The following is a 72,089-nucleotide window of genomic DNA, read 5'->3' as shown; positions in this document are numbered from 1 at the left end:
CGGAACTGCCCAAAGCGGACGTCGGAGCAAAAGTGGTGCCCAAGATACCTGGCCGCTAACAGAGGGAGCCGGTACCACCATGCGCTCACCCACCCCCAGCGACAACACCATAAAAGTTTAACTCACCGAGAGGAGAGGCTCTGCAACTCGGTGTCCAGCAGCGCCGAGGCCCCGCACCGGCAACAAACAGGAAAGCCGACTCAGGAAAACAAACAACACGTGAAGAAGGCAGCTGCAAGGCAAGCTGCCGCTGAATCAAAGCTGAACCCTGCAGCGGAACACTGCCACCTAGTGGCCAAGTACGAAATTGCACCCGCAGATCCCAACAAACCCTCTAAAGAGACTGGAGGAAGCACGAGGCTGCCAAAGCACCGAACGTGCCCCGGGACAAGTGAGCAGCAGGTCAAGGGGTCTGCATGGCATAAGGAAGAGACACAATGACAGGAGAGCACAGGTGCGTCGAGCCAAGTGCACATGTGCCAGGAGAAGAGCGAAACCACTAGCATGCACCAAGACTGATCCACAGACGCCACACAGCCTGAGAAGATAAAAAGCGACGGCGCAGGAGCGCGCCAGAAGAACAAGAACACTGCCTCACCAGCAGCGCAGGAACGCGCCAAAATCTACAGGAACGCGCCAGGAGACAGCGCAGGAACGCGCCGGAAACTCCAGGAACACGCAACGAGACAGCGCAGGAACGCAGAAACACGCCACGACTGCGCAGGAACGCGCATGGAGTGAAGGAACTCCACACGTCAGGACAGCGCAGCACTGCGCCAGGAGCGCCAGAAGTCAGGAGCGCCCAGTGACGCTGCCCAGCGACACACCAACGCCACAGACCAGCATTGTGCGAGACCGCGCAAGGAGTGAAGGAACTCCACACCTCAGAACCGAACAGCATTGCGCAGGACCGCGCAAGGAGTGAAGGAACTTCACGCCACCACGACTGAGTGACGCAGGGATCGCGTCCTCTGAGACCTGTCAGTAGGTCACAGCGAAAATGACTTGCCAAAAAGTCACCGCCAGATGCGGACCAGTCAGTTGGTCACCCGGAAAGAAAAGAAGATGACCAGTCAGTTGGTCACCCGGAAAGAATAGGAGAAGATGACCAGGCCGTTGGTCACCCGGAAAGAAAAGGAGAAGATGACCAGACTGTTGGTCACCCGGAAAGAAAAGGAGAAGATGACCAGGCCGTTGGTCACCCGGAAAGAAAAGGAGAAGATGACCAGGCTGTTGGTCACCCGGAAAGAAAAGGAGAAGATGACCAGGCTGTTGGTCACCCGGAAAGAAAAGGAGAAGATGACCAGGCCGTTGGTCACCCGGAAGGAAAAGAATTGAGAAGCGGACAGTCAGAAGATCACGACTGCAAAGACATGCCAGAAGATCAAAGGCATAGCAACTGAATAGATCAAGAAGAGGTCCATGGACGGGACCCAGAAGAGGTCTGATGACACCGACCCGCAGTAAAGAAGGAGCGACAGGAAGAAAGGTGCGATGCCTGGTTTGGCCATCGGAAGAAGAGGAGGCGTGTCCTAAGGGTAGGACGCAACCAGGGAGATTCGTGTGGAGTGCACGCCACACGGAGATGGCCTGGGTGATTGAAGAAAAGAAAGGGACCGACCACGTCGTGAAAGGAATGGAGGAGAAGAAGGGAAGTGAATGTCACGGTGCCACTAGAAGATCACAAGAAGTGAAGAGGTGTGACCAGTTAACTCACACACCCATCATACGAAGATGGTGACATGCACCGGAACACCGGAGTGCAGCGGAGAACAAGGCCTGGCATGAACACCGGCGGCACAAGTCAAAGATATCCATCTACAAGCCATCCATCCATGTGGCGATCGTAGAAGAGAGCAAGTTTGGACTGTTGACAACATTCTACCTTTGGGGTTGAGCGGAAGATTGAATGGCGAGAGTGCTCACACATCCGGCTGAGGAACTGACCACTCCACATCAACCCGTGGCAGCCCAAGAAGCAAAGGCCTCAAGGGACTCTGGTGGCAGCAAGTCCCGCAAGAGAGACGGATCCATGACGGTGCGTCTGCAAGACCCACGGAGAGGAAAGCTTTGCGTGCAAGAAAAGAGTCAACAGCGTAACCTTCAGGTGGAACTCGGACACAACGGTGAAGATCGTGGAGCGCCCGGCCCGAAGGCTATGGTGGAGCAACATGACCGACAACACCAGTCCAGTGGAAGCCTGGCAAAGAGGTCCTCCCGGACATCTTGTGAGAGAGGAATACCGGCGAAGAGGGGCATCCTAGTGAGAGGGATGTATGCACCTACTCCTTTCATCTGCCCAGAAATACTTTGAAGCCTGCCCAGAGACATCACCAAGGACCAGGACTGAAGAGGAGAACCGAGAAGACAACCCATACTCGGATCACGTCACCCTTCTATCTAAACTACCAACTGTCACCAGTGGCGCCAAGCAAAGGCAAGATCGAGAACAATGTCCAAGCGGCGCAGATAGAAGGTAGGACCCGCTGAAGAACGGCAAACCATGCCACAATGACTCATGAGTCCTGAATGCAGTAACTACACCATCTGCGATCTGCAATCCACCAAAGAGACTCATTTCAATTTACAGAGTCCAGTGTTATATTGCACGTACATTTTTCATTCCCACAGGTTGAACTTTATCGTGGGGTTTGCAAACTGCATTTTTCTTCCACAGGTTGGACTTTCATTTGTTTTCATTTTTCCCGAAGTTTGGGAGGGATGTACTGATCCAGAGTTACAGCCAGCAGTCTAGTGTTTCTTGTATGCCCTACACTAGACACCCACCCACCACTGATGTCACTGGTCAGGTGACACAGCTCTAATAAAAGGGGCCGAGCGCACGTGCTCGAGGCCAGTTGTACCAGTACCTGACTGTGTCCGTGTCAGTCATTCTTAGCAATGAGGGCCCAGGGCCCCCAACATTACACCCTGCACCAGCAGCGAAGGTAGCCCCGGCGTCCCCAGTGACTGTCAAGGGGACACAGTCAGAGCCATATACTGATCTAGGACCCCGAAAGTGACTGCAAAGGAGGGCCCCAGATGCTTCTGAAGAGATAAGCTAACCATGACACAGCAGAATTATACACCCCCCACAACTCTAATTGAGCAAAATCACCGCCTACATAAGGTGAAAGCTCTGCTGCATATAGGAAACCTGTCGCTGCCAGAGTGAAAGGCACCCCGGGAGGTTAACTGGTGCTAAGTTGCTGGACTCGCATATTTGTAAAAAAAAAAAACAGGTTGCCAGTGCCCCCGCAATTCTGACCCTGTACAGGGGCTCACAATGAATGTAGGACACAAGCCCTGTGTGCTTCGAAGTACTGCCTGCAGAATCAGAGAATGAATGGCTGGCCCGCAGTGCATGGAGACACTGCTCCTAGCCAACCGCGCTCAGCAGAAGAGAACAGAGGCATCGTGAACAAGAGCTGTTCACCGGGCTTGATATGATGAAAACTGGCACTGCGGCCGGGGGAGGGAACTGCCAAAGAACATCAGATGGCTGGAGTTGCCATTTAAGAGCCCGTAATGCCTCCAGGTACCTGAGCACAGCGCAATGCATGAAGAAGCTGTGCAAGCCTGGCAAGAGGCACCATGATCACCCCGCTTTCAGGAGAGAAGGCCGTGACTGAACCCTATAGTCTGCACCCATTGTAACAGAACGGCCGCCAGCACTAGAAAGAGCTGCATGGCTTTGGAAAGAGTGACTGCAGTGCCACCTAGTGGCCATAGCAGTTACCACGCCTGAACACAGCAAACGGCCTGCAAATAAATAATCTCCCCCACAGAGACAGTTTTGGACAGCCATATGAAATAATTGCATGAAGAACAAGCATTTGCAATGCAATAGGTCTCGCATTTACAACTGTTTGAGCTATTGCGTTGTAAATAACAATGTTTATGTGTAAATAAAAGGCATTGTCATTTATAATGCCAATAGCTTAAACTCTCAGAAATGTGCGACCTATTGCATTGCAAATGCATTTGTGCGATAAAAGTTTTTTAAAAAAGCGTTAGGAGAGTGCGAGTCCTGCTTGAAAGAGCAGGCAGGACAAAGCTATTTGAGAAAATAGTACTCGGAGGCTGTAATTAAATTCTACAGAGTAACAACACACATAACAGGGGGTGGCGCCATGGTAGGTTACAAAATGAGACAAGTCGGTACTAAGGTGGGACCACTAAGCCTACTTACCAATGAACAGCCATAATTTACAGTGGACAATGTCAAAAGCCAATGAAAAATATTGGTGGAAAGTGGGTGGAGCTTCAAGTCCCTAACTGAATACAGCATGCCTCACAGACCAGCGCATGCGCAGCGAGTGACGGTGGATGAGTAGGTAGAAGAGCCAGGGTAACGGCGAAGGAGCCTACAGGTGACGCCAGACAAGTCAGCGGGTGACGGTGGATGAGTCAGTGAGTGACGGTGGATGAGTCAGTAAAGTGACGGTGGCTGAGTCAGCAAGTGATGGTGGATGAGTAGATAGATGGCTGAGAAAACAATTTGGCGGATGGATGTGTGATCTGGTAGCAGAATGAGCTTGTGAATGGGTTAGTTGGTGAATGGTGAAGAGCAGGTAGTGGGGAGGTTAGTAATGGTCAGAACGACAGCGGCTGAGGAGATGGATGAGGTGGATCCTGTGAGAAAAGACTGAGGAGGAGCATGAAAGGTGAGTGACTGAGCAAGCTAATTAATGGTTAGCGTGCAAATAGGTTAATGAATTGGGCACGTGCATAGAGAGGGGCCTTGCATACAGGGGCCATGCATACAGAGAGGCCGTGCATACAGAAAGGCCATGCATACAGAGGGGCTGTGCATACAGAGGGGCTGTGCATACAGAGGGGCTGTGCATACAGAGGGGCCATGCATACAGAGGGGCCGTGCATACAGAAAGGCCATGCATACAGAGGGGCTGTGCATACAGAGGGGCTGTGCATACAGAGGGGCCATGCATACAGAGGGGCCGTGTAGATGTTCTGCGTCTGTGAGGTCATAGACAGCGCATGTTCTGCATCCGTGAGGTCATAGACAGTGCTTGTTCTGCATCCGTGAGGTCATAGGCAGTGCATGCTCTGCATAAGTCCCGGGTAGAAGTCGTGTCCTGCGTCACAGAGGTGACTTCAGTAGTAATGTGTTGTGCACACATAACGCTGACGTGCACGCCGCGCCGTCCGTCCGTGCTGATCAGGTGCACGGTGTGTGTGGGGCAGTGGAGCTGTGCATCGCAGAGGCTGAGTGACACGTCTCTGCTACTTGTCCACACGTGCTCAGGTGCAAAGCACGTCCCGTTTAGAACAAGGAGCACAGACAGGGCCTAGCAACAAGGCGAGGGTCAGGGGCAAGGACCACCCGGAACGCGCAAACGGCCTAAGGGGGGGGGCAGATTATCCCTTCTTTTGTGTTAAACACCACCACCACTCGCCTCCCTGCTTTAGAAATGCATGGCTCTGTGGTCATGCTAGAAACCTGTTATAACATGGGACCACGAAGAGCGTGTGCGGGTGTGTTTGTGTGTGTATATATATATACACACACACAGACACACACGTGATTGATACTCCGAAGACCTTGGCCATACTAAGATTTAATGTATAATCTGCTAAAGTATACGTGTGTGTGTGTGTGTACACACGCACGCGCACACACACCTTTATATTTTAGCAGACTGTGAATTAGACCTTAGAATGGCCAAGGTCTTCGGAGCCTCGATCACTTTTGTTGTCTTCACAGCACTCTGTCCTACAGTCTCTTAGTCAGACATTTAGCTTAATTTCTCCTCCTATCTTTTCTGAAATAATGTATATTTCGCACCTCACCTCGTTCCTCTTCAGAGCCAGCTTTTCACTCACCCCTGCACCTACTTCCTCGCATCCCCTTCCCTTCCCCACACACACAAGGCGCCCACTCGCTTGTAAGCACAGTATTTGCTTTAACTTTCGCTCTGTCCCTATTTGGACAGCTGTGTGTGTCCTTCTCACACTTTTCAATATAACCACAATTACATTTGGCATACATGACATTTACTCTGTGCACTCTGCAGAGAGGCCAAGGATTGTATGAGTGTGTGTTACGAACCCCTGGGTGACCGAGTGCCAGGCACTGTGAGAAATTCGCACTGTCTTCTGCCTGCACTTTACACCATCTCTTTCTCCCAACAACATTAGTAAACAAGCATTTGCAATGCAATAGGTCTCGCATTTACACAAGTTTGAGCTATTGACATTGCAAATAGCAATGTCTTTTATTTTTGTTTTTAAAACATAAATAAAAGGCAGTGTCATATACAATGCCAATAGCTTAAACTCGCAAAAATTCGAGACCTATTGCATTGCAAATGCTTGTTTTTAAAGGGGGGGCTGAAAGTCTCCGGCTACAAATCTCTTCTCACTTTTTTCTCCTCTAAACTTTCCCTTTGCATTTAATGAAAAGCAGATGTGAGCTAGGAGGTGAGAAGGGGCAGGGGTGGAGGGAGCCCCCTTCGTAGAGGGCCACTGACTGCCAGGGGTGCACACATGCACACTCCAGTGATCCAGTGACATTGGGTACAGACAGAGAATATTTAACATCTGCGTTAATGCTGGCGAACTAAAGCAAAAATATAATAATAACAACAGATTGGGAAAGAAAAAGTGGGGCGGACCCTGCTCTGCAGCTGGGGCATGAGACTGTGCAGAAAGTCTTCGGGAGTGACAGGGCGTGGCCTATGCACACTTCCTAAGATGTAATAGGGGGCTTTTGGGGGTCTCAGAGAGGAACTGGCGGAGAACGCTTTGGTGACACAGGCTCGTTACAAAGCCTCTCTTCCCGAACAGATTCCTTCATCACATAACTTGTACACACTATTTAACCCCTTCTCGAGGACAACGCATAGTTCAGTCCAGCTGTGGAAGTACTCACTAGATCGCGCCTTCAATGTGTCTGTCAGTGAAAATGAAATCAACAGCCTTTTAACCCAATCTAGGCGCCACCCTCAGAAATAATGAACAAATCATGTCCATTTCTCGGTGGTCTGGCTATGTTTTAAGCCTAGCTGTGACGTCATTCACTACATGCCTTCATTAAACTGTGTCTCTAGTGGCAAGAATGAAAAACAGTTTCTTAACCCAATCCAGAGCCACCAAAGACCAATCAATATGTTTTTCACTAAGTGTTTATTCTTTGTTGATGTATACCTAATGTTAACACATGCCTGCCCTGACGTCATTCGCTAAATGCATCATTTGGTGGGACAGTCTAGTGAAAAAACATGGTTCTTTTAACCCAGTCATTGTTTAGAAAACATCCGGCCTGTCCCATTAATTGATGATGTCTGTTAGAGAAATAGATCATAGCGTGACGTCATTCAATAGAGGACCCCGTCCTCAGTTCTAAACTACTGGCGAGTACCACTGAGGTCAGGGTGTGCCTCTATGACGTATGCCAGACCTTGACATCATTGTGTCGTAATTGACTGAAGAGCTATTTACTCAATCCTGCATCCCCAGCAATAAATAACGGGCATGTTACAGCTGCAGAACGGGCTCCGTGCTGCCAGCCGGCACACGTCAGGATGGGCGCTTAGCGCCATACTGGGGAGCAAACCGCTTCTAAGCGCTTCTTGCTCGAGGAAGTGGGGCGGTGGGCAAAGTCCCTTGGTGAGTGTGTTAGTGAGGAACTTGAGTAATGTCTTTTAATAAATGAGCCACTTCTAAGCACTTGGTTCTCAAAGAAGTGTGGCCGCTTCTAAGCGCTACGTTCTCGAAGAAGTGCGGGAACAGGTAAAGGCCCTGGGCAAGTGTGTGAGTGAGGAACTTCAAGGCAGCCGCTTGTTTATATTTGCATCGCGCATTCACTTTACAATAGCTGCCGCCCCACCCCGCGAGTGCTGTGTAGGGCGGCAGCTATTGTAAAGCGAAAGCGCAATGCAAATATAAACACTGTTACCATGTGTAAATAAAGCAAGGCACTGAACTGCCAGAGTGCAGTGGTGCGTTATAGCAACAGCTGCAACAGCTGCAACCACTGCCTAAACAAGACTTCCAGATAATTTTTTTTTAAAAGATCAGCCACAGTCGGTGCGGTCGGGTCCGGTCCCGGGGTACCCTGTCCCCAATAGCACTAACAAAAATAAATAAAAAAACAAGCGCAGGGAAGGCAGCCAGGAGTCTAGCAATGACCGAGGGTGACCTCTGAGTACAGAGCAAAGGCGCTTTGACTACTGCTGCGAGTGTCTATCTCGCAAGTTTTACCTGTGCCCCCCAGCTATTCCTTATTTACGTGGGGGAACCCCGCCTTAGGGACGTAGACTGTGCAGGGGGTGGTGACTCCTGGTTTGGACCTGATCTTGACGGTTGCTGCTGCAATAGGGGACGGTGCAGAGGAGTCCTGGGAGGGCGGGGGCTGTCCGCGCATGCGCACCATTCCACTTTCATTGTGAGGAGCGAGCCCCGGCGCCAAAGCAGAAGTCCGGGGTCCCAGGAGGGGGCCCGGGTGAAGACCAGTGGATACCACTGCGGGGCTCCCATGCCTAAGGGGAGAGCCCCGCTGTGGCTGCAGAAGAAGCCCTGGGTCAGAAATGGCATCGGATGAGGCCGTCGATGTAAGTGCGGGGCTCCCATGAGTGAGGGAAGCCCCGCGTATACCAGGTAATGCGTGTGTGTGTCTACGCAGTCAGAACTTGCTTGTCGGGGGGGGTCCGGCGGCGTGTGTGTGCTTGTGTGCCTGTGTATGTGTGTGTGTGTGTGTGTGCGCGGGGGGCGGAGGCATGTGTGTGCTTGTGTGTCTGTGTGTGTGTGTGTGCGTCAAGATCCATTGTGTGTGTGAAGAGCACACCGGAATCGGAGTGCGTGTTCACGCGCGTGACCTGATCTGATTCCAGCGTGCAGCGCGTTCACATCTGTTGCCTCCTCTTGGCTCCTTGAAAGCCGAGTGGGCAGCTATAGGTCCTCGCGGTGAGAATGCGCTTCGCGCACTTTCGCCAGGGCGAGACCTAAAAAATGAACAGATACATGGTCCTTTCTGAGGAAAATATGCATTTTCATATTTGACCCTTTCATTGTGGCTAAAGGGGCAAATTTGGCAGTTCGTGCAGAGCATGGCATCTTCTATGGCACATATGCTTTGCATGCAGGCCAATTATTTCCTCGCACGTGAATGTTTTGCAGCATCTTAGAGAATTTGCACAAGTGCACACAGGGAGTGCAACCATGCTCCGCCAATGTATGCATCGGTATTTCTCCTCTCACTGAGCTCGTGCCAGAGGTTGTTGTGTCTGTGATATTTACCTTGGCAAACACCAACAATTATGAAAATACAATCACACAAACCACCGCAGCAGTGCACTACAAGGGGCGATATTCTGTTCAACCGACTCGTCCATCTCGTCATCAATTAATATTACTTGCCACTTCTCTCAAGCAATGCCTCGTGACATTGTTCGGTTTCCATTTTTTTTTATATATAAAGCCAAGACAGCTCAAACCTTATTTTCCGGCTTTGAAATAATCCCGGGAAAGCATTTGTGAAGTAAAACGGGGAGAGGGGGAGGGTGATATTTCAGACTAGCCCCAGGATCCATGTCCACTGCTAGTTGCATTTTTAAAAGAAAATGAAGAAAGAAGACAGTAGGGGGAAATGAACCCTAAATTAGAATTGCTAAACAAAAGTCACTTCCTCGCGAGCGAGTTCGTGTAGAGAGCGTATGTGACGACCATGGAGCCACTCCAATTTCACCTTCGTCTTTATTGATCAGGGCAGACAAGCCTCGGGATTTCTCCCTCTTCAAATTAAGGAATTTAAAAAAATCATTCCGGGAGCAGAGTTCGGAGCAGTTCGAACCCGACATCTTCTCAGCTTTGGAAGCGGTGAAATATAAGACGTGCCCCCGGGCACACAGGCACTTGAGAACAGCGGTGGAAAATAAACAAGGCAGTAGTCCCTACACGAATACATTATGCCGAGCAGCGGAACAAAACTGTAGTTGGTCGGTGCTGCTTCCTGCCAAATGGATGCAAATAGGAAGTCCCCCATCGGATCCTAAGCCAACCATAGGCCTGCTAACAATATAAATGCAACAGTTAACGAATGGCAAGCGGCAGGAGAAACTACCGGCAATAGGCGGAGTTTCACCCACTATACAGATTACATGATGCCTCGTAGAGGCAGCGCATGCGCTGCCCTTTGTGAGAACAAAAAAATAAAGAGTGTGTGGGAACAATGAGATGTGGCCAATCGTGTGACACACTTCAAACTTTACCACAGAAAGGAGGATGGACAAGTGCGATAGCACATGATGTTAAAAACACTGCTTGCCATGAAGTGCAGAGAAAAAAAGACTGGTAATTCCCCGCTATACCCAGCCTCCTGGGATGAGAAGTGGCACTGCTCGAAGGCCATACCCACAGCAGTGAGGCACATGTAGACCATAAGAGACAGCACCACACACTGCCTGTATCTCTAGAGAGGCACCTTAGCAAGAGACTACACTACAGCAAAGAAGCCCCAAGCAGCAAGAGACTGCTGACCCCCACAAGAAGTCCAAAACTGCCCCAACCAAGATAACTGCGGAGACTTAAAGGAAAAAACAACACATGGTAATGGGACTGAAGGCAACCAGGCAAGACCATGAAAAGTGAAGGAGAACGTGAGCTGCATGCCCCCAGTGGGGAACGGACACCACCTCAAGCCAGGAGAAAGGACACTCAAAGCGCCTGAAGAGGGTGCCCATTAAGCGGACGAGGTCAGAGGTGCCGAGAAGGCTGCATCAGAGAGCCTGACAGAATGGGCAGGCGCCCAGGAAAGTGAGATCTCTCCACAAAGAATAAGCAATCCTGAATGCACTATGTAGAGCCTCTACATCTCTACGACACCAGCGAAGGACCTCAGAGGGCTGCAGACAGTACAGAGGGTCATCCCTCACACTACCTCAAGACGAAGTCCCCAGTAGCCCCAGATGGGCAAGAGGAGAGTCGCACACTCCAGGTGGCAAGATGCCACTGCAACATGTGCTCCAAAGACATGCGACACGTGGCCAGATGCCACATCGCACAGCAAGCCAGCAGCACGGCACTGTATTTCTTTGCACTCCCAGATAATAGAAAATACCACACTTCCACACAGAGGGTCAATAATGACAAAGCAATAAAAATAACAAAACACCACCTGGAAAGTGATTTCACTTTTATAAAATTAAACACATCAAAGAATAAGGCATTGGGTTTTATTTATGCAACACTCTCTAACAAAACGAGCAACATTCAAATGTATATAGAGATATATATGTATATCGATGTGCAAGCAATAATAACACATTTATAAGTAGGCAAATACAACTGTTAAACATGCGGATAATAATATGAAATGAAACACAACAGATAATACTGGACGTCCTGAAAGAAATCGGAAAGATGTATATACACTAAATACATCTTGGATGTGTACACAGACACTCACACATCACAATGAAACACCTCAGGTGATTATAACCACTGGAGACTTGGATTTGCACACAAACTTACTCACACATCACGAAGTCAATACTCAAAAACAAAACACCTCATTGATCCTTCACTCAACATCCTTGCCAACTCAAGCTGGAGGAGCCCTTTTACAGCCTAAGCAGGATTCTCAATCAGGACCCAAGTTGCTTTGACGACAAGTCAGCCCCAGAAGCGAGCTCCTGTCTGGGTGCCAAGATCACCCACCTTTACTCAACCTGAGGCAAAGGTTCTAGAAATCTCGCCCCCTTTCTTCTGTTACGAAAAACCGAGCTGACCGCACTGGTCTGTGTCAAGGTCAAGACAAAAGCTGGCCAGGCCCCTGTATTTTGATTCCGAGACAGAGCTGTACATTCAACACATTTCTCTGGCATCAACAATCTCTGCTCTGAAAGGTACCAAGCACACTTCCCATGCATTATCCCAGCGAAGCTTATGACATCCTAAAACAACTTTGAACGTGAATAGCCTAAACAACTTGAGTAATCTAGGGGTTTGCCTGTGCGTGCAAAAAGCTTAAGCAAGACAGAGTCAGAATTCAAGATGACATTGTCATATAGATATGCTTTGCCTTCACACTGTGTTAAGTTAGCGCGAGCTTATTAGGAGTTGAAACGCCATTTTACCTTTCTGCTGCTTCTGCACACGACACATAATTGTTGCTTTAGCTTTGAGCCTAGTAGAATGTTTTGCTTCACACGAGAATAATATGTTGTTGCTCTGATATCAGCTTTGCTTAGTGAGCTGTGTCTGTACAGTGAGTGATGAGGCCTTCAAGGATATCTCAACACAGTGGTTGTTGTGAGGTCTGATCTTCGTACGTTCTAGATATAACATACATGCAGCTGCGGCCAAATTCTGGCTTTAGGCGCGTTTTATATTGCACTGCACAGAGCATACACACACAACTGATGGTGTTTCGCATGCAGAGAGCAGGTGGAAGATGATGTGATCCCTTACCACTAGGATCTGAGGTATGGGGCCGGCCTGCTAAAACCCAAAGAGACCTTCTTTGATATAATATAATTTACTAGCAAGGGAGGGTGAGAATTAGGTGTCTTTTAGCCTTCTTCCCGCTAGCATTTTCACATGCTTTCACCCTTTGTATTCTATGGACTAGTAACTATGCTGATTACTTTGTTTCTTATAATATGTTTACTTGTATTAGCTAAGATACTGTGCTTGAGAACACTGCATTAGAAAATAAACATTTCAAATGTGCACGCGTCCTCATTTACTCCTTGTTCTGGATTGAAATGATTGTATAACGAAAGAGTGTTCATGTGTTCCACGTTACCTGAGGTGTTCTAAGTCCATGTTCTGGTTTGTCTAAACATTGGGAGTTTGGTAGAACCAATGAGACACTGTTGCTAGTCTGGTAGGGGATTTTGGGTACTAATGTGAGTTTTGGCACACCCTAATTCACTGATGTTCCAAGTCTCTATGCACAGTTCTGTATGAGAACGGAATCCCCGCGACATGGCGCCCAACCGTTGGTGGTCTTATTACATGACACTTGGGTAGTGCAATATTCAGTCCTTAACCCCTTCCATATTGTTTCCGGTTAACGGTGGTGTCGGACAAACCTACCTATATTTACATAGGTCTTTTCAAGCTTGATTCTTTGAAAACGGTTTCCTTGAATTATTACCCAGTTGTGCTACAGAGTTTTCTTTGTACCTCTTTCTTTCTGTGTCACTATGGCCGCGGTGGACATTCCGCAACATAGTCGCATTGCGGTGCGCAATCATTTGCAGACTTATAATGTCCCCGTGGATGGCATGGCCGTAATAATGGTGGTGAGTGCAGAGGTGGCTTACCCATATGAATTTTTTTACTCGTGGGTGACCTTCCCGGCTGTGAACGCAAATACTACTGTGTTCGACACATACACTGCCACAGCTGTGCCGCAGGAATATTCTCCATATAGGGCACAGGATGTTCCTATTGATGCTTGGCAGCACCGCATTTGGTTTGATGGCGCCCTACCCCACTCTTTGACAGCTCCGAGGTTAGGTCCTTTGTCCATTCCGGGCGCAACTTGGCCTGTTTTGGCTGGATTTACACCCAATCCTCAGCACGGAGTGTGTAACGTTGCTGACTTAAGATGGCTACATGTTGTCTCAATTAGCGTTATTAGGTCTTTAGTGCAATACATTCCACACTTGTTGTTTTTTCCAACCCACAGACTTTAGGTGAAGGGTTCTATCCACTTTTTTTCACGTGTCCCTTTACTATCAATATTTTTATTATCATTACGTTTTTGGATATGTGGAGTACATTGGTTCCTTCTATATGTTCTACAGATGGCTGTTTTATAGCATTGGTAATTTCTGATCACAATACCATCATTTAACCACCGACTTTTATGTACTTACGTGCAACTTTCTGCTGTTTTTTCCTCTCGCTGCATATTCACGCAATTATGTCAAGTGATATATGTTCATTGTTTTCTTTGTAGATTGGCCCCTGAAGAAGGGACTCTCAGGTTCCGAAATGCATCGGGCCCACATTTAAAAAATGTTTTCGTAAACAATTGATTATCTGTCTCTTTGTAAATGTTCTCAATATACATGTATAAGGAATTCATGTTTTTGATTTCTATGTGAATGCAACTAAAAAATGATATAAATGTAAAAAAATGTTTTGGGTATTTCAACAATTACCTGTAAAGATTTACATTTACAAGTATATTTGCTATTCGTGTGATTCATTTTTGATATAGGGTTGTTAAATTGTATTCAATGACCTAGAGGGTCACTTTGTGACCATTTGTGGATAGTGCGCAGTGTTGCGACCGTCTTGGTAGCATTTTTCCACTTTTGTCTATTGACCCCTGTTAGACAGCGAGGGTTACACTGCTGCACCAATTGTGTTAAGATTGTTTATTTGTTATCAATATCTGATTACCTTTTGAGTACCTTTAATTGGTGTGCGCTTCCAACCCCACTTCTTTTGCCAGAACACTCAGCCATTCTGCAATCTTTGCAGGATGATCTTCTCGAATCTAAATTTTTACTGACTTGTGATAACCACACCAACCTGGTGATAAGAATCATCCCTGGGGCGGTGGGTTTCACTTACCTTACTTTTAATGAAGGAGACAGAGTACCTATTGCCTACAAGTCACACTTGTACACTTCGGCTAAAATGCGATTTTCCACTGTGGAGAAAGTTTTAACAGCAGTGCAGATGGCGATTCTTAAGGAACCTGCTCTGTCATAGGGAAAACGCATGTTGGTTGCTACACCGTTTCCTGCATTAGAGGCAGTGACGAAAGCCAGTGTACCAAATTCTAAAGCTTTGCACCCTCGGTGGATACAATGGGCAGCATCATTTACATCTCCGGATGTCACGTTTATTTTTGATGCCTCCTTAAAGTAGCAGGAGTTTTTGCAATATGAATTCGTTCATCCTGAACCTTTGGCTATGCGGCCTTTGGAGGATTTCCATTGTATCATATACACTGATGGTTCGGCGCAGGTTGCGCATGGGTCTAAACACGCATACATTTCCACTTGCGCCATTGTGGTAGGTGCCATGGTGAACAATGCGTTCAAGTCCAGGGTCGTGCACACGCAGACTCTAGGGGACTGCACCGCACAATTAGCAGAGCTTCGTGCTCTGATGCTTGCATTGGAGTACGCTGATCCTAGTGTGACGACTCTTATTGTAAGTGATTCTTACTACTGTGTCCAGTCTTACAATGAAAACTCGTTCTTTTGGGTTCAGAATAATTTTCGTGATTTCAGGGGTAGCACAATAAAACATAAAATGATCTGGGTCCGAGTGGCTGAGCTTAAAGAGCAGTTGCCACTCGTGTTTGTAATTCATACTCTTGGTCCTCAGCGCGTGGGGGTCCACGCTGTTGGCAATTCGCTTGCCGATGAGGCAGCAAAATCAGCAGTATCGACATATTTAGTTGCAGCAGTTACACGGTCCAAAAGTAAGATAGATGATGATATCTTGGCAGCTGTTGCTGCGACTGAGAAGGGAAGTAAATATCCTAAGGGGTTCCCTTCGAAGTATTCATACCACTTAAGTCCCGATAAGGTTCCTTATGTGAAAATACCTGACGTTGGGGAGAGATTGATTCCCAACTCGGATCGCAGAAATACATTGATCACAGCGGCCCATGAAGGGGTTGCGTCTGCGCATGCAGGCGTTTCAGCCACTGTGGCTCAGTTACAACAGCGTTTTTGGTGGCGGGGACTGTACAAACAGACGCGTAATTATGTCCTTCAATGTGACATTTGCCAGCAGATTACGCCTTCAACTGCTGCACGTCCACCCCAAACACAGTTGTTCATTTCTAATAAACCACTTGGGTGTGTTTATTTAGATCACTGCAGTCCTTTTTCTTCTGATACTGCATATGAGTATATCTTAGTAGCAGTTGATTCATGCACACGCTTTGTGTGGGTATGGCCTCACCGCAGCGCTGATTCACGGACTGTCATAAGAGATTTGCGTGTCTTTGTAGGGATTTTTGCCTGTGGTACCTTCCATTCGGATCAGGGTCCTGCTTTCGCCTCTAAGGTGTATAAGGATGCCATGGCTTTGTTGGGGGTCCAAGTCAAGTTTTTGTCTCCATACAGACCTGAGGGTAATAGTGTTGTGGAACGAATGAACAGTGACTTAAAGCAATCATTGACAGCTCCAGTTATAGGCACTGGCAGGAACTGGCTGGCCCACCTCAATGGCGTGCGTGTGCTCTTAATAATCTCCCTAGAAGGTCTCTTGGTGGGCAGACCCCATACAAAATGCTCTTTGGTATCAAGATGTATGTACCGGACCTTGACGGTCTAGACTCGGTGGCTGTTGCTGCCTCCTTTGATGTAGATGAACATTGCAATGTTTTACAGAATCTACAGGAGACGAGAGACAGTATTGCAAAGGAACATTTGCCCTCCACCTCGGATGATGCGTTGCAGATCCCGGTAGTTGGCTGGCTACCCCAAGTTGGAGAATTGGTTCGAGAGAAGATCGAAAACAAGAAAGAATTTGGTCCTTCTTATCGAGCTCCAGTTCCAGTGCTTGGTGTGAAGGGCACAAGAACAGTCATTTTACCACCACTTCCTGGTCGTAAGGAAAACAGGTATATCTCCATTGACAATGTCAAGATACACAGAGGGGCGGATTCTTCTTAGTATGACACCGGCAGTCTCATGTCCTTCGATAGTGAGAAATTCTGTATTGGCCTCGACTTCGAATCCTGAACCTGAGGTTGCCCTCGAGATGCCTGCAATTTCTAGTCCTTTATTGAGTACATTGCCTGGTACTCAACTTGATGAAACTGACTACACTTACCCAACTGACTTATCAATGCCTTATTTACAAACTCGCTTGGCCTCAGAATCCAGATTTTCATTTGACACTGTTTCACACACATCAACAAAGCCTTCACAGATTACTGTTTATGCAAGATTATTAAAAAACCATTTTTTGATTCCCCCCTTGGACATATATTTGGCTGGTGCTTTTTTCGATTTACCTTTTTATGTCAATTGGTTTTGTATTTTATTTTTTCCGAATTGTCAATGGACACTATGTCGAAGGGAGAATATGCATTTGACATCTCAATGGAAGATTGGCACCCCATTCCTCCTCGCATACTGCACACAGACTGAAGAGAGACTTGGCTTTTGTTAACATGACTGCTTGGCCTCTCCTCGATGGGATTGTATGGGATGCTGTTAAATTTGAAATCCATGGCCCCACTGAGGTTATCAATGTCCCTAATGTGCTTCGAGTAAACCTGGGGATGTAGTTAAACAAAACATACGTTCTGATGATCGGGATGTTCAGGCCGTGGAAGCATTGTTTTCTGATTTGAAATATTATGCTGCCTTTGATGCTGAAGATTTGTATTTAGAATCTGCTAATTATGGTGATTTATTTTCTTACCAATATTTTTGTAACCACTACCTGCATAAAACTAATTCCAGGAGGAGCACTGTGAATTATACCCAATGTGAACATTGTCCGGCTCCTATACAAGGCAGTTCGAGTACCTTTTTGAAAAAGTACACTTATTTTACTGATTTTAATCAGTCCAATCCCACGTCTTTTTATTTTAAGATGACAGAAAAGTCCATGTCCAAGGTTAGACTTACCGATGCTAAATTATTGTACTCGAAGTCCTTTCTAGACCAGTTAGCAGTTGGAGGCTACGAGTTGTGGTAGGAAACAGTTGACCTTAAATCTGTTTGGGGTTCTAAAAATTGGCAGGTACAAGGCACTGAGGTTTTGCACCGTGCATGTCTCATCCCGAATCATATGTTGTTTTTGAATTCCACCATTTCACAGACACCATGCTTTGGATTGGCTACTTCAAAAAAATGAAATGCTCCTTCCTTCCCTGATTTGGAAGAATATTCAGCTTGGGGTAATACTACAAACTTTTCGATCTGAGAGTTGCAAACTCTGTTGCTAAATTCGGCCTTTAACATATCCAATTTGGATCCCAATGGCTGGTTGCTCTGGCACAGAAGTGCTGACTCGTGCCAACATCGTTTTCTGGGTTTGGCTCAAGGCTTTACACAGGTCAGGGTAGATCCCTGTTTTGAAAGTGACCATTCTGTAACTACCTATTCTGTAGGCAAATTATGTCAGAATTGGCTCAAACATTCTAACTTGGCGTCAGTTAAACTGCATTTATCTAAACTGACTGACGATGTTGATCTGAATGATTTCATAAAAGGCCCGGCTAAAGGTAGATCTAAAAGATGGATATATGCTGTTTATAACGAACTCTGGAAAACATCCCAGATTGAGGCGGCTACCCGCCTTCGGGCTATAGATCAGGCTAATTTAGAAAAAGTGTTAGCAGTGGTGGATAATAGCATTAGCACGCTTTCTTCACGCATTTACACATTGGATAATATTGTGTCATCTGTTGTTGATATTGTGCAAGATGAAATGTCGGTGTTATACCATGGTCAAAATCAATTGCGTTCTGTTATGCAGTTTGCTTGGACCCTGCAGACACTCAAGGCCGGTAAAGTTCCATGGCATTACATGAATACCTCTTCTCTATTTGCCCCGTTTAATTTGACTGATAAGCAACATTTACTTTCAATGAAGGATGCTTCTTTTTCCATGTTACGTATTGAAGGTTTGGAATCTTTACCATTTTCTGTGGCAGAGGCCACTACTGCAACGTGGCTTATCCACGGATTAATAACTCTACCGTTTGCTCTTTTCGAATTTAAAAATTGTATGAAGTATTTTGCCATTGGTAGGTACGAGCCTCTTGGTAGCTCCTATCTCCATGAAGCCTGGTCGCTTCCTTTTACAGATAGATGCCTTAGGGAGGGCAAGGAAGTTTATCTGAAAGGTGACGAATGCACTGAAACACCGGATCACTCATTAATGTGTAGACATATCCAATTAAATGTCTCTTGTAATCAAAACAAGCCTAATTTAGCCTGTGTTTTGAAAGGTACCCCGTGCCCGCTATCGTTCCCACATTCACATTACTGGCAAATGGGAGTTATTTACTATTAAACAATGATGATTGCTGTGGGTTAATAAGAGGCATCGCTTATGTCGTACCCGTCAGTGAGCGTGTCGTTTGCTGTAAAAATGTGATGTATTCACCCACGCATAGGAAACTGGATGTTTCCATCTGGCCGAGGATTCCGACCTTGAAAGCAGAGTTCACTAAGATGAGTCGCATAAGAGCTCTATTGTCCCAAAAAGAAGTTGCCCTCACATCTGCTTGTGAAACATTTGTCCTTCTCGTAGCTAACACCCGCACAGAGGTGCATGCTTTATTAAATACTGACCTACCATTTCATTTCGGTGAACTGATTCACACAATCTTTAATGCATCCGCCACAACGGGGCTGGCGCACTTTTTTAAAGTAGGTAGCAGCGGTCTTGTGACTTCATTTCAAAATATATTTGGGGTCATTCCTGCTTTCTTCCATTCTATTTTTTCCAGCTTATTTGGTGAATTTCCCCTTTTACTGGCACTGGCTGCAGGCGTTCTTTTGCTGTTTTGTTTTGTTCAAAATGGATGCACATCCTGTGTTCCAAGACGAGCTGTCGTGGCTGGCACTGTTTCGCAACAGGATGCTTGAATACAATGGAGCACTGCAGCTCGCCACCTTAAGTGCAGCGTATGGATTAATGTTTCGATTTTCCTATTTTACATGTGTCCAGCCTGTATTTCATTGCCTGAGTTGCGATTTCGACTGGGCCCTGGATTTGTGTCTCTGCAATGTGGTGTCTCCTGAAGTGGATTATAACCAGCTCATAAGTCCCTTAGTAGCTCATAAATTGCTTTGTTCTGATGGACGGATTATGGCCTTTGCAGCGATGCATGGAATACTGGGTGGTTGGAATATATTCGCAGCGGCGCAAGACTTCTTGGCACACAGCTTCATCGAGAACCCACCGAGTTGTCCTCTGATGGTGCTAGAGGCTCCGGTAATTGAAGAGCATGTATGTTCTTTCCCGCTACTGATTTGGATGGCTGAATTATTTTCGGATGCAAACGGTGACTTTCTTTTGGAAGCTGTTGCTGCTTATTTTGCATATTCGGTGCTAGGCTGAGGTCTGTCGATGCCTTTATTGACATTGGACATTTTTTATTCTTTTTTTTAGGAGCTATGAAAAAAATAATTTGAGCCCCAGACCTATTGACTTTGATTCCGGCGAACACTAAACTGTCATGATTATGAGATTTTGTTTTTTTGGGTGACAACATTTTTTTTTTCACTTACTCAAATTTAAACTGACTATCGTTCTTGAACTCTGCATTTCAAAAATGTGCCCCTTATCTTATCTTATCTTATCTTATCTTATCTTATCCGTGCTCGGATTAAGGGAGGGTGTCATATAGATATGCTTTGCCTGCACACTGTGTTAAGTTAGCATGAGCTTATTAGGAGTTTAAACACCATTTTACCTTTCTGCAGCTTCTGCACACGACACATAATTGTTGCTTTAGCTTTGAGCCTAGTAGAATGTTTTGCTTCACACGAGAATAATATGTTGTTGCTCTGATATCAGCTTTGCTTAGTGAGCTGTGTCTGTACAGTGAGTGCCGAGGCCTTCAAGGATATCTCAACACAGTGGTTGTTGTGAGGTCTGATCTTCGCACGTTCTAGACATAACATACATGCAGCTGCGGCCAAATTCTGGCTTTAGGCCATTTTATATTGCACTGCACAGAGCACACACACACACTTGATGGTGCTTCACATGCAGAGAGCTGGTGGAAGATGATGTGATCCCTTACCACTAGGATCTAAGGTATGGGGCTGCTAAAACCCAAAGAGACCTTCTTAGATATAATATAATTTACTAGCAAGGGAGGGTGAGAATTAGGTGTCTTTTAGCCTTCTTCCATCTAGCATTTTAGCATGCTTTCACCCTTTGTGTTCTACACACTAGTAACTATGCTGATTACTTTGTTTCTTATAATATGTTTGCTTGTATTAGCTAAGATACTGCGCTTGAGAACACTGCATTAGAAAATAAACATTTCAAATGTGCACGCGTCCTCATTTACTCCTTGTTCTGGATTGAAATGATTGTATAACGAAAGAGTGTTCATGTGTTCCACGTTACCTGAGGTGTTCTAAGTCCATGTTCTGGTTTGTCTAAACATTGGGAGTTTGTAAGAACCAATGAGACACTGTTGCTAGTCTGGTAGGGGATTTTGGGTACTAAGGTGAGTTTTGGCACACCCTAATTCACTGAGGTTCCAAGTCTCTATGCACAGTTCTGTATGAGAACGGAATCCCTGTGACAACATGAGGGCATGTCAAAGCCAATAGTAAGAACTTCATAATACTTTCCAATGCACCACACAAAGCACATTTGTGCACCACTGCCTATTGCATCACACACTTCATCTCCCAATGTACACCATAATGCACATTTAAGCACCATTGCTTATAACACTTCACTTCGATACCAAGAAGTACATTTCACACCTCTCTCTTTCTCTCTCTCTCTCTTGCACATACCACAGGTTCTGCTCCTGACAAGGCCGTTCCACTCTGTGAAAGCTCTCCCACTGCTAAAACTCCAAAGAGACATGACAGAAATCTTCAAAGAAATGTGCACATGCAGGGGAATGATGTTGTACATTCAGGCCAGGGTAAAGTAAAACACCAAAAGTCAATTAAAATAATGGTAGTCAAAGGTCATCACGTGGTCCCAATACATGGGAGTGCTCTAGCACTATAGTCACACGAAATGTATGACCCCGCCAAGAAGGCCTGAACGGAGGCAGGATCAGGCGCCATGATGACGCAAGCTCGAGGCGCAAGCACAATGCCCTTAAGCGAAGAAGGTGAATGCCACCTTCGTAGAGGAGCACCGCGAAAATCTCTGAAGAAGGTGATTGTAAGTCTCACCTGCAATGTCCAGAGACCATTGAAGTTGATAGGCCCTGTTGGCCTGTTTGAAAGCAGGTGCATGCTACTGCACCCGGAGGAACAACTGCCAAGACGTCTGACAATCCTGTCACCATGGAGAACCAGATGACCACAGGTGCGCTGGAGAGACAGAGGGAATAAGAATGAGGGCTCACACCACCACAAGACAAGAGCGCACCCAGAGACACCAGACAGCCACCAAGGCTGACGGACTTCCCTGGAGACAGCTCAATGGGAGGACCAAATGTAAGCTGTCCATCCCCGAGCATCAGCAGGTGGCATCCCTGGTCCTGATCGCAGATGCCTCGGGTGAAGAACAAGCTCAGCAAGTTGAAGATACCTGGTTGCAAAGTCCCTCCAGACATACTCTCTCCTAGCAAGTTGCCACCACATGTCGTCCAGGTTCAATGGCAACCATATCATCATTGCCATGTGCATGCCACTGCACCCAGCAGAAAATATGGAAGTGTGACTTAACGGTCTACACTAAGAACCTGACAACCAACTGAATTCAGGAGGGGAAGTTGTGAGTGACCGGGCCTGACGTTGAAGAAAACTTGAGCTGCTGACGGAGTGCATCCTGACACACCAAAAGCAAGTCAAGTGGGTAACAACCCGAGAATGACCTGGTGACCGCCCAGGGGAGACCGAGAGTAAGCTGCAAGCATGTGCGAACAGAGTCTCTTGCCTCACGTTTCTCAGCGTGGCCATCACACCACTCTCACCGATGGCTCAGTTCCCACGACATCCAAGCGCATAGATGCACATGCCTCCCCTACGAAAATGGAAACGCCCGGCCACCCCCACTCCAGGTGATCGACTCAAAAAAAACGAAGACTAGTATCCACAACGGGAAGCCACTACCAAAGTTTGTTGAGATTCACGACACAGCTGGCCATGCCAACACTCCAGTCGGTGTCAAGTGTGTCAAACACTACCATCCCTAGAGTACTGAACATGTGGACCGGTGTCCCACACCATTGCTGTTCCAACTGACAAGAAGAACCAGAGAATACACTCTATCCTGACTTGCATCCGAATTATGGCAGAGATAGCAAGTCTTTAACCAAATGCCATCTGTAAGAAAGTTGCTCTATATACACTGGACCAAAGTAAGATACAGTGTGTATAGATTCCCCAGTCCCCAGAGGTATGACAGTGGTTAAAGTTAGATATAACCTTACTCTCTAAAGTGGTAGCTTGTTCGAGCAGTAAGGCAGTATCAGAGGACAGTGTAATACATTTGTTGTACCCACTCAGTCAGCAAAAGGTTTCACACAGTCAAGAACTGAACTCTAGGCCAATTGTTTTTATATCAAAAGATATATGTGTTTTATTTTTAGAACCAACAGGTATCAAAATATACTTTTCTCAAAATGAGTGACTTTAGGCAATTACTTTGCAAAAAGGCAATAGACTTTGTAAGTACAATAGCTACAGTGGTTGCAGTAGGCAACACAATTCTAAACACAGTTTAACATTGAGCTCAAACAGTTTTTCTACATAAATGGAGTTGATTACTTTAAGGATTACTGTTCTAACCACACGACTGGATCCTGGATTCAGTCCCGGGACCTAAGCTGTAAACAGTTAAGTAAAAGCGTTTTGGTTACAGTTGTGATTTTTAAAGAATATAAATGTATTTTCAAAGTTGACACTTAGAAACTTTTCAATGAAAACCAAGCAATGTTATCCTATGAAAGGAAATTCAAGTCACAGGTAAAGTAGGTTCTCGTTACTTTTGTAATCCAGTGCTGGACTCCTAGGTTCAGTACTGGGACCTCTACCTAAGACAGGTAAGCAATTACGGTTTGATAGTTGGTACGATTTTTAAAGAATATTTCTATTTTGCAAAAATCAACAATTCGAAGAAATCTCACAGAAAAGCAGTCAATGGTTTCCTATGGAAGAAAATTCAGGTTACGGGTAAGTAGAGGTAGGTTTACTTTCTCTGTTCAGTACTGGGCTAAAAGGTACAGTACTGGCTTCTCTCCTAATCACATGTGAGTAATTCGGAATTCGTTATTCGGCTGATTTTAGATGAATATTTTAAAGTTTCCAAACTCCACGTAAGAAATTTCAAGTGAAACCAGTCAATGTTAACCTATGGAAGGAAAATGAGTTATCGGCTTTTAGGTGAGTACTCGACTGGTGGAGTTAAGGTTCTGGGCATAGACTCAGGGGTCACCCAGGGTCAAGAGGGTACAGTAGTTACACCCTCAGCGGCACAGGGGCAACCGGGTGCAGAGAGAGTAGGCCCAAAGCAATCCAATGGAGGGTAGGGGCCTTTGGTTGGTGGCTGCAAGCAAGCAGGCCACGCGTCTGTGAGAGCTGAGCTCCTGGTTACTTACTCAGGGCAAGCGGGGAAGTAGAGTAGGGTAGAAGTTGCACTTCCAGCAGCACTCGGGCAGCTGGGTGCAGGGTGCTTTTGAGCCGTCGGGCGCTCAATGTTATTCAACGGGAAAGTTAAGAAGTGAACAAAGGCTGCAGGCTCGGGAATGGAGGTTCTTCAGGTGCGACCACCACTTCGAGAGGTAAGTTGGGATCTTGGAGAAGAGGTAGGTACCCCAAATGAAGGCACAGGGGGCTGTGGGGTGCCGGGTGCAGGGGTATATTTTGCCGTCAGGAAATCTTACCCTCAGGTGGTCGCGGTTGGGGGCGTCCCTGGTTCTGAGGCTGCAGGTGTCGCCTGGTTCGTCGAGGCGGGTCTTTGGGCACTGGACTTTGGGTTCCAGTTGCCGGGGGGACGTACTCGTGGTCTTGGTTTACTCCGGCACAGGCCAGGCTCGGCGGGTGCAGAGTGGGCTGCATTTGCGTTTCCTGGCTGGCACCAGGGGGATTGCTGTTTGAGCAGAACCACTGCTTGTGGGAGTCCCAGTCTCTTGGAAAGTTCAAGGTAGGCAGGTCCTCCGGGGTTTTGAGGTTGCTGTCCACAGGAGTTGCCGGAGTTTCGTAGGAGCAGGTTCAAGGATCAACAGGCCTGTATGGTTTTGGGGCCAAGTCAGTGGACGTCGTCCTTTTGTTAGCAGCTGCACGGCAGGTCTTCTTATTTCTTGATCTTTTTCTTGTTCGGGATCTGAGGAAGGAAGGTTCAGGGTGCCATTAAAATACTAAATTTAGGGGAGTTACAGGTAGGGCAAGGGCAGGTACACCCCCTAGCCTGCTCCTCTTCTGTGGAAGGGGGGCAGGACCCTAGCTGTGATTGGGCAGGGCTCCCCATCTTCAAGATGGCCGGAGCCTGGGGTGATGCTTCACCTCACCTCCCCCACCTGAGGGGTGGGGTTGGCATATGCTGGCACACCCCTTTTCCTCACTTAGGTTTTCCCGCCGTTCTTCCCACCAGAGTGGGGGTCAGAACCGGTGGGGGCCAGTTGTTCAGTACAGCAAGTGGCCTGGAGAAGCTCACAAAGGCGGTATGCCTTTGAAGCTTCTACTGCCCATCCTGGGAGAGAAGGCTTGGCACCTCGTCCCAGATGTGCATTGTTTCAGGCACCCGAGAGCGGCAGGCTCTTGACCCAGGGGTCCAGAAACATGTCTGGTGGTGGCAGCCTCGGTAACCACACAGTCAGGACACTGGGAGTTGGATTAGGTTTTAGGGGGCATCTCTAAGATGCTCACTGTCGTGCATTTTACATTAAATCCCACACTGGCATCAGTGAGGGTTTAATGTACTGAGAAGTTTGATATCAAACTTCTCAGTCTTCAGTGAAGCCATCATTGTGCTGTGGGGTTCGTAATGACATTGACGACCTCTCAACACCATATGCTTTTAATGACAGCACTGCACTTACAATGCCCAGGAATGGCCCTGGGTACTGTACCCACACCACTGGCATAGGGCACCCAGCTAGAGGGGTGATTGATGGATGCAAGGGCAGTGAGCTTGTGGGCATGGCACACAGGAATGTGTGCCATGTCGACTCTCTGTTTAGTTCTGTACTTAGACACTCAGCCTGCAAAGGCAGTGTGTGGGTGTCAGGGTACAGGGCCCCTAAGGGTGGCACAATAAGTGCTGCAGCCCTTAGGGGTCTTCTCTGGTCACCATATTGTTGCTACCCGCAATTTCCTACTTCTAGGAGATTTTAATATTCACAGTGAGGACCTAAACAACTTAGACGCCAGAACATGTCTAGAGGACTTGGCCTCCCATGGGCTTCTCAAGCTCAACAATGACCCCACTCACCTAGCGGGGCACACCCTTGATCTCATTCTCTCCAACCCTCAATTCATTGAATATAGAGATACTCTACCGCTCACTTGGTCCGATCACTCTGTAGTTAATTTCCATCTGGCAAGCCCCTCCATCCTACCTCCTCCCATACCCCTTACAGATAGGTGGTACAGACCCTGGCATAAAATCAAAGCTCACCACCTTGCCTCTCCTTTTCTGACATGGGACACTGATACCCGCAATTTCAATGTCGAACAACAACTTCGCCATTTTAACAGCACTATATCCAGTGTCCTGGATGAAGTGGCACCTTTAAAACCATCTGCTCACCCCCCCTAAGCTCTACTGCTACTACTGAATGGTACTCTCCGGCTCTACGTACCGAAAAGAGTGTGTGCAAAAAACTGGAGCGCATCTGGCGACTCACTCATTTAGAACAAGACAGAACTAAATATAAATGCTCCTTAGCAGTTTACCACAATAACATTAAAACAGCGCGCAAAATGCACATTACCCAACAATTGGAGAAGGCTGGATCCAACTCCAGAGAACTATTTAAAATAGTAAAGGCCTACTCTAGCCCATCGGCATGTGATACTGCGGAATTCCCCTCACAGTCCATATGCAATGATGTCGCGGCACATTTTATTCTTAAAACTGATTTCATCTACCAGAAAATTATTGCTGCTAACACCTCTTCCCTTTCCCCCACGGTCTGCCCTCCTGACACTTACACCACATCTGCCCAACTCCACACCTTTCCCCAGCTTCATACGAAGGAAGCTATATCCCTTATAGAATCTATGAAATCTGGCTCACCCTTGGACACCATCCCGGCCAGGATGTCTGCTAAATTTTCCGGAACAACTAGCTCTCCCGATCTGCTCTATTGTGAATTGCTCCCTTAGGGAGGGCCGCCTTCCTTCGGCCTGGAAGGATGCGCAAATCAAACCCATACGTAAAGACCCCAAGGTCCCGACCACTGAAATCAATAACTATCGACCCATATCCCTTTTACCCTTACAGTCAAAACTCATCGAGAAACACATTAATAGACACTTGTCTAATTATTTGGAAACCCACCAACTACTGGATATTTCTCAATCAGGGTTTCGGGCTAAACATAGCACAGAGTCCGCCGTTATTGAGGTCACTGACAATATACACATGGCTGCTGACAATGGTCAAGCAGCGATTTTGGTGCTGCTTGACCTGTCAGCAGCATTTGACACCATCTCACATCACATCCTTCCGGAAAGGCTTCATGACCTAGGCATTCAGGGGCAAGCACTGAGGTGGATCACCAACTTTCTCACAGATAGAACACAAATAGTCACCATGGGGTCTTTTACATCTGTCACTACCAAAGTGAGCAAGGGGGTCCCGCAGGGATCGTGCCTAGCCCAACTCTTTTCAATATATATGTCACCCCCCTGGCCAGACTCATGAGATCCTTGGGATTCATTCCAATCTTATACACTGACGACACCCAGCTCCTTCTAACATTTGACAAAAACACACCCAACATTGATCTGTTGTTCTCTGAAGGAATGAAATCTATCACTGCCTGGATCCGTAACAACTATTTACAACTTAACGGGGGCAAATCAGAGATCATGTTGTTTGGAGGAGCTACCACTCACTGGTCACCTACTTGGTGGCCAGAAGAGCTGGGAACTGCCCCCACTCCCAAAGAGGTGGTTAAGAACTTAGGTGTCAGGATTGATCACAGACTCACACATAACACACATGCCAACACTGTTGCAGGTTCCTGCTACTATATTCTTGGCCTCCTGCGTAGGATTTTCCCACTCTTACCCTCCTCCACTAAAAAAACACTCATGCAGGGCCTAATATTGAGTAGGCTTGATTACTGCAATGCCCTGCTGTTTTTAGCCAACAAAAGTGCCATTAATAAACTCCAGGTGGTGCAAAATACTGCTGCCCGACTCACCAACAATGCCCCATCTAGAACACCCTCTGGACCCCTCCTCAATCAACTCCACTGGCTCCCCATAAAGAAAAGGATTAAGTTCAAAATAGGCTGTATTATTCACAAAGCCCGTAATGGCAAGGGCCCCATGTATCTTACCAACAATCTCTCCTCCTATACCCCGTCACAAACTCTTAGGTCCAGCAACGAACATTTGCTCACCATTCCCAGAATCAAAAAAGCACGTAGCGGTGGCAAGGCATTTTCTTATCTTGCCCCCCCCGATTCTGGAACAGCCTGCCTCCTCAGTTACGCTCAGGACATAATCTAGCTCAATTTAGAAAGATGCTAAAAACCCACCTCTTCTAATCTTCCTTCCTAGTTTTGATGTTCCTCCGTCCCTAGCGCAGAGATACCCTCATGGGTGATTCAGCGCTATACAAATCAATAAATATCAAATATCATGCCATTTACTAGGGGCTGACAGGTGGCCAAAGATGCCAATGGGGTTTTAGTTTCAACACAGTTTTAGGGAAGGAACACAGGCCCTGGGCACCTGGTTGGCAGGAGCCCAGGGCACACTCAGTCAAAGCACATCAGCAATTCAGCAAAAAGTGGGGACATACCCATGCAAGAAAGATGGCACTTTCTCACACCATCCACCCCTGAGGGTGTGTGAGAGACTAGGCACTGGCTCCTCAGTGGTCTTGAAGCAGCCCTCACGTAGGCATCCACACAGCCCGAGCACAGCCGACATGCAGTTCTGCGGCAACCGAGACAAGGGGGCCTCCCCTTAGCGGGAAAGTTGGACATGACATTGCCCTACTGACAGGCTCCAGGATGCAGCAAGGTTGTCTAACTGAGGCTTCAGTTGATCAGGCAACACATTTGTGAACTTTTACCATGGGCTCCAACCACACTGATGACGCACCCTGTTTATGAACTGTTGTGACCTACCATACATCATCCTAAACATCAGCGGGTGGAGCAATTTTAAACCAAAGGACAGGTTTACAATGGTAGGCTGCCAGAGTGTGGTTGATGTCTCCAAGCTTCTATTCATGTCCTGAGCCACTCATTCTGAGTGCTAGCAAAGGTGTCCTGCTGCAGTCTGCGTCACCAGCCCCATGTCTGCTGTCTTCCAACTGCACAATTCTAGAGGCTGATGGACCCTGTGGTGTTTATTTGATTGTTGCTTACCCCCACAGGTTATACTGGCGTTTGTTTTGTTTTTCTATAAAGTTTTGGAGGAATGTAGTGTTCTGCTGGACACTTTCTAGTGTCTCAGCAACCAGTGAGTTTACCAGCCACTTTCTAGAGCGCTGGACACACATGCACCCAACACCCATCCATCATAGGCGTCACAAGTGATGTAACCCTGTTAATAAAAGGTCCTGAGTGCATGTGCTAGTGGCCAGTTGTCCAGTACCATACTACGATGTCAGTGTGCATTATTCACAAGTATGGGGCCGAGTGCCCACTATTCTACACCACATGGCACTATCTTTGCACAAGAAACAGACAAGCTATTTCATGTTTGGTACACCAGGCCATCAAATTAGGAGCAGTGTGCCGTGATAGGAGGAAAGGCATTGAATTATAAGGAGTACACAATGCCCTCTCTAAGGCTCAATTACGTTCAGCTCAAATAATTGCAATAGGTGAGTAACACCTGCTATTTATTACACTCAACAAATTCCAATCCCTGCAATGTCGGAATTCATCAGGTGTGATAACTAAAGCACCCTTATTCGGGTAGGCAGTAATCCGACCCCAAGTCTTTATTGGCTACAATCGGTATGTGAAAGCTGCTTAAAGGAGACTTTAAAGAGCAGTGTGCCGAGATAGGAGAAAAAACATTGAATTATAAGGAGTACACAATGCCCTCTCTAAGGCTCAATTACGTTCAGCCCAATTAATTGCAATAGGTGAGTAACACCTGCTATTTATTACACTCAATAAATTCCAATCCCTGCAATGTCGGAATTCATCAGGTGTGATAACTATAGCACCCTTATCCGGGTTGGCAGTAATCAGACCCCAAGTCTTTATTGGTTACAATCGGTATGTGAAAGCTGCTTAAAGGAGACTTTAAAAAGCAGATGAAAAAAGTGGACAGAGCTTGAGAAAAATCTTGTATGGTCTTATTAAATACACTGGAATGTAAAAAAAATATATTCCGTTTTAACCTAATCAGCAAACACAGGTGTTAGTCAGTAAAAAGTTCTATATGTGTATGCCTATATGAGCAAGCGCATGCATGTGTGGATTGTGTGACTTAGTGGATGGGTGATTACACAAATGAGTCAATGCTTTAAAGAGTGCATGGAGAATGAATGGACGGAAGTGTGAGCGCATGGCTAGGCGGCTGAATACATTGAGGAATACGTTTATATATCTAAATTGCATTTATGATAGATCAATACATGGCTCATAACAGGAATATTTACATAGTACATTTACATATACCGAGAGACTAATTTGCCATCAACAGAGTAAGATGTAAGGGGCCTCTGTACCTCACCCTTTTGAATATTATTTTAACCCACTAACTGCACCTGTACTTGCTTGTACCTGAACGCCTTCAATATCTTAAGAACAGCCACCATGATACCACGACCAGTATTATGCCGGGCGTCAGCGACATCAGAAGCTGCGTGCCAAGGTAAATCTATTACAGGGGTGGTCGACATCACGTAAAGAACACCCATAATACAGCAACAAAAAAAAACTTCCACTATGCTCAAGCTGAATCAGCCAGAGGTAGATTTAATCATGCTGCAGATGCCCACACTATAGTAAGCATTAACCAATTACATGAGGTGCAGCAGTACGCAGGGGCTAGGCACTATCATGCCACAAATTCCATCAACATGCTAAGAATTATCATGATTGTCCGAGGTCCAGCATTATGTCAGTAGAAGGTATCTCCATGTCATAGTTGACCAAAATAAATCAAGAATTATCATTATTATGCCGTTCCCATCATTGACGCAGGAAGTGATCACCGGTGGCTGATATTACATGAAGAATTGGCACCATAATGTCGAGAATTTTTATCATAATGCCAGGGATATCATTCTACCTGAAATGCATACCATTAAGCCTTTGGTATCCACATAAAATCCCCAGAAGGTAAAGAATTATAACCATGGGTCCAGTGTTTTGGTTATACTAGGGCAGGCCATGCCATGAACATCCACATTCTGCCAAGAACCGTTACCTTTGCAGATCTTAGCAATTAGGCACTGATGTATAGTGCACTGTAGCATAAGAGTCGGGTTCTGCTTGGAGATCCTCAAGCATGAAGAGAAGGAGCCACAACCCTGGGAACATGAAGCCAATTGCAGACACTGATATCTATGTGTGAAGCCTGTTGTTTCACAAAAAATACTCCAAAATGATTTCACCAGGATAGAATACCTGGTGATGTGTAATCTGCACCGTTGAACGAGAATACACCTTGAGTGGTAGCTGAGAGTGTAAGAATTAGCCGCTCAGGAGACTAGGACCATGCTAATCATGTCCGTGTATTCAAGAGGAAAAAACACTATTTCTTTTTAATTACCCTCACACACCCTAGTGGTGTCATGCTTCATCATCGGGTCACCCCGGCTCCTAAAAGTCGGGGTGGGCTCAACCACAATGTTGGGTAGCTCTTAGAATAGATGAAGGAAGGGGGGCATAAAGATTAAAAAACCTCAGTCAGACGCCTGGTTTCCCTTTATTCTTGGGTCCGGCTGGGTAAATAAAAATCTAAAAAACGGGTTGAAGAGAAATAGTCATATTATTTCATGAATATAACAGTTGTATTCATGAAATAATATGACTATTTCTCTTTGATATTTTGCCCCACAGACAGAGCCTGGCAATACAAAGACGTTTTAATTGATTCTATACACACACGAGGAGAAGCTACTCTTCCCTCGCTACACGGATAGGATAGGGAATTCCCATCCTTTAACTCTCCACACATAGAGGGGGTCTTTTCCTGCCCTAAAGAAAGTCCCGGACCTTTACGGCCATTGAGGACTGAAACATGTCAGCACTAGGGTCTTAGGACCATAAAAATCCAATTGAGACCCGTTTTTTAGATTTTTATTTACCCAGCCGGACCCAAGAATAAAGGGAAACCATGGGTCTGACTGAGGATTTTTAATCTTTATGCCCCCCTTCCTTCATCTATTCTAAGAGCTACCCAACATTGTGGTTGAGCCCACCCCGACTTTTAGGAGTCGGGGTGACCCGATGATGAAGCATGACACCACTAGGGTGTGTGAGGGTAATTAAAAAGAAATAGTGTTTTTTCCTCTTGAATACACGGACATGATTAGCATGGTCCTAGTCTCCTGAGTGGCTAATTCTTACACTCTTAGCCACCACTAAAGGTGTATTCTCTTTCAACGGTGCAGATTACACATCACCAGGTATTCTATCCTGGTGAAATCATTTTGGAGTATTTTTTGTGAAACATTAATTACAGGGAGGATATACTCCAGTTTTTCTCCTCTCCAAAACCCCCCGGCCACCAGAATTTATACTGGCAGCCTCTTGTGTTAACAGTATATGTGGAGCCTCCGTCCAGCACACCAGTGCCCTCCTTTCATAGATATCATCGGAGTAGTAGGAAGCTGGCAAAGAATTGTGTTAAAATGCCAACCCTGGGTTATCTGAACTCTGCCAATGCAATAGGACATTGATGTAGTCTGTAACCTGAAGCACAGGCCTTTTAACTGATGTGGGATATGGCACACTGGTAATGGGCATACCGGCCAGGTGTTTTTTTGTAGTGGGTGCTGCCATAGACACCATCTGATCTCTACTCTCATAGTTCTTCATTTCCTACATCAGCAAAGTCATGCAGACCTTATACCCAATACAGGGGCACCACTTCCTAATTCAATAATGGGGCTGAAATAGAAAGTATGACTTGTTTTCACACTTGTGGATAGCCACCAATGGTGATGTCACAAGGCATCAGGCTTCTGCTAGTAAAGCCTACATATTTGAATAAAAGGTGCGCACATGATAGGTTCTACCCTTATCTTCCTACAATAGAGTGGTAGCTGTCCTCATGGCCATGCCTAAACAGGAACTAGAGAGAGTAGGAGAGGGAGCTGTATTGCTTTGTGATCATGCACAGTAGGACCCTTGTGGTCCTCAGCGGACTCCTTACAAAGTTACATAAACAGTTGGGAGGTATTTGGGTGTGGTCAATAAAGTTTATGAGGTATTGAGTTCAGTTAATTGCTGCATGTCGAGGAATAAACATGTGTGCTATAGAGCTTCATGTGTAGCATGGTCCAGAGTTGAGGAGGATGCTATAACTGGTGACGAGTGTGGGCTCTGTGCCTCTAAGAAACAAGACTACTTTCCTTGGAAGTTTTCAGCATCTCAGCAAACTTCTTGTGTGTGCCACGTGCACTTATTTCAATGAGAAGCAGCTCGAAGTTGGCATGTGTGGACTCAAAGTTTCGCTCTAGCTCTCACACAAGGTCCTCAAAGAAGGTGAAAACCCTAGAGAGGAGCACAGTCAGAAAACCTGCCAGAAGCTTACGGGTAATGCTGAGAGAAGAGATGCTGCACCACGGTGTAACACAGAGCCATCATCCATACAAAGGAGAAATGCTAAAAGCAACGGCAATCAGGTACAATGCAAAAAGCTGAAAGCAGTGCCAAACAAGTATGAGCGACAAAGCTGGCACTTACCATCAAAAAAGAAGATGGTGCATTACCGCCTTCGAGCGTGAATAATGACCCAATTTCAAGCTCACGTTCAGTGATTGCAGTAGGTACCGGCCCGGAAGAACAGCTGCCATCACCTGAACAGCATGTTCTCTCGATGGCAGTAGAAATGAGCACACATTTTTATGCCACTATGTTTCTGAAACCACCACCCTTCAACACGGCGAAGAAGCAGAATGTTGGAGCCAGATGGACTGCATGGATCAAGAAGTTTGATGACTTCATAGATGCTCTAAAAGAAGTAGCTGACAAAAAGATAATCAAATACATAAAGAACCTTGAGGTTCTGGAGTGAGAGAAGTGCCAAAGAAAATATCACAAGCTGATGAAGTATTGTACTGTGAAATCAAAGAAACTTAGAAGCCAAGTTCAATCCAATGCCCAATGTCGAAATTTGAAGGTACATTTTTAACCAGGCAAGACTGCAAGCTGGATAAGTTTGTCGAGAAGCTTGATTCACTCATCAAGCATTGCAACTTCAGTGAATTCAATTAAGAAGAAGCTATGCGTCTTATTGTCATCGAGGATTGCCTCTCCGATTCGTTCAGACAATGCATGCTGAGGGAGACAGTCTAGAAAAGGTACTCATGCCTACGAGAGTTGATGAATGTGCAGATAGACAGGCCGCTGATATGGAAGCTGGAACAGCCCCGAATGAATCAGCATTAATCATGAAAAGGAAGCAGCAACACAAAGTGGAGGCCTATAGGACAATGTCGCAGAAGAAAAAGACATTGTGTTTCCGATGTGGATTCTCCTTTCCACCTGAAGGTAAATGACCCACCATTGGAAAGATATGCAAAGGCTGTGGAAAAGAAAACCATTTCATAATGATCTGCAAAGAAAAAGAGAAACCAAGTGCGTCACGATGAGAAGTGAAAAGGTATGCCAGAAAGTTCCAGAAGCATTCTAGTCACACCCATAATCCCAAATGGCAACATCAATTGAGGCAAGTTTAGACTAAACAAAGTTGATCATCATTCAATTTATCTTCAAAGGCTATTCAACATCATCATCAACAGACAGTGAAGAAGATTGATGGGCAATGGTGATATCGCAGAAAGAAGTGCAGAGGTATGATTGGATGCTTGAAAATAAAAACAGAAGTCAAATAGAGACCACCATGTGAAGCCACCAAACACGTTTGGAAAATGCCCCAAGATCACTCTAAAAGTAGCCTGCTGCCCTCTAACTTTTATAATATATATACTGGTGCATCAATTAATATCAGGCCAGAAGAAAAATACAATGAACTGTCTCCGATACCATGTCTAACGACGTGGAAAACCAAGGTGTACACTTGGGCTGCCTCTACACCATTGCAAAGTCAAGGGGCATTTGTAGAGAGCATGAGGCTTAAGAAAATGACCGTACAGCCATCAATTCATGTCCTCCAAGATACTTCTTCAAGTGCATGTCTACTCAGTTTCAGCACTGCTGCTTGCATGGGACAGATATCCATTAACTACAACGTCAATGCCTATTCTGAAATTGCAAGTCAATTCCCACCATTGTTTCATGGACTAGGGAAACTCAAGACAATAAAGGTGCAACTTCTCATTAAGGAGGACATTTATCCAGTTGCTCATCAACACAGTTGATTGCTTTTCATTTGCAAGAGGCCGTTGAGAAAGTACATTATTAAAGCATGGCATCATTGAGTGCTCCACTGGTCCAACGACATGAGTTTCATGCCTAAAAAGGAAAGTGGAGGTGCAGTACGCATTAGTGTTGATGTACGCCAAGCCAACAAAACAATCAAGAGAGAAAGACATCCAGGTTCACATATAGTGGGCATGATTACACAGCTGAATGATGCCAAAGTCTTTTCTTGTCTTTATTTGAACAGAAGATACCATCAACTCGAGCTGGAAGAAAACTACTTTTTTAACTCCTGTTGGTTTGTTCAGAAACAAACGTCTCAGTTTTGGTGTATCGTTGGCTTTAGAAATCTTTCAGGATGTCATTCACCAAGTCCATCAACCTGTCCCACAGGCTTTTAGTAAAGATATACTAGTGTTTAGGGCGACACAAAAGGAGCATGACAAAGCTCTTACACAAGTATGCCATTTTCTTGCCGATGCAGGTCTCACTTTAAATGCAGACAAGTGTTTCACAAAACCAAACACAAAATCTTTGGGCATATTTTCTCAGCGGGGGGAATAAATCTGGACTCTGAAATAGTACAAGCATTGTCACCCACTTGTCCACCGCAAGATGGAACCATGCAACGATCCTTCATAGGCATGGCCCGCTATTGCTCCAGGTACATTCGTGATTTTGCCACAAAATGTGCCCCATTAAGAGTGTTGACAAAGAAAAATAGTCCCTTCCAGTGGTCCTCTGAATGTGACCTAAGCTTCAAGGAAATCAAACACGCAATTTAAAATGCAATTAAAATGGCTTATTTTGATCAAAAGTTACATACTGAGATCATAATGGATGCAAGCCCGGTGGGGTTGGGCATGATCCTTGCTCAACACAATGAATATCCAAATGCTCAGAGACATATTGTGGTCTATGCTAGCATAAGTCTGTCTGAGACTAAACATGCTTATTCTCAGCCAGAAAATAGAGCCTGAACATGCTTATTCTCAGCCAGAAAATAGAGCCTGGCTGTAGCACAGAGTTTACAGATTCGAACACAAACAGCAATCATTTTTGGTCATAATAATTTCCTAAATAATAATTTAAAAAATCAGGAAATGCTTGCATTTGGTACCACAACCTAGCTGCCCACCAATATCAGTTAATACATTTTTTTATAAGAAAAAAACGCCAACATGTTTCCAAACATCAGCTTGTCAATTTAATTTTGGTCATATAAAAGAATTTATTTGTCAATAGATATATTTTCTTATGCACACTTTTATTGTTTTAGTATTTAAATTAACCATGTCACTTTTTAGAAATAATATGGCTTAGACCTCAAATAAAATCATCAGAATTTTTTTTTCAATAAAGCAATTTTGTCCTAAAAGCAGCTTTTTAAATTTTTTTGAATCAATGCACTATTATTGTTCCCAAACATAATGTTGTCATTTACATCAATAATGTTCATGTTTTACTACCTTACATGTAGTAACAGTGCCTACTGGTCCCATATACAACCTCATATGACCAGGTTTGGCCTCGCTTGTTCAATCAGGCTCACACACCCATGAACTTCCTCACAGACCCATGTGTCTCCACCTAATATCAGGGCTACACTATGCCAGTTATGGCAGCAAGATGCCAGGTAAATACATTTTATGTATGTAATGGCCACAATATTTAAAGGAAGGTTACCACATAGGAAGAATGATACCATATACACAAGTGTTTGTCAAGTATCAGGGAGGGCACCTGACGTCATGAAGGACCACCAGATATCAAGGCTCCACCAGATACCCGTGGTACCCACAGTAAACTAGTGGTCATCACAGTAGTCTAGGGGTAGTAACTTTATGGGAGGAATACTTACTGTGTGTCAAGAAGTGGTACCGTAAGCCAGTTGTGCACAACAGAGGAAAGATATGATGCATTTTTGTTGCAGCAGTACTATCAAAGTGCCAGTGTTAACCATAGCCTGTGAAGGATGTCGAACAATGGCCAACATATGCTTAGGATTGCTATCTTATGACAATAAGGGGGACGGTATTTCACAGGTCAGAAACCAGGAGAATCTCCATCAGAATCTGTCTTACCGTTCATGTAAGCTTGCCCGTGTATTGAGATTTCATCTCACTTCATTTACTTATCAAGTTGAGCTTCTGTTATACTAGTTTACTGTCTGAGGACCGATTACATAGAATCAACATGCAAAGAGAATGGTTTGATATACTTAGGGTCTGGTCCCTATTTGCTAAGTGTGACCACCAGATAAATACTGTATGCACTGGAGGGCATCAAATGCTAGACCAAACAGCCAACCATATGTAGGGATGGACATCATACATCAGGGAGGGAGATCATCCCCCGTACCAAGTATAGGCAGTGATACATATAAACTCAGACATGCAAATGGGTAAATATACACATACAAGCACCCTCACAAACTATTCCCAGTAAATCTGCAGCTGTATAGGCTAGGCACTATCTTGGAATGTTTATGTTCCATTGACCTGCATCAAAGGTCTGGAAAACATTTACACCTAGACACCGCTCTCATAAGAACAGGCCACCTCTCCCATGCTTCAAACATTCCCCAGCCATATTAAAGAACACAGACAGCCTACTTTCCACAGTGTTCTTGAATACGTTTAATATCATCTAAATATAGCCATATAAAAACAAAAGGCCAAGACAGCGTGGTTCTTGCATGGTAGGCATCACGCCCTCCCTTGCACTGACTTCTTTTGACAACAAGCAAACCTGGATGTTCCTAGAAAGGGACAGCATACATTTATGATGGAGAAAGAGTCATTCATCTCCATAGGAGAACTATATATACAGGCCCTTGCTATTACTCATGCTCAACAACTCTATTTCAAAATGTATGCTGATAAGATGCACACTTACCTAAGAATAAAGAGTAAACAGAGCAGTTAAAGAACATTTCTAAGTCTGTAAATCATACATAACACTGAATGAAAGAAGGATTTTTCTGCCTGAACAGTAGAAAAGGAGATATTCGGGTTTGGGAGAGGCAGTTAATGATACCCTTAATTTCGTCTAGCCCATAACCATTGGAACACCCCAAGTGACATGAAATGAAGCAAGCACCAGAGGATTAAATTTGGTACAGACCTTTAATTTGCACACTATCTTAGTACCATAATAAAGACAGTCAATCTAGCTGTATCCATCTCAATCCTGATCTGCTGGGGAACTATCGCCCCATTTCACTTCTGCCAAGGATCAGTAAAATTGCTGAGAAGCACGTTAACTCTACCCTTTCTACTTTTCTGGAGTCTAATAATTACCTTCCCTCCTCACAGACTGAATTCCGACCTCAACAAGGTACCGAGACCGCCCTCTTAACAGTGGTTGAAGAGACAGGGGAGGCAGAGCAGCCATAATTCTTTTGGATCTCAGTGCTGCCTTTGTCACATTCTCATTCAGAGACTTCGAAGGGTGGGAGTAACTGGAGGGCCTTAAAGTGGCTGCAATCCTTCCCGGATGACAAATCATTCCTGGTCTTTGAAGGAATAGCCACTTCGAAACACATGTCTCTTGGCTGCGGTGTTCCACAGGGGTTGTCTCTGGGCCCCACTTTATTTAATGTTTATATGAGCCCGCTAACGGAGATAGTGAGGCTGTTTGGGGTTCAATTGTCACCTATGCTGATGACACACAACTTATTGTTGCCCTTAACTCATTTCACCGAGCTTAGGCCTCTGCTTGGAAAAGGTCACAATTTGGATGGAACAGTCATATTTGAAGTTGGATGGTGACAAGATGGAGATGATGCTCCTAGGCACTGTTCCCAAGAAGCTGCGCGTGTGAGCACGAGCACACCAAAGTTATCCCGAGCGCAGTGTGCGCTATTTAGCGTGCACACACACACACACACAGCACATCCATCAAGACTGTTCGTGCCGCCGCTTGTAAAATGTGAGCGGTGCAAAAAAAGGTAATTTCCTGTTTGCGGGAAGAGGAAGAAACAACGACAATACGAGGGAGCAGCAGGAAAGTTTCTCCTTTATGTCGCTGGGGTTAGGGAGGGCTTCCTTTTCTTAAACGTGCGAGGCTGATTGTGGGTATTTGAGTTAGTATTCATGTTAATTGCAGCACACAAGGGCGCTGCAATTAACATGCATACTAACTCAAAGGCCCACAATCAGCACCGCAGCCTTGCACTATAAAGAAAAGGAATGCAGCAATCTAAAGCACTATGTGTGCTTTCACAGGATTCTTGGAGCACACGGGGTGTTTGAGACTCTGCTTTTTCCTTTGAGCTAGTATTCGTGTTAATTGCAGCGCACTTGGGCGCTGCAATTAACATGAATACTAACTCAGAGGGTCACAATCTGCCCCGTAGCTGTGCACTATTAAGAAAAGAAAATCAATCTCAAACAAAACGTGTGCTTTAAGAAGTCTCTGAAAGCACATGCCATCTTTGAGATTCAGTGGCGGCTGGTAAACTTTTAAAGTGGTGAGGCATAAATATCTGCACCTAAATGCATTGAGCAAGCGATTGAGCCTGACTTTGTAGGAACATTTGAAGAAGTTCTATACCACATCTTCATGACAAACAGGGCCAAATAGCACATTTCTGCACCCAAGCTCTCATGAATATCCTAAGCACATAGGTTCTGGACGGCACTGATTACATATTACAATAATGTCATGCTCTGACAACCAGGCCTCACCCACAACATTTTTTGTGGGCTCGCCAACAACAACACAGTTTTTAAATATTTGTTGCAAAACACTGCCTTTTTCACCACAAATGCCCCAACATTGGAGACATTGCCTAGGTCAAAATGCGGCATAAGACCAAAGAAATGCTTTGATTCCACTATACAGCACACAAAGCATGGGGTTTGATACTTTTCTTCTAATCACTACAACCTTATTCTTGAATAGAAGTAGAGTTGTAAAGGTCAGTTTATGCCTGCATGGCATTATGAATAGGCATTTTTACCAGCAAACACTAACAAGTAGAGATTATTACAACATCTGTTCTACTAACAATCCTAGTCAGACAGAAAACAGACTGTGGTCTGTGACTGACTCCCGAAGACCTGGACATCAAGGTACCCAAATCTGATAACGCTGCCAGCCCAAACTAATGGAAGTAGAGCACAATACACATCCCTTAACATAACATCCCATGAGGATGTACACAATTATGGCATCAAATGCAAATGTGGGACATCACTGTAAATAATAAGCTATGCAGAATGCAAATATCCAGAAAGTAGTCCAACATGTTCGCAGGCATGAAATATCTGACTTCATCAATTTCACTGTTATTGTGAAAGTTTAATTTGAGTTATACCACAAAAGACCCTGACAGGGCCAAAGTTAATCCCATTTTCTAATAGCGAAAATATGAACCAAAACACAACTTTCATTGCATGGAGGACTAACATATACTGATTGTGGTCCAGGTGGACATCTGCTATAGATAAATTAATTTATAGATGTTATGTAAACAGTAACTGTGCTTTATTCTTCCATAACGTGACAGAGGGGCTAGAATTCTGGTGACACGATAAATCACAAGAAATGTGTCTAGAAACAGTTCTTCAAAGGCAGTTATTCATTTAGAACTTGTAAAACCTCGAGTTATAACTAAAGACAAACTAAACTAAACTAAAGGCACATGCATTGCAGCAAGGCAGGAGCTCGCTCTCTGGTCTTTCCAATGAATATCCTGCCTTCTGGGACCTTGAAAAATAGAGCAGAGTGTATACATATGATAAATACCAACCTCTTTTCTTTTTCAGTGAGAGCCTCTTGCCTCAGTCTGCAGATGACAGCACTGTGATTTCAAATTAGAATTGTTCACTCTTGAGATTTTATTGCCTTGTGGAGACATATTCATTTTCTTTGAAAAAAGAACGTCTATGTAATAATCTAACATTTCTGCTGGTGTGAAGCAGTGCTCTCAGTTGTGGGCGGCATGACGGGTGAGGGGGGATCGTCTGGGGGTTGCGTGTGGTGGGGGTAGGAGGGGAGGCGGGAGGGGTTTAAAAAAATAAAATAACACTTACCTTCCCCCGGGTCGCGCGTTTTCGTTTTCCTGCTGCCACAGCTCTCGCAACTCGTCACAGACAGGAAGCTGCCACCCACAGGCAGTCTCCTTCCCCTCCACCAATCACAACGGTGCAATGGGAGGGTTGTGATTGGTGCAGTGCAGGCACACAGCACCCCAGCCTGGCACCTAATCGGAGGCCCTTTTCTCTATGTAGGCTACATGCAGCCTACAAGGAGAAAAGGCAGAGTGTGCATGAATGCTTTAGTTGTCCCCAGGCCGCCCAAAGCAGTCAGGGCCCACAACATTGGGCAAGCCACTCCTCCCTGCCCTCGAGCGGGACTGCCCACCCGCCCGGCCGCAAACAGGCACTCCAGTCACTTCTGCTTTCTCGCAGTGCAAGAATCAGAAACGTAAAATGGTAGTTTTACCATTTTATGTTTCCGCTTCTCGCAGTGTGAGAAAGCAGTGAGGCGACGCCCCCACACCCCTATGGAGGAGCTGCTACTGTTTCTGCATTTTGTTCTCTTAATAGTGCGAGGCTGCGGGCCTGATTGTGGGCATTTGAGCTAGTATTCATGTTAATTGCAGTGCACAGGTGTGCTGCAATTAACATGAATACTATCTAAAAAGACCATAGCTGCCAAGGTTTCAGATTGTCAAGTGAGACATTTTCATAATTTCAGTGTAATTATGAGTGACATTTTAACAACTATGATGTGTGTGGCAAGCGGGACAAAGAGACAATGGCCGCCACCTGCCCAAACCCAGCCACAGCGGCACCAGTGATCACACCAGCACCGTATAACTTTGGGGCTATTAACTAGGACTCAAGGGACAAGAAAGTTGATATTGTCTCATTTCATAACAATCAAACCAATACTGTTTTAGCCCACAGGGGTTTGAGTGAGAACCCTGTTATTAACAAGGAAGATATGTCTAGTACATCAGCCCATATGTAGAGCCAACATTGGAACCTCCACTTGAAGCATGGAAAAGTCAACGGAAAGGTATAATATGAAGCCATTGCTTAGTAATAGAGAAGAGCCATCTTCAACAAGCCGACTTACAGACTTTTTTTCTTAGAAAATATAATTCCAATGTGATTAACTTCTCACCTGACAATCTGGTAGATAACACAGGCCTCTATTAATAAGCTGGCCCATTCCACTGATCATCCATCGTTTGAAAACATTGTAGGCAGATCTTTTCTTAATGTTGCCTCCCTTAGTCATATTGGGACCCAGTTCCCACAGTTATCCCAGGGTCATTGGGGCAGTATCATGAAATTATCAATTCTCTTATTAAACATGCCATGGTTTATACAGAGGCCAAGCATCTACTGGTTTCTCCTTCAGATTTCTCGCCCTAAGCACTGCTAGCACAGAGATACGAAAAAGCCAAGACACAATATGATGGCACTTCATCTTACAGCCACTTTGCAACACACTTTAATTTAAGAAACTTAGAAGTTTCCCTTAATTTAGCAGCATATCCATGATGGAAACAGGCCAATTTATATCAGTTCTCTTAGTAGTACGACAAATTTTGTCCCAATCAAAGTTGTGGCAGAACAGTCACAGCTGTAATAAGCATGTGAATCAGGAAACACCAGAAAGGCCTCCTGCTCATCCGATTCTCGCAACCATGGGATCTTTGTGCAGGGCATTAAACACTATCGGCGGAGCATTTGCTCAGTAGTCATCCAAAATAGACATCCACAAAGCATTGGTACAAGAAATAGAGTGACACAGGTGTGGTGGCAGCATAAATGAGCCTGATTGCACTCTAATTTCTTTTTAATTAAGTATGAAATAGCATGTCGGTACAAATCACTCCAGGCACTTACTACTTTCAGCGGCAAACACGCCTGCTGGTAGCTGCTGCCAGCAAGTTCAGACCCTCTTTGCGGCTAGGCCAGCCCGAGGCCTGGGCACAATTGATTTTGAGGTCTTCCTGGTGTGCTCGGGTAGGCTAAAGCTCAGCTGAGGAACCACTTCTGCGGCTAGGTTCACACAGCTGTTGGTGTAGGGCCAACTTGGGGGTACGGTCGCGGGATTCCTTATTAGATTTATCGGTGCGAGATGCCTCCTTCATTGCCAGCTTCCAAAACGTCCTCATGAAATGACGCTGGCGCATGACCCACGGCGCTTTTAAAGACGTCACTCAGTTGTGTCCATATTAATGTGGTCGCGCACTATGCCAAGTGAATGTGTTACAGCCAAAGCTGCAAGCGGCTGAGCCTGCCCCCAAGTCTAAAGCAATATGCAGCAAGCACTGTGGCTGCGTTCTGAATACTCGGAAAAAAAGTGAGAATGCATGACAGGTTTAGGCATATTTCTATTACCCTAAATGTGTTTGTAAATACAGCCCAAATACTCAAGCTAACAAATAAGCAAACACATACAAAAAATATTTCACACAATTCATCTTTTCTGAGAGGTTGGTAATCATTGCACACCCCTAAACTAATGTATGGTAGTGTTCAATGAAATTGATAAATTGAGAGGCAATTAACAAGAACAAAACCATTCAAAAAGAAAAAACAATGAAAACCGATTGAAAAAGAATGAGCCAAATGTTGCAGGAGTTGGAAACATTTAAAATCAATTAATAAAATGAGTGTGCACAATGATGATTGGCGTATTCAGAGCAATATGGAGAGATAACGCGTTTGAAGTGCAAACAACATTTGAGGCTTACAGTGGGTAAATCTGTAACACTTGCATTCATTTATAACTACAAAGAATAAACAAATGGTTCTGCACCAAATGATGGTACCACCGTTGGAGTCTTGTGCTTTTCTAAACCCGAAGTGTACTTGCCTGTGTAACTAATTCATGTCATGGCATGTGTATCTAAATTGAAAACCTGCCTTAAGACCCTTCATGTGGCGCTGCATGTGTGGAAATGCACCGTCTTTTCACTTTTTTAAGCAAAAGTTTGAGTTGATATTTAGCGCTGCACCCCCACAAGCGGTCAGGTTCCCGACGCACATAGCCTTGATTGCAGTGCACAGAGACAGTACACTGCCGCATAATATCGGATTTGTAGAGCGCATGAATGCCCGTGGGCGTCTTGGCGCTCCTAGGTAACTCCCCCACCTTTAACATAGGAGTGCTATGGCCTGCTTGTCTTGGTCCAGCTCCCACGCCCAAGGACCAGATCAAAAGCCTGGGCATCTGGCTGAATTGCAACCTGAATTTCAAGCAGCAGGCCTTGGAAGTTGCAGCCAGCTGCTACGGCATCCTCAGGATGTTGCGAAAAAATCTCCCTCTTCTACTTTTTCGAGCCAGAAGACTTATGGTCCAGGCACTGATTCTCTCATGCCTTGACTATGCAAATGTTCTCTACTTAGGAGCTCCGTGTGCCACCATCACTAAGCTACAGACTGTACAGAACTGCACAGCCCATATGCTTTTACAGATTGCAAATCGTTAATCAGCTAAACCAGCTCTTGCCACTCTCCACTGGCTCCCATACAGGAGAGAGTTAAGTTCAAGGCTCTCTGTATTGCACATTAGACACTACCCGCCCATTAATCGGTCCATCATTTCACCTTATTGTTCGAACAGGGGACTGCGCTCTGACAACCGGCGCCTTGCCGTGGTCCCCAGAATCAGAAAGGCAAAAAGGGAGGGTTGTCTGTTTTCCTACAATGCCTCCAGGTTATGGAATTCTCTTCCTCTTTATCTCTGTCTTGAATCTGACTATTTGGCTTTCCGGAAATCTCTTAAGACATGTCTCTTTACTTAATGTTGCTGGTAGTTCTCTCTTATATGTGGCAATTAGCGCTGGGATGCCCATGGGGTAGCTATGCGCTCAAGAAACGTTTCATTCATTAATTCATTCATTCATCCATTGTCAGAATAATCCTCCACATTTACAAACCGACCACCGGAAAGAGTTGTTAGGACCTAGTGACAGGGATGTGTAGGTCAGTGAAAGCAATGTATGAAGGGTTCTGAATGTATCTCGCTGACAAACTAAAAAACCTAAACTTTGACAAAACCTTTCCGAATGAGTGCCTATGGCTCCCAGTGGACCCACCAATCAAAAGAAGTTTTTTTGCACTATACACAAGACCTACTAGAACAAGCATTTGCAATGCAATCGTTCTCGCCATGGGGACCTTATATTTATTTAGCAATGCATCACATTAGCCTGGGTGCTGAAGCACCAAACTGTGGAACATGCCAGGTATGGGAACACAAGGAGAGAAATATTGCCTTTCAGCAGGAAATGGTATAGTCCAAAGCTCTGTTTTTATTATAAAATCAGGGCCTTCAGTGGTCATATCACTGAAAATACAAGATTTAAAAAAAATGTTATTGTCTGGGTTCTTGTGAAAGACAATTTCTATGGACTGGAATCTAGAGAATGCTAAAGTGATTCTGGTATTTTACTGACCTCTGCTGGTCGTTTTCTATTAAGAAAGTTAAATAGAGGCTGCTGCCAGGAAAAAACAAAATCCCTAAGAAAGCAATTCTGGTGTTTTACTGATCTCTGCTGGCTGTTTTCTATCAAGACAGTTAAATAGAGGCAGTTGAACAGAAAAAAAGTCCCTAAGCGGAAGCAGACAAGTCCTAGGGCTGATCTTCAGAGCCCAAAAAGTACTTACACATATAAGTATATACTAAAGGCATTTGCCAGAAAAATAAAAAAAAAGAAATTCCCTAAGCAGAAAGCAATTCTGGTGTTTTACTAACCTCTGCTGGTCATTTTCTAGCAAGACAGTTAAATAGAGGCAGTCAAACAGAAAAAAAGTCCCTAAGCGGAAGCATACATGTCCTAGGGATGAACTCTGGAGCCCAAAAAGTAAATACACATATAAGTATATACTAAAGTATATACAAGAGGTCTTGAATGCTCGACCTAAAAACGTGACCTCTATACTTACAAAATATGTTTCTCCATAAGAGCTATACAGGTAGGTACTATTATCCAACTTGCACCTGATACACCAAGAGATAAGATCCTCAGATGAAAGGAAGCAGGTTACTTGAAATCCAGATCCTTAAATTCAGACTTATGAAGACTACGCTGCCGCAGAGTAACACAAAGTAATACAATGCAGCACAAAATCTTAAGAAGGGCATTTATCTTTCAGCAAAAAAAATGTTGAACATTAAAAGTGCCCCTTGTCAGTACAAATAGCTCTTTGAATTGCTTTGTGCACTTGGCACCAATAGGGGTTTACATAAGTCATAGTGGGGTACTCTAGTGCAAGCACCCTTATTTTTGACACACAAACTATCTACTAAAATTATCTGACTGGGCTTTGCATCAAATAATTATGCCTCTTTGCATTATGCTGCACTGTACAGCACGCACCAAATGTTGTAATCTTTAGTAAATATGGCCCTACAATGCTCTCTACCCCTTGTGCACTGCAGCACATCAGCTTTGGTTATGCTAGATTTGAGTAGATCGGCCCCTCGAGTCAGAACAAAATAAAACAGGACTTGCATGATTTAATAAACCCACCATGCCACATGGAACTTGTCTCCCAAGGAGACAGACATTCTAGCAGGAATTTCAGCAAAGATGGCTGAAAATAAAACAGAACACATCTGGAAGCCCAAAGCACGGCTACTGGTTAATCCAAAATTGCACTCAGCAAAGCAAAGTTTCAAAAATAATCAAAAACAATTGTCATTTCGACTGACCAGGGCTCTGATCAGAAAACCTACAGTTGAAGCTAAGCATTAAAATTCTTATGAACTGAACCTAGTAAACATACATTTGTCTTATTACGCGTCAATGTACTGTCACATGATCACACGGCAGAAACTTGTTGGTCTCAGTAAAAACGTATCTAATGTGCAGGTTTCTCTCAAGGAAGCTCAGAACAGCCTTAAGGGGAAGACGTAATTCATGTATACAATAATGGTCCCATTATTCTCACAAAATCTTTCCTCCCTTGTCAGGTTTGAAAATAAGGTTACACTCTTGGAGAATGTGAAAAGGACAATACAGATATGTATGAATATGTATGAAATTCCGGATTTGCAATTTCCAAATAACGAATCCATAGAAATCACTATTTGGGAATTGCAAAACGGTCTGTATGTAATTGGCGGGCTTACAAATAGCAATGCCTACAAATTCGCATTCGGAATTAGGAAATCGCAAAATAGGAATCTGAGCTTTCTGGATGCAGAATGATGATGTCAGACGAGAACGTTTACAAATATAGGGTGTGGCTACAACCACAAGGGCTAGGCTGGAAGTAAGGAGTGCTCCTGCATCACCACTGCCACAGAATAACACTGTCCCTGGAGAAGACCATGACTACAGAAGATGAGAACAAGGACTCAGGGAGCAGGAAGAAGGTGGTCACATTTAGTGAGAAGGAGCTGGAGCTCCTGACAGAGGAATGTGTGGCTCATACGGAGCAACTGTTTGGGAAGGTGTCTGTCATAGTCCCAGAGAACCAAAAAAAAGAGGATCTGGACCAGCATCCTGGAAAAGATTAACTCCCTAGGAGTCACCCAGAGGACCATTCCTGGGATCCGCACTGGTGGCATGACCTGAAGTCTTGTACAAAGGAGAAGGTGGCCAGCAGGATGGCTGTGAGACGTAGAACAGGTGGTTGACCATCAAAACACCCCCTCTGATTCCCACTGAGACACTCATAGAGGGACCCTGGAACCAGAGAGTGTGGTGAGTGTAGCTGACATTGATACCTCTAGTCTAACAGTCATCTTGCCTTTACTTACCATAATGTTAGCCACTCCACATATCACATATTACAGCATGAATAACTCCATTGAGATGGTTGCCCAACTTTGGCAATGCATCATGGGAGTAGTAGTACACATCATTTGCTTGCTGAACTGTGTGCTGATGATTACACCAAACATAGCTGTACAACATAAACATGTCACAAACACATGAAGAAGTCATACAAATATTATGGGCAATCTTTGACTATTTATTTACCCAAACTATTTACATGTATTTACACAGATCACAGCCTTTACATGTCAAGAACCATTGCAGGTGAAGGGCCTACTGACACTGATGTGGTCAGGAAACAACACCACCATCCCCTCAGCCCATCGCCCTAACTCCAACTGGCCGGAGAGCAACCATCTCACCGCTGCCTGAGTTTGCGGAAAGTGAGTAGGATCAATCACAGAGCAGGGGCCCCACAATATAGGAGGCCAGGACACATGGACAGTGCAGAGGGCAAAGATCAGCAGTCCGTACTGAGAAAGTATAAGACGAGATGTGGGCGAGTTCTTCTGTGTATGGTATAAAACAGAATGGAAGGCGCACTCAAAGGAATTACGCTGGAACTTGTGATCTTGAGTTTTCTTTTTCTTTATTTGGGTAATTATACCAAAAAAGGACATACACAGCCAATGCGTTTCGTTACGTATTGTAACTTCGTCAGGGCTAGGTCAGTGATGTTGGTTTGGAACCGTAAGTGACCCGTGAAGTATAAATAGTGCAGGTATGAAGCAGGTACCGTTGCCAATAACAGGAAATCTAGGTCATAAACCGGGTAAGGCTGGTATAAAATGCCTGGTTCCAAGAGAAATAAGCACTGGGATCCCGCCGTTGTTGGGAATTGATAACGAAAGATACAAAGATCTTGTCACTAAGAAATAACTAATGAAAAGTTTCCGTCCTGGATGTCGCACGGCGGCATATGTATTATTCTCAAGTAGTTGGTGTGGAGCGTGCTCCTGGACCGCGTCACAAATAAGGACAACGACCCTCTGGACACAAAAGTCCCCCCGAATATAGAAAGTCAGGCTCCCGGCACGGTAGCTCGGATTCAGAGAAGCATGCAGCTGAAGGGCCTACTGACACTGATGTGGTCAGGAAACAAGACCACCATCCCCTCAGCCCATCGCCCTAACTCCAACTGGCCGGAGAGCAACCATCTCACCGCTGCCTGAGTTTGCGGAAAGTGAGTAGGATCAATCACAGAGCAGGGGCCCCACAATATAGGAGGCCAGGACACATGGACAGTGCAGAGGGCAAAGATCAGCAGTCCGTACTGAGAAAGTATAAGACGAGATGTGGGCGAGTTCTTCTGTGTATGGTGTGTTGGAGAGGGCCATCATCTCTGTACATCACCTGCAGACAAAACAAATATGAACTGTCGGTAGGAAGCTGCAACAAGTATCTAAGCTGCTGTAGAATTTGGAGAGAGGGCAGGACCGGTGGCTAGCGGCAATGGAGAGGGAGCACCATGTGCAGAGACAGAGGCACGGGTAGTACCTGGCAAGATTTGATTCACATTGTCCATCAACCACCCGGCAGTAGCCACAAAAATGCTAGCAAGGCGGACTGTGAACATTCAGACTGACATGGGGCACTGCTACCAGGATGTTGAATGTGCGTTAGTGCAAGTGACCACAGCCTTGAGAATATCCAGGCCCACAACCTGAGGGTGAAGAGGGCTCTAGCCACAGTGGCACAAGAGTTCAGGAGGCATGCAGCACCAGGCGTACACGCAGACACACTTCTGGGACTGACATGTTACAAGTCCCACAGCCCAGTGTTGCTGACAAAGCCCCCAAACCCCAGGGCTGAAAGAAGTGGACTACTGTACACTTAGAGGAATGAGTCACTTTAGTTTTGCTTGGCATGACGTACTTTGTTAGTTATCTTCTAACAATAGTATATCCGTAAGGATACAGTTGATCCTAGAGTAAAACAATATAATTTCTACCTGAATAAAAGGTGGTCTCTCAGTTATGCACCAAACATTACCATCATGTGTGATTTCTCATTATTGGATGTTCTAATTTCTCTTACCTTCGTTGTTGGTGATTTCTGCTGCACCTGTAGTGGTTGTAACTCATCATCAGAGTCAGAATCAGGCTCTATGGAGATGTCGTGCAGACACTTCTTCATTGCAATATTGTGCAGCATGGAACATGTGGCGATTATCTTGCAGCATGTATCAAGTCTATAGACTAGTGCCCTGCTGGTCTTGTGAAGGCGGGACTTCAGTATCCCATTACTATTCAACGCAATGTCCTGTGTGCAATGTTTTACTGCCTCTCACTTCTTGTCCTCAGATTCAGGTACAGTGTGAGTAGAAAGGGACGTAAGGCATATGCACTGTCACCTTAAGAGCATGAGAAGTAAAACCAATAGGTCAAATTATATGCACCGTCCAGGCCTCTGTATTCATTACGTCTGCGATTCCCTTACCTAGTAGGAAGCCATCTCCTAATTTACGCCGTGCCAGTCAATTTTGTATTCCACTATGGCAGAACATGAATGAGTCATGGTTGCTGCCTGGGAATCTGCCCACAAGGTCTCTTAGGTTACAGAAGGCATCACACACTACCTTTACATTGAGTGAGGGCGAGTTTTTCCTGTTCATGTATATATATTCAGTTGCTGAGCGGGGACATATGGCATTATGTGTGCCATCAACATAGCCAATGACATTGGGGAACTGTGCTACCTTGAAGAACAACAATTTGCTTTGTTGCAATAATTGGGGGGTATTGGGGAATATATTTGGTTGACTTTGCTCACCATGATGTCCAGGAACCTGTGAAAGAACCTGGATAAGGCCCTTTGTGGTACCCACCCCTGCCACTGCTATGACCCCCTGGTAACTGCCAGAAGCTAAGAGGTGTAGGCAACACAATACCTGCACATGTGATAGGATTGCTTTGCTTCTGAGCGTTGGGGCCTGTAGCTGAGGTTGTAACTCAGCAATTAAATCAAGTGTTACCTGACTACTCAGCCTCTCAATAGCCTCCTCCCCTGTCTGGTCAAACAGGGTGACATTCACCCTAAATATATTCTCATCTCTTTTTCCTTCTCTGCCTCACAACCAAAATAATCATCTTCCTCGCCAGAATGTAAAAAGCCACCGTTGTGAAAGAGCCTATGCATTTTGGGTGCCTTTTTATAGCAGGCACCTGTTTACCACTTGATCCAATTCAATGTTAATTGCATTTCCTAAATGCCAATTTTGTGACTAGTTGCAATTAGGAAATCCTTTGTATATGCAGTTATCTATTAGCAATTTGGAAATCTCTATTTGCGATTTCCTATTTAGCAATTTCCAAAATGCAGTTTCTACTAGGTAGACATCGCATTTAGCACCTCCGCGAATGTCTTTTGTACATACCAAAATGGCATTTTGCATTTTCTAACGGCCCGAAGTAGCGATTGGCACTGATAAGAAATACAAAATGCTTTCGTATATATGGATCTGAGCACTATGGCTTCCGGGCCTATTGAAGGCCATAAATGTTTTGCAAGCCTTTCAGTCTCACTAAAAGCTGCCAGCAAATAGAAGATGACATCCATATTTCACACATTCATACGTACATTTATGATTGTTAACATGTCACTTCATAGGACTATATGTACACAAAACTAACAGATTTAAAATATATTTTCACAGGGTGAGTATATTTATGTTCAGGAAAAGAAGAGATTTTCCTTTTTATAAGAACGTCTAGAAATTGACAGGGAAACGTGGTTGCTACCTCCCATTGAGTGGACTTAAAGTCATTAGTAAAAGTTTGATAAGAAAGAAAGAAGAGCTATGTAAATGCTATTCTAAGCACTTATTAATGAATTTTTATTTGTACTATTTTACAGTACAGTTTTTGACTTCGCGTTACAATGATGTTATCTATGATATGATTGGTATCTTAGCCAATTTAGTATGCTTATTTGAAACAGAAAACATCTGTTTCTTCCTATTTTTAGACTTACAGAAAAGTTTATTTGACTTCCTTGCACTGTATTGCCTTGCATTTTGCCAGTTTTTACATTACTCATCTTTCGCTGTCAGGAAACGTACCTCTTAGATGCACACAGTGGCATATTATCCAGACATTCTCCTATAAATCAGGGGAATTATTGCCATTTTGTATAATAGGTAATGTCAATTTAATCTATTTTTTATTATATAAAGTACATTGTGTTCCCTTTCTCTTGCAGAATAGGCCATATGAATATTTCTTAAAGTATCTCCATCTGGAAAGCAGCCTGGAATTTAATGACCCAAGACACCACTCTAATTGTTCTTGCTTAAAAATAGATTGAAAGGTATTTCGAATATGAGTTCAGTGATCAAAGTAAATGAAACAACAAGTTCCAAACCATAAATGCTATCTGAAAGTGTGAAAATACACAATTAACTTTTTAACCCTTTCTGTGCCAAGGACAAAATGGTTATGTCCTCCGCCACGGTTGCCGTGTGCTGAGGACGTAACCATTACATCCTCTGCGCATGTCCAGGAAATCTCTCTGCTGTATACAGCAATGGTATTTAATTATTTATTTTCAGCCTCTGGGGCAGGGGACTGCTTTCCCTGCCATTTGTATTGGGAGACCGGGGGAATGCCGAGTGGAAAGAAGTTTGTGGCTCCCTGCAGATTCTAGAACCTGCCATAACAGAAATGTTAGGAAAATGTATCAAAGTTTGAGGTTTGCAAGGCATTCTGGGTAGTAAAACGTGGTCAGAGCCACACAAGTCAGCCCACCCTGGATATCCCAGGGTTGGCTAGGTTTCCATGGGTGCTGGCTGAGCTAGGGTCCAAAATCTATGGGAAACAAAAATGGTAGAACAAGTGTTATTATCATTTTCACGGACCCAGGAAGCCTTCACCTGCGTTGTTGGTTCCAGTAACTCCGACAGAGCCCAAGGGCCCATGTGCTCCGTCCTCCGTCCTACCGCACCACCAAGGGCCCAGGACAGGTTCCCATCAGGCCCGGGGAGGCCAGCCCTGCGTCACCTGCATGATAAAAAGGCTGGGCAGAGTTTGCGTAGCCGTGCTACGCAGAACTCTGATAAGTGGTAAAAAAAAACTCTGCCGTGATACGTAGAGTTTCATGATTGGGTGGAGTTCCTTATCGCACCAATCCGTGTGACATTTCTTCTGTACAGAAATGCGGATTGCGTGTTCGTGGGGAAATATTGCGCGAACTGCACCATGCATTCACGCATGGGTGTGGCCATCTTGTTTTTTTCTCTGTCATGGTGCTGGGGCCTACTTTTTTAATCCTTCCTAATACTTTCAACCCTTGTTTATTAAAACTTTTTTCGGATCTTTTTTATTTATTATCTTTCCCTATGTCTTCCTAAGTGTATATTTTGCATTTTTGTCTACTTTTTTGTGTGTTTTCTAGTGAGTTTTGTACTGCTTTTCTCCCATTTCCTTCCTAATGTTTTTACTTTCTTCCCTCTTCTGCTGGTTATTTTTTTAAACTTTGTCCATTTTATTTTCTGTCCCTCCCATCATCTGGGCAGAGAAGCGTGCCAGGAAAAGGGTGGCAAACAAGAGTCGCCTTCCTTGTGGAAGGAGGAGCCCGGGAGGGGTGCAACCCCGGGCCTTGTTTTCAGAGTTGAAAGTGGCAGCGCTTGTTTTTTTGTGCAGCGCCACCTCCCCTCCCTCCTGAGAGAAGGCAAAAGACCTGGGTCCGGGTACGGGCTACGGGAGCGCCAGCAGTGCTGGGTGAGGGTGTGCTGGGCAGTGTATTGCTGCTCTGGGGTCCGGCGCACCCACAATCAGCTGATGCACCAGTGGTCCGACATCCTGGACTGAGAGCAGGACCTGCTTGACCTGCTAGGGGTTGAGGTCCCAGGGCTTTGTGATGAGCTACTTATTAATATTATCACTTGTGTTTTCTATGTTATTACTAATATTTTTTCCCAAATAGCAAGCATGCTGCTCTCATGCAGGTAAGTTATATTTAAAAATCATATATTATGTGATAATTATTCTAGACAGGTGTTAAGGAACTACCCAATCATACTTGTTTGTGACTTTGCATGCTTGGGCTGATAATGTAATAACTTAAGAAATGCAGACCAGAGAGAGATTCCTTTGATTTGTCCTGTCACTTCAGTCCTTAGAACCATTTTTGTAGTTCGTACAGTGACAAGCAACCAACCAATTTGGTGTATGCATGCGTCCACCTATGCATTTAAAGACAAAATGCAGACTTAATGAATTGGCCCGTCAAAGGAGGTTGAGTATGATTGTGAATGAGATTGGAACTTAGAAACAAACATCATTCATTGCAATTTATTAGTTTTAGTAGAATAGGCGGGCTAGGTAGGTTTCGGAAATGTGGAATAAATAGATAGGATGATCTGCGACACTAGTCTACTACTAGTTGATTTGATTTAGGAAAGTGCAATCTTATTGCAATTGCCGTTTCCTATTCAAAAATCTTTTTGGAGAGATTATAATTTTACCACCAAATATTTTTTGTTTTTTTAACTATGTCTTGCATCAGCATCCAGGGGCAAGAGGTTGTCCGAAGTGGGTGCGGGAGCTGGAGGTGTCTCCTAGGAAGAACTCTCCTTGGTCATTGGCTCTGCTGGTCCCAGTAAGTCCTTTGAACTATTTTCTACCAGTTTCCTAATTTTATTTTTTTCCCAAATCCTCTTCGATCTATCAGATTCTAAAATCGTGTTACCCCCTGCATTATCCTATATACTAAGTTATTATATATTTCTAGTTTCTGTATTTACCTCAAACTGTCACTGTAACTTCCTTTCTTCTGGTTTTTCACTCAGCTTTCCCTCTACCCTTATATTTTTTGTGGACTGCCTAGGGGTGGTACTGTACGACTCAGAGAACCCATTGGTCATGGTCACTTACTAGTACTAGTACTAGTACTACTTCTCTGCCGTGAAGATTGCATGCCCATGTAAGGTAGTCTACGCATGTTTGTTGAGATGAGAAGGCTTTCTTTTAATTTTCAGAGTTCAATCAGAAAAATGAGAGAGTGGCCCTGGTCATGTTGGACACCTCAAAGTTGTGTCTTCTTCTTATTTAGGCCTAGTATTATTAGCAGTGGTTGATGGTGAACTGATTACCGTGCCCCATGGCTGTAACGCGGTATCAGGAGGAGGAGGAGGAGGACGGTCCCATTGCATTTGCCTATCAAGAACACCTTATGTCAGCCCAGTTGCTCAGATTTACAAATAACTCTAGCCACTCAGTCCAGTCCTTTATAGATTGTCTTCTTGAGAGCTTTTCAATAATTGCCACCAACAAAATGCCCAACTGCATATTTTTGATAGAACATCCTGTCTGCATCCGAATTGTAGTGATGTGTGTGGTGTATATATTTTTAATTTTGCTATAGAAAAAAATAAATGGGGGGAGGGGTGTATATGGCATCTGAAAATGTGTGATTTCTTTCTAGCCGCACAACCCACCAGTGCCAGGGCCAGTGGGGAGGGCAGCCCCAAGCAGGGTGCAGATGTGGCAGCTGCAGGGGGTGAGCCAGTGGCAGTGGTGGGCGGTGGTAAGTCATATTTCCTTGCTTATTGACAATTTATATACCCGCTGTATGGGTGTACACTGTATTGTTGAGACTTGTGAACAGTTGAAGACACCCCTCTTTAGCATTCACAGCAGGAGTTAAGTAACTCTTCAACTCAGCAGAGAAAGTTTTATGAAAAGTCAGACCTTAATGCATTGATGGAAAATGGAAAGAAGGATAGAAGGAGGAAGGATGGGTTGAATGCAATATGACTGGCAGAGAAGCAAGCGTGAGTGAAATGATTCATATAGGTGGCTGATAGGATGCATAGGTGGGTGAAGGATGGATGAAAGGTGAAAGGATGCCTGCCTGGGTGGGTGAAAGTATATGGGTGAAAGGAATCCTCTGAGGGGTTTGATGGGTCAACGCAAGGACGCAGAGGTGGGTAAATGACAAATGTATGTTGGCAAAAGGTTTGTAGAGAATGAGAGCCATGTTTGAATGGATGGTATTCATAAGTGAAGACTGGATGAAGAGAATGTAGAACTTAAACAGTGATGGAGTAGCAAGGTCATGGGTGAAGAATAAAAAAAATACTAGAAGAACAATGCAATGATAGATGGAAAAAATCAGGGGAAGAAGAGTAAACAGGGATTTTTTATCAAGGTTTTTGATTCAATGGTTTGAGGTTGTGATTCAGACTACTCCTTTGACACACAGTAGTTTTCAAGCACAATACATATTATGTACCCACCCATCATCATCAATCGCCTCCATCCGAATCCCTGCCCATGCATTTCGCCAGTGACAGCCATGGGTGGCCTATCTGCTGCATGGTTACAATAGAAGTGCCTCATGTGACGTATATCATTCATATATTAGTAACTATTAATCTGCCTTGTAGTAGTCAGGGTTAAATTGAGGCATTTAACAAAGTATGGCCTGCAGACGTAGCAAAGTAACGTGACACAAGTATGTCTGCCTAGGGTGCAAGCTGAGCTGGGCCTACATTCATTTAGCTAAACAAGAGATAGAAGAAGAATACTTGTATACTCCATAGTGCTTAATGCTAAAACTCTAATTCATCAAAATCAAATGGGCTGAGGAATCAAGCATACAAGCAAATGTTATGTACTGCCACGGGTGGCTCCTCTACTAGGGTGGAGGAGTGTCGTCCCACTGCTTTCTCTCAGTGCGAAAAATCCAAAACATAAAATGGTAATAACTTGTAGTTATTAAAATGTTATTTTTATTTTTGCGCATTGACAGTGGGCGGGTGGGCTAGGATGCTCTGCTCTTTGAGCAGGGCAGGGAAGGAGTGGTTTGCCCACTCTTAAGTGCACAAGGACTGTTTGGTCGGCCGGTTCGGGCCACATTTAAACCAGTCATGCGCACACTGCCCTTCTCCATGCAGGGTGCATGGCAGCCGTAATGGAGAACATGCCCCCCCATTAGCCCCTGGCTGGGCACCATCGCGACCAATCACAACGCTGCTTGCAGCATTGTGATTGGCTTAAGGGAGGGAGCCTGGCTGCCTGCTTCCTGTCAGAGGCAGGAAAGCAGAAGAGCAGGACCAGTGAAAACACAGGACCCTGTGGAAAGGTAGGTTTGGATTTTTTTTTTATTGTGATCCCCACGGGACTGCCCTCCCACCTGCAAGCTATGTCGGCCGCTACTATGTACTACTAGTACTACTGTGCCACTTTATAATTTTATGTGTTTCTGTTTTGCTAAGAGTAATGGTTACAATTTGTCTTTTGTCTTTCTTGACATAGCTACTTCTGCCAATCCATCATCCTCACTATCCAATAGGCAGGAGGTAGCAGCCAGGACCCAGCAAAGGAAGCTGTAGGCCATCAGGGCTTAATACCAGTGGCTGGTGGCCGAGGAGGAGGTGGCAGCAGCTGCAGCTTCCAATGCCCCTGGCCCAAGCCAGGCCCCAGTGCCTCCGGTAGTACGGCACTGTGGTCAGGCAGCCGCACGCCACATGCCGCTATTCAACCACTGTTGTTCCCCCTTATAGACTCTATAGAGCCTTTCAGCGTCGCATGCTCCAGGGGATGGCGTGTCTGTAAGCCAGGATAGATGAGCGTTTTGACCAATTGAAGAGAAAGCTTCTAGCCATTGCTAGGCCTCTCTTGCCCCTTTTTTAATCTTTTGTTTGGTGGGTGGGACTTGTGGGAGGGAGGCAATCTTGAGGTTTTTCATGTATTTATTTATGATATTTGATTCATGGGCAATTACATTTTTGGACTTTTTTTACTTTGGACATTGATCGGGGTTAGGGAGAGGGGGGGCAGGTGTTGTGGGTTTTCTAGTTTATATATCTCTCCTCCTAATCTCTGCAGTCTGCAACTATATTAACCCCTTAGGACTCGAAATGGGTGTGAGTGTGTGAATTTCCATTGTATATAGATTATTGCAGCTCAACAATGAACCCTCCACAGTTCTTCTGTTACCTGTAATTAGGTGAAGCAATGGCTGCATGGTTTCCCAATGTGGCATGGTGGTGGTAGAAGAAGACAATAGCAGCATGCTAGCGCACTAGTCAAATACTAGTGAAAGCACCAGATCCAGAAGCGAGGTTCCACTCCCTCCTAGCAGAACTCAAACTGTAGGATGAGGACTATTCATAGCAAGGAACTAATAAAATTGAAATAAAAACATTGTTAATGCCGTTTTACAAAACAAATGAGACAGTCACCAGAGGGAAACTAGAGTACGTACTAGTACACAAGAAGAAGAGAGCCAAACAAGCAAATATGATAAGTAATGCTAAAGTAAAATAATTAGAATGGTGAGCTAGTAAAAGTTACAAAATGAAGTCAACTCGAGCTATGAAGTGGACAAGTGTAACATTTAGTGCCGGAAGGATGATGATACTGGTAATAATGAATTACCAATTCTGATTAATCCAGATCCTAAACAACATGCTTTGCGAGAGCAGATGCTTCAAATATCACCCTTAGGACAACTTTGTCCGAGTGGCATCCAAGAGAGTTTAGCTATACCCAGTGGCCTGAAAGATAACATCAGCAGAGGTAAATTATACCATTTCAGATAAGGAACTTCTCTTAGCTATCAATTAAACCTTTGAGGAATTCAAGCATTATCCTTTAGGGGCAACATCTCCTGTTCTGGTGTATACAGATGTTATTAATCTGATATTTCTCAAATCTGCTAAAGAGTCATTGGCATGACAATTGAGATGGTCTGTATTCTTCACCAAATATGATGTCAGCTTTTAATCAGGATGTCAAAATGGAAATGCAGATACATTGTTCAGAAATCAAGCTCCTGATTCATTCGAAAAGTCAGAGTCTCCAGTGCAAATAATTACTGCAAAAAAAATTGGAGCAAATTTTAAAGAGCAAGATCCGAGCATTATAGAATTAATAAAGGAGACATTGACTTTTGAATTAATTGTTCAATGAGTGGCAAAAGATGAAAACAGAAGTTTCAAAGATGGTTTATTGTGTTGCAAATGGAGCATTTAAGTTATGACAACAGGTTCTTTGTGAAACTCATGATCCTCCCTTTACTGGTCAGTTTGGTATCACCTAGACAGAGGGACTAAATAATACACATTTCTAGTAGAAAGGGTTAAAAAGAAAATGCAGAAATGCAGAAAATATGTATCTACCTGTGACACATGTGTCAGCACAAGGAATGATAGAATGAAGTCAATGGGCTATATGTACCCACTTCCTAATCCACCACATCCGTGATATACTGGATCTGTAGATTTCATAGTTGAACTAACGGCTGACCGCTGACAATAGATTTGCTACTACTATGGTGGTGGTGGAATTATTCACAAAGATAGCACATTTTATAAGTCAAATTGCAAACCTACACCAACAGAAACTAATGAGTTGTTTCTACAAAATATTATGAGCCTCCAGAGAATCACGCTCAGTAAATATTTCAGGTTGAGGATCTCAGTTTATCTCATGATTTTGTGACATTTTGCAAGATTATTGGATTGGAAATTCAACTCTATTTTGCATCCCAGCCACAATCGGATGGTAGAATTGAATGAATAGATCAAGATCTGGAAGCCTATCTATGACTCTATCAGTTCATGCTTCATTGACTCATAGTCCATTTTTGTCATCGAGAGTATCATCCTGAATTTGTTTTAAATTTAGACCAAGTAGTAACATCTGTGCCATCTGTGGAGGAATGTTTGTATTTAAGTTCTAGTCGACATGAGGAGATAAGACAGCATTATTGCAAGCCAAAGTACTGTACAAGAAATGTGCGGATAAACATCATCATAGGACTCCAACTTATCAGTATGGAAATTCATTCTGGCTTTTACTAAGCATTTGCATGGAAATTGTTTTAGCAGTTCATTTCCTATCAAAAAAATAATAAATGATGCATCAGTGAGCCTGGCCATACCAATAACTATTAAGTTTCACCCAGACTTTTATGTGGCTCTAGTAAAACCGTAAAGCCATCTTCATCTTTTGTAGTAGCTTTGTATCAAGAATATGTTAGGAGCATTTTATATTGCAACAAACTTAGAGGTACGCTACAATATTTAGTGGATTGGATGGGTTCAGCCCAGATAAAAGATCTTAAGAACCAGCTACAAATACTCATGTTTGTAACCTAGAAATTAAATGTGTTGATTCCCTACCAAACCTGCGCGGCACAGCGACTCTGAGTGGAGAAGGGGGGACTGTCAGGAATAACAACATAGGATGTATTACTGGTGGTCAGAGTAGGAGAGTATAAGGAGTGGGTTCTTAAAATTATATGTATGAATCTCCATATAACTGTAAGACTTGAGGAGGGAGGCAGCTAACAAAATCCAGTAGTTATCTGAATTCACTTTCATTTAAAGATAGGAATGCATTTCTCCTTACACTGCATTAGCACACAAACCAATAGATTAGACATCAGATTGTAAGATCTTCATTCTTAAAAACCGAACACTTCTCCATGATGTGGACTGGGCCTGGACTGGGAGTATACCTGGCTAACATACACTAAACTAAGAATAACGCTGTGATAAGTGGCCTGAACACATTTAGGTATGAAACTCGGATATTGGCCTATTCATCCAGAAAAAAAAAGGACAATCTTGGCAGCTGCTTGGTGAAAGCATGGATTACAGCATGAAGTGGTAAAACAATGTTTTTTAAAAGGTAAACATTAATATTTTATACCAGTTAATCAAATTATTTGAAAGGCAGCCAGGACAATTTTTTCTATGGATATTTTATTGTTTTGCATTTTTCCACTAATACAGACAATTTTAACCATTTCGAGCAGAAACCTGCCATTAATAAAGACTTGCTTCGAACTCAGGAATCTGATGAATATTAGGAATGAGGCTATGTTAACCAAATTAGCAGAGTTGTTTGAAGACCTGGATGTAACAAAATGTATCATGACAATATAGTTTTACAAAAATTGCTAAAGGCTCCATCACTGAAGAGACATCTGGACACACCATGGAGCATCTTTATTTTTCTCTCCCTCGACCATGCAAATGTATTGCTGGACTACATGAATGCTCCGCAAAATGTAAGCATGATTGCTGTGATATTCATGGAGGTCAACTGTGGCGTCCCGTAAGGCTCGAGTCTCTGTCCAACTTTATTTAACATATACTGTCCCACCTTACCCCAAGTGTTCAAGCTTGGGGATTTAATGTGGTGCCATATGGTGATGACACACAACTGATGTTTGATTTCGATCACCTGAATGTGACGATGTGACTGCTAACTTTCAGGGTTGTCTCTTGGATGTGGCGGAATGGATGCACAATAGATGCCTTTGCTTAAATGCTGATAAATCGCAGATACTGCTTTTTGGCACATCCTCCACACTAGACTTCACCAGAATCTGGCTCTCTGACTTGGGCAACCCTCTAGCTCCTACAGCTGCTGCCAAAACGTAGGGATCAACCTGATTTATCTCTTTCTTTTAAGCCCCAAGTTAAGAACATCATCGGAATGTGCTTTGCCCTACTGAAAGCTTTAAGTAAGACCCTCAAATGTCTTCCTGAAAATATTAAGAAGGTCATCATCCAGGCCCTAATCTTGTCTTGATTTGACTATTCAAATGTCTTGCACTCGGCTCTCCTCAAGAGCTGAGAGACAGACTACAGAGGGTACAGAACTCTGCTGCCCATTTGGGGCTGAACATTCCACTTCATCAATCAATTCATAAGGGCCTGAAATCTCTTCACTGGTTACCAGTGACCCAAAGAATAAAACACAAAACCCTTCTATTTACCTATAGGGCCATGCATTAAACAGCTCCTTCCTACATTCAAAACAAGTTAAAAAGATACCAACCTTTCTGAAATATCTGCTTATCTGAGCTGACTACTAGCGTGTTCATACCCCTGAGGCGGAAGCCGGGGGCTGTTTCATTTTTAATTGTGTGCATTTCTTATTTATGTTCACACTTGTGTTACCTTAAATCTTTTTAAAATAAATACTCCGAAAACTCCACTTAGTCTCTGCCGCATTGAACCCGCTCCTAGCGCTGCAGATTGAGTGTTGACACTGTGGAGGCAGGGCTCTAGGACGCCATATTGGGGGGATTAAGGGTTGCGCTCGAGCTCTTGGACGCCTCACACCCGCCTTTAGTTTGCATAAAAAGATGACGTCTTCCCGTCCGCGCAGCGGGCGGGTGCAGCGGGCGCGACGGCGGCGCGCCGAAGGCGCACCAAAGGCAAGCCCGTCTGCGCCCGTCCGCGACCGGACGGGACTAGGGGCCATAATCCCTGCCCCTTCTCCAGACTATATTAGGAGATACAGCTCTACCGAACTACTCAGCCTGCGACCTTCTGCAAAGGTATTATGTAATCATTCTTATCACCCCATAAATCTGCCACCTCAATGCCAGTATTGCAAAACCTATTCTAAAGTCAGTTCCACCAATAAGACCCAGTATACTTATAAGATGTTTCTTCTTAATTGCAGGTCCCTGCCCAAACATCAAATAGAATTATCCTTGTTACTTGACGAGCTAAACCCGGATATATTCTTTCTTACTGAGACATGGCTGACTCCGCACTCAGAACCCGACATAATACAAGCACTACCACAGGGATATCAAATAGCAAGGATAGACCGTTCAACTGGGAAAGGCGGGGGATTAGCAATTATATATAAAGATCATTATACCTGCCACTGCTCCCCCAGCCCCTTTTTGGACTGCGAAAGCATGTCCTTTAGTTTGGAGCTTTCACCAAATATTAGCTTTTCGGGAGCACTGATTTATCGTCCTCCGGGATCGGTCAAACAGTTCCTGTGCTCTTTGCCCTCAGTTGTCGCAGATCTCGCAGCCACTGCTGCTAATTTTACACTTAATATAAATGGGGTAGCCCAATAAGTCCAGGACCTGGGAATATAACGATACCAAAAAACAATGGTCCAATGGACTGTTAGTTCCAAAGTAACAATTAGTTCAACATTTTATATTTCACATGATAGAGTAATCATGAAACGAAAAACAGCCAAAATACATAACCAGTGGTGATGAATTTATTCTCTTACCACTAATCCTCGTAATATTATTTTTGTATATTTACAAGTAATACAGGGTCAAAGGGTTGCCCCAATCAGAGCGTGCACAAATAGAAAAGTTAAGTGGATTTAGTGATGCAGAAGAAAAGAAGGAAATTGGCAAAGAGCGTGACATAAAAACATTTGTATATTTCCGCCCCGCGGGGCATCGTCGCTTTCTATTAATAGTGTAAACACCGGCTATGCGAGGGCATTTCTCCGAGTGAGCCGCTTTGAACGACAGAACTAGGTCCAGCGCGAATGAATTATTCAAGAGTCAGTTAGGTAAGTGCTTTTAACATGTCTACTGAGCCTTACCTACAATAATAAACATTGAGGCTCTCTACACCGCCGACGACCCTGACTGTCCCTCCTTTCGTTTTTACAGTGAGAACATATACCCTGCCGGTTTGTGGAGTATACACCGTGCCGTTTTGGGGAGAATAAACAATTACTAATAATACCTGCTCCATAATTACGGTAAGGTCTTGGCCATAAGCAGCGCCTCGACATTTACATTAATTTCCTTAATAGTTCCTATTCAACTAATGTGACACCTGGAATGTGCCATTTTAGATTCCGGTAACCCTTGGAACAATGGAGGGGGCAAATTGAGAACTGCATGTCAATTTTGAGAACTGCATGGGAATTCTTCCAGAGGGATATACATTTACACCTCAAGGTAACTATCTTTGAGTTGCCACTCTCTAACACTTGATTGCTTAATATCGTTTGTAAATTGGTCCTCACTAGAATGTAATTATATTTTTAGGAGGACGTTATCTTCATTAATTGGAACCAAAAAATTGAACATAGATACATCTATCTACGTCAGGGTAAGCTATATGATCCCTGGTTTGGCATTATTAATCTAGTATTCACTAGTAAACAGCCCATTTAGATTATTCTCTGTCTCTTCAGGGTCACCCCAAGAATATTCGGTTGCCCATCTAGTCCTGATGAAGACTCGCCCGGCCCAGGCATAATCCACCGTGAGGCCACTAGTCGAGTCGAAACGTCGACGCTTATTACTGATTATTGACCTGGACCATTATTATTTCTGCTTTATGTGCACAGGATGTACTAGTCACAACTTGTCTTTTAAAAAATTCTGAATGATGTGTTGCTACATTAATATATGGTCAGGTCTTGATATGGGGATGATTATTGATCCTTGTTTTTGAAATATACAAATGTTTTTATGTCACGCTCTTTGCCAATTTCCTTCTTTTCTTCTGCATCACTAAATCCACTTAACTTTTCTATTTGTGCACGCTCTGATTGGGGCAACCCTTTGACCCTGTATTACTTGTAAATATACAAAAATAATATTACGAGGATTAGTGGTAAGAGAATAAATTCATCACCACTGGTTATGTATTTTGGCTGTTTTTCGTTTCATGATTACTCTATCATGTGAAATATAAAATGTTGAACTAATTGTTACTTTGGAACTAACAGTCCATTGGACCATTGTTTTTTGGTATCGCTAATTTTACACTGCTGGGTGATTTGAATATACACTTCGATGACATTGGGGACCACACGGTTCAAGAGTTAACCGCTGATTTTTCTGCGCTACAGCTAGTTCAGCTTGTCTCACTACCCACTCATACCAAAGGGCATTTGCTGGATCCTGTGTTCAGTAACTGCCCTGACTTGAAGGCAGATTCTCCCACCGCGCTCCCGTGGACTGACCATTGGTTAGTCCCGCTCATCTGGAACATCAACAACCCCCCCGCACTGACACCAGGGCTACGGGAAGCACGAAACTGGTCCAAACTCTCACCTGACAAGTGGGTCGATGAGCTACAAGCCACAATACCACCTATCAACGCAGACCCCTTGTTAGCTAATGATGAATTTAACAACTGGGTAACTAAATCACTGAACATCATACTTCCCGTGAGGATAACTCTGGCAAAGAGATCCAGGACCTCAGCCCCGTGGTATTCAGAGGAGCTCAGGGACATCAAACGCAAATGTAAGAGGTTAGAGAGAAAATGGCGTCTGGGCTACACAGACCCAGACAAAATCTTGTATTGAAAATCCATCAGTGACTACAAGAAGGATATAAAAAAAAGTTCAAACCCTGTACTACACACACAAAATCTCCAAAGCCAACTCTAACTCTAAGGAGATCTACCGGATTGTAAAGAGTCTTACTAAATTACCTCCGCCCCCCGTAAATAGTGAAGACTCACAAGCTCGCTGCAATGATCTAGCGGACTTTTTTTTCAACAAAGTGGACCTCATCTACTCATCATTCTCAAACACCATTTCAAATGCCCCAGCAGATATCCTGGCAAACTCTAAGCAGGACAAGCCAGGTAATTTGCTACCTGTGCTAGCTGAGTTTCCTCTGCTACACCCGGACTTACGTGCCACATTAATGAGGCAAGTAAAATCAGGCTCTCCCTGTGACCCCTGAGTTCCCTAATGGCCGTTAGCCATACTATCCTTCCTGTTATGGTGGAGGTACTCAATGCCTCAATCTCCACTAACACGGTTCCTCCAGCATGGAAAGAGGCTAGAGTGAGGGCACTTGTGAAGAAACCTAACATGGATTTGAATAACTTCAGCAATTATCGCCCCATTTCCCTGCTCCCCTGGATCAGCAAGATACTAGAGAAATATATCAACAGTCTTTTGACCAATTTTCTAGAAAATAATCAGTTGCTTGACCTCTCACAAATGGGTTTCCGCCCCAAACATGGGACGGAATCTGCTTTGTTAGCAGTTCTGGAGGAAACTAGAGGAATCTTAGATCGAGGGGGATCGGCGGCTGTCATCCTCCTCGATCTAAGTGCTGCCTTTGACACAGTGAATCATGAAATCCTACTGCAGCGTCTCTATGACATTGGAATCCAGGGGGGAGCGCTGAAATGGATCAGGTCCTTCCTGAGTGATAGAACCTTTCAGGTTTTTGAGGGAAATACCACCTCCACCAGTAGACCTCTGGGTTGTGGGGTCCCGCAGGGCTCCTCGATTAGCCCGATGTTGTTTAACGTCTATATGAGGCCGCTGGCTGGGATCGTACGTCCATATGGTATTAAGATCATTACCTATGCAGACAATACCCAGCTGGTGGTCTCTTTGACGTGGGCCGAGGGTTCTGCGGCCATGGTGGATCTGGCAGGTTGCCTGAGCGAAGTGAACAGCTGGATGACCCTGTCTTGTCTCAAGCTTAATGGGGACACGACAGAGGTCATGCTGCTGGGACGCTCGGCTCCATCTTCGGTGGACTCGATTTGGCCAGCCTGTCTGGGTTCCCCTTCAGCTCCCAAGAATGCCATTAAGAGCTTGGGCATTTGGCTGGATAGGTCCCTGACTTTAGACTATCAGGCCACCAAGCTATCGGCCACCTGTTTTGGCCTTATCAGAATGTTGAGGAGGATACGTCCCCTGTTACCATTCAAGGCCAAACAAACCATCGTGCAGGGACTAATCCATTCCAGGTTAGATTTTGGAAACGCACTTTATCTTGGAGCCCCCGACTCCACGCTGCGAAAACTGCAAGTTATCCAAAATTGTGCGGGCCGCACCCTACTGCAAATTCCCCGTAGGCTTTCTGTTAGACCTGGACTGAAAACACTGAACTGGCTCCCTGTTAGGGACAGGATTAGCTTTAAGTCCCTCTGTATTGCCCATCAGTCATTCTGGGATACAGGACCAGCAATTAATCTCCCTTTAATCACCCCGTACCTCCCCAGCAGACAGCTACGTTCAGCTAATGCATTTCTTGCTGTCGTGCCCAGGGTCAAACGGACCAGATCGGGAGGACGCTCTTTTACTCTGAATGTGGCCAGGCTGTGGAACACTCTCCCACTCCACTTAAGGTCTAATTCTGACCTAACCTCCTTCAGGAAACAACTGAAAACCTTTTTGTTCAATAAATAGGCCATCCCCTCCCTTCTGTGCTATCCGCCCTACTGTAAGATCACCTCTTAGTCACAGCGCTGGGACACCTCCGGGCAACTATTTGCGCTTTATAAAACACATTTTCATTTCATTTCATTTCATTTGCCTTGCATTCCAAGGATATAAAACGGGAACGGGAGGTCCAGCTTTTTGCCATCTGGCCCCAAAGCCCTGGAACTCTCTGCCCAATCATCTGCAAAACATCATCTCAGAGGACAGCTTCAAGACTCTCCTGAGGACCTACCTTTTCAAATAAATCTAGTAATCACAACACTGCCTCCTTCTCTTCTCTTTCTTTGCACTGGTAAAACCTTCTTCTCTCTTGTCTCACTCTGGCTTATCCCCTTTTGCAACTAGGGTTGGAGCAGCCATTGGTCGTTACAAATCGCTTCATTCATTCATTTGTTTAGGCTTTTCTGTTCTTCTAGACCTATTTATTATTCATTACTACGCCTAGCGCAGGCACTTTTATGTAACACCTTTTTATTTGTTATTCTAATCCTTCCATTTGATATTTAAACATTACCTACTGCAGATATAAAATGATTAGGACTATTGCCACACTTTTTAGGCTATCTCAACTCAGGGGAGGCGGACTCTCATAAGTCTGCTGCAAATTTACAAGATGCAGAGTGTCCCGACAGTGATATATGGCGCAGAGATGTGGGAAACTTCTAAATGCGACTCCATGCAGACCGAAGCAAATGGGTTCTTCAGGAAAAGTCTTAGCGGTCCCCATATCATCATCACATTTTATTTGCCACAATGAACTGGGCCTTTCATATATAGGAGATTTTATTGAAGGTCAACCCCGCTTACTATGGTTAGCAGTGTGGAAAAATATGGAGACTAGTCTTACGAGAGATATTATTAAAGACTGTCTCAGTTGTGGCATGGGTCTTGCGATCCCCTGGTTAGCAGAAGTGGAGGCAAGTCTTCGCAAGATTGGCTATCAGCATGTTTTTTCGGACCCTCTGCACTCCATTGGTATTAGCAAAAAACCTCTTCTGCAAGCTTTGTATGATTTCGCTCACACTAAAAGAAAGATTGCGGAGAAGAGGAAGTCGGCTGTGGTACCCTATCTGAAGATGACAATAGCCAAGTTACAAGATATCTGTTAGGACAAATGGGTTGCTGGCTGCGCAGATTATTGTTCAGATATATGGCCAGAACAATCAGATATCTATTATGCTTCCCTCTGGGTTTTCAAAGAAATCTTGATTCAGCACATTGCCCCTGTGATGGAAGATCTGGGGAAACCACACTGCATTTCCTATTTTTTGGGTGGATTTTATCCAACGTACACTAAGCATGTCTTACTTCCCCTTATAAAGAGACATCATTTTAATGAATTTAAGGTAGGTTTTAATATGTTATATCAACTGTCTGATGAAGAGGTACCAGAACAGAAAGAGTTGTGATTGCATGAATACAAAGATCATTTTTTAAAAAGATTTTTTATACATTGTATATTACTATGTATGTATTTGTTTTTATTGTATATGTTTGTGCATTTATAAGAACTATGTAGTTTTGGTAAGCATAATTAGACTGAAACTAATTGCATTGGGACCAAGCAACAATTATATTAAGTATGGGCGGAAAATTCGTTCCGATCGCGGAATTTGCGGATTTTACATTAATCGCACGAAAAGGCGCCAAAATCCACGAATCCGCGAGCGGGATGAATTTTGCTTAGGAAGTACTTACAGGGTTAAAGCAGGTGCCCTAATTGAAGCTAATTTCTTTGTAAAATGGTTACAAAGAAATTAACTTCAACTTGGGCACCTGCTGTGAGCCTGTAAGTGCTTCCTGAGCGGCGCCTCGTTGCCTACTTGCAACTACTCTCTGACCCTGCTCTGACTCTCCTCATCTGCTGCGCTGATCGGCCTCTGACCCTTTATAAACTTGAGGCATGTGAACTCGCACAGAAGCACCGGCTCAGCCCACACACACTAGGCTATGCAACCTCTTCTCGCCCTTTCCCCCACTGTGATGGACAGCTCTCTCAAGGGCCCTCGGCGCCTATGGGCGCGGTGGCAAAGTTACAGACACACAGGGTCACTGAAGACAACTCTTACGGGCCTTTACACTGCTGTAGTGCATGAAAAGCACAATACATTTACCCAACGAGGTAGCACTTACTGCTTTCTCCTCATTTGCTGCGCTGATCGGCCTCTGACCCTTTATAAACTTGAGGCATGTGAACTCGCACAGAAGCCCGGCCCCAGCCCACACACACTAGGCTATGCAACCTCTTCCCGCCCTTTCCCCCACTGTGATGGACAGCTCACTCGAGGGACCTCGGCGCCCATGGGCGCGGTGGCAAAGTTACAGACACACAGGGTCACTGAAGACAACTCTTCCGGGCCTTTACGCTGCTGTAGTGCATGAAAAGCACAATACATTTACCCAACGAGGTAGCACTTACTGCTTTCTCCTCATTTGCTGCGCTGATCGGCCTCTGACCCTTTATAAACTTGAGGCGTGTGAACTCGCACAGAAGCCCGGCCCCAGCCCACACACACTAGGCTATGCAATCTCTTCCCGCCCTTTCCTCCACTGTGATGGACAACTCAGTCGAAGGACCTCGGCGCCTATGGGCGCGGTGGCAAAGTTACAGACACACGGGGTCACTGGAGACAACTCTTCTGGGCCTTTACGCAGCTGTAGTGTAGGAAAAGCACAATACAGATTTACCCAACGAGGTAGCACTTACTGATTAGCCAGTAGAAGTACTCCAGTTAAGTATGGTGCAAATCGCAAAAAAATCTGTGATTTCACGGGAAAATCCGCTAATTCGCAGATTTTTTTGCGATTTCGCGTGAATTTGCGAACTGCTGATTCGCAAAATTCGCCCATACTTAAATTATATATAAAGGGATTGCTTATATAACCTAAAGTTACCAACCAGTATGAAATGGTAAGGTCTAAACCCATGACTGTACTCTATATATAATCCTTTCAGTAACCCTAATGCAAAGACACATTGATCATGAATTGCTATCAATATTCACTTTATCAATAGGCTCAAAAGAAAAAGAGACATACATGTTACTCTTAATTGATTTTCATTGCCCATAAACTGGAGATCTTTTTAAAATGAAAATGAAGCATCTAACAATTTTGGATCCATTACAGTCCTCTTTAATCCCTAGTCCCTTTCATGCATATCAAAAACTGCAAAACCACAATGTTCATTTTTACCATGTGCACCATTCTGTCTCTGCAAAATGTTAAATGGTCAACTCTTTCCCCTTCACTATTTAACTTATATATGGAACCTTTAATGGAAATACTATGTTTCTTCCACACGTTCGCAGTTGATACTCAGATTTACATTAAGATTGGAGGAGATCAAGTCAATGAACGAGGCATTAAAGGTGACCGCTCAATGGTTAACAAGCAATCAGCTTATACTACACACAAAAAAACTGAATTCCTACTTTTATATCCAGCTCTCCCAATATAAAGGAATGGACCAAGACGATCACTGCACTAAACAGCACCCAAAACATAGTGGACTCAACCAAATCACTAGGAATCACACTACATAAGAGCCTGAACATGCAAACCGATATCAACTCATTGGCTAAAAGTGCCTGATTTGACCTGAGCTATATTAGAAAACTCAAACCATTCATCAAAACAGCAGACCTCAAATTGGCTGTCCAACCGTTAGTCATCTTGTAGATTGAATATGGATGTACAACACTAGCATGTCTACCCAAGATCTCAACAGCTCCCTTAAAAGCCTGCCTCAAGGCTGTCACTAGACTCCTGACAGGTTCCAAAAAATTCGACCACATCTCTCCACACCTGAAGGCGCTGAATTAGCTACCATACAAAGCCAGAATTCAACTGAAAATGGCCTGTTTCATACGCAAAGCAATACACTTCCAAACATTGATGTATCTGGTTCAGAAACTGGAGATATTCGGTGGAAGCAGATATTCTAGGAGTGCAAGAGATCTAGTGCTGAGATCACCGTTCCTCCAGAAGAAGGAAACTTTTGAGTTCTCGGGAGCTGCGCCTAGAATCTGAAATGCGTTGCCTCCAAACATCAGAAGGATCCCGATCAACTTGTTTCAAGCAGGAAGCCAAAATCTTTCTAATGAGCAAATTCCTACCTTAACCATTATTGATCAATCACTCAAAGATATGTTTACAGACTATTCCCATATCTCCCCATGGGCATACATTATGCCTGTGCCAGTAGAACCACAAGACGAAGCATTTTTAACTTACCCAACTTAACTCTGAGAGTCTATCCTCTTAACCAGCCAGACTCACTGGCCCAATATATCTGTTAAATGTAGTTTACATGCTATTTTTTGTTCAAGTGTAATGGTTTCATAAGATGGCACATTAGACTTATATATTTGGTTAATTTGGAACCGTATTTCAGCTCTGAGAAGTGAGTTTCACACTTGCCAGTATGCTTAATTCTTGCTATCAAAATGTAATAACAAATTAAGTGATTACTGTGAAGTGCTATGATACCCATTGGCGTCTTGTTTGCGCTATATAAAACACTGAATTAATAAATGTGATTAAAAATGTTTTTAATTGAACCTTGTGGTGCCCCTTGCACTCTGAAGTGTCCTTTTGTTGCATGAAAGTGTTGTAAAGAATATGACTCGTTACAACCCGAGTCATCACAATGCGTGCCATTACAACATGGTCATTACAACGACCACTTTGTTACCACGCAAAGCCATTACTACGCAAGTCATTACATCGTTTTATTGTAGATGGCACACTGACATTTGAAATGTATAGTTTACTATTCCAACTCCAGCCTACGTAACAGTAGGGAAGGTGTTGGAATGGTAAACTATACTATTTCTAATGTTAGCACACTATCTACTGCATGTCGATGTAATGATTTGCGTAGTAATGGAATTGCATTGTAATGGCTCCGTGATGTGATGCTGGCGTTATTAAGGTTGTTTTCTGTTCTAAAACATAAAACATAAAATAAATACATTCTGGTGTTACTGGGATATGATACACCAATTTAAGCACTTTCCGGTATTCTCTAAATCCACCTTACCTCTCGAAGATC

This window comes from Lissotriton helveticus, chromosome 2_1 (genome assembly GCF_964261635.1).
Source record: "Lissotriton helveticus chromosome 2_1, aLisHel1.1, whole genome shotgun sequence".
NCBI classification, from domain to species: Eukaryota; Metazoa; Chordata; class Amphibia; order Caudata; family Salamandridae; genus Lissotriton; species Lissotriton helveticus.
This window is presented reverse-complemented; position numbering follows the sequence as displayed.